We start from the raw sequence: 72089 nt of genomic DNA, 5'->3' as shown, positions 1-72089 counted from the left end.
GGTTGAAACTGAAATATCTACACCCCGCTCAGGGAGGAAGACTGCTCAGGTATAGTCATAGTGAGTCACGAGGGCTGTCATGAGCTGGAGCGTATATACCTGCTTGTTGATGTGCCCAAGGGATCAACCGTGTATAAACATGTCAGGTTTTTTGTCAACAGGCACTAGAAATCTAGATTTTAATGTGAAGTGTCCAGTTTCAAAGAACACCATGACGTTAAAGACCTTTCTCTGTCCATTAATAGTTAAATAGAATTCCAATATAATACAGGCTAGGTTTTCCTTCAGTAATAAGCAACCCCCCCAAAACTCTGAGCTTAAAACAACTAAAGATAACTTTTAGCTCATGCTACTTGGTCAGTGTGGGTCAGCAGGGGTCTCTGCCCTTGAATGTCTCAGAGACCCCATCTGAGGGAGGCTTTATTTGCACACACATTTTGCATAATAAGTACAGTATCGAGGAGGGAAATGTGTGACTTACACGCTGACCCTTGAAGCTTCTAACAGAAGTGACAGAGATACTTAGACTCATATTTCGTTGGCCAAAGATAGTCAATGATCACATTTAATTTCCAAGTGAGTGGGAAAGTGCAGTCCTCCAGGGGCTGAAGGGAGAAACTATTTATGAATATTCCTAATGACTACCATAGCTCCATATACTCTGATTTTTCAGGCAGAAATGTTAGAATGTTTTGTAATGTAGAATTCAATTTTCAGAGATCTCAAACAGAAGTTGACTCAAAAAATTATTTGTTTCTTGAAGGATTAAATTTGACTGCTTTGGAAAATTCACACTTTGCTTCATCTGGAGTAAAGACCCTTATTTAAACACTGACTTCTATGAACAGATTAAGAAATCATAGGCCAGAACTATGAAATAATCCTTCACTGAAGTGATGATTTATATATCAGTATTTATTCCCCAAAGCACTGACCATATAGCTTAAATTTTTATTTATATTATCCCCTATCTTGTGTAACTTGTGTCATCAACTGCACTGCAAAATAGGAATCCCATCTTATTAATTTAGACTCTGTTATGCCTGGCTCTATACAAATTGGCTATGTGGATATTAATAAATTTTATTGATGTGTTTATCCATTAGTGATTTTTAAATCATTACAGCTAGCAATCTTCAGGAGAAGTCACTGAACTTGAAAATACTTCTGGAAATTCTTAAAAAGTTGCTCATCATTGATTATGATGAGATCTGAGAGCCAATATTCAGTAGTCCCTCAATTTCAAGGGTGGTTTAGGCTTATCCCCTATGAATCACAAGGCAATCAGATATTTTCAGATATTATTTTTCTGTTTTCACATGCTTTTTTTGGCTGCAAGATTTGGATGAACTGTAACTTAAAAAATTATGAAATAAATGTCAGTGCTTAGGAAGCTATTTGATTTCCCAAGATCCTGCAAGGCTCTAAACACCCTTCAAAACAAGCCTATCCTAGCTCCTAAACCCACACCCTTCCTGGATGACCAGATAAAGAGCGATTGTCATTCTCATGAAATGCAAAGTGCCCAGGGACTCGCATGTATGAGAACAGAGCTTGGCCCAGGAACAGTATTTCTATAATTTAATGGTAGAATTACTCCCCTTGGAGAAAGTTGCTTGAACACAAGTTACTCATTGATTGAATCTCAACCATGCAAGTATGGTTCCAGGCTTTGTTGTCAGTTCCTTAGACTAGAAGTTTGCCATCATTCTTTGCCTCTTGCTCATATTTCCCCTGTCTGTAATTAACTACTGAGTTGTGAAGTCATATCTACTAAAATCTTTCTCTGTTGCAGCTCCTTCTCTCCATCCCCACTGCCATCCTTGTTCAGGTCCTGAGATCACATACCAGGACACCTACAACAGCCTTCTGATTTGCTCCCCACTCGATCTCCTCAAATCCACCCTCTAACCCAGAGTAGTCTGGTTAAGGCACAAGTCTGATCTTTCCTTACAATGTTCAGTATTTCCCGAAGACTTACGCTCATTCACTAGCCAACAAGTCATAACGGGGTATCACCCTTCCTGGCTCCCAGCCTCATCTCTGACTACACACCCCCCGCCTCCTGCTTAGACTGGAATGGGGTGCTCCAGCACTCGCTGCTGTTGGCTGTTTCTTGCCTGCAATGAGCTGCCACTCACCTCCTTTGCTTTAACCATGTTTTCCTCTCTGTTGGGAATGGCCTCCACCTGGATTTTAAAAATCTTTTTTTTCTTTTGATTGTTATAGAAAATATCAAGCCTGTATGAAAGAGAACAGTGTGACAACCCCCCATGTATCTGTCACTCAACAGCAACAGTTACCTCAGGGCCTCTCTTGTTTCTTTTTCACCGCTGCCTCCACCCCAGTGGGACATTTTTGAAGCACACTCAGAGAGCATATCATTTCATTCATAAATATTTCAGTGTGTAGCTCTAAAAGAGAAAGGTTTGTTTTTGACAACCAGAATACCACTATAAAAAAAATTTTTTTTGGCCATGCCACACGACATGTGGAATCTTAGTTCTCAGACCAGGGATGGAGCCTGTGCTGCCGGTATTGAAAGCTCAGAGTCTTAACCACTGGAGCAACAGGGAAGTCCCCACAATACCACTTTTTAAAGTGTGGTCCTCAGATTGCTTTCTTTAGAAGCACCTACCAAATTCAGACTTAAATTGAAGAAAGTAGGGAAAACAACTAGACCATTCAGGTATGACCTAAATCAAATCCCTTATGATTATACAGTGGAAGTGAGAAGTAGATTTAAGGGCCTAGATCTGATAGATAGAGTGCCTGATGAACTATGGAATGAGGTCCGTGACATTGTACAGAAGACAGGTATCAAGACCATCCCCATAGAAAAGAAATGCAAAAAAGCAAAATGGCTGTCTGGGGAGGCCTTACAAATAGCTGTGAAAAGAAGAGAAGCGAAAAGCAAAGGAGAAAAGGAAAGATATACGCATCTGAATGCAGAGTTCCAAAGAATAGCAAGAAGAGATAAGAAAGCCCTCCTCAGCGATCAGTGCAAAGAAATAGAGGAAAACAACAGAATGGGAAAGACTAGAGATCTCTTCAAGAAAATTAGAGATACCAAGGGAACACTTCATGCAAAGATGGGCTCGATAAAGGACAGAAATGGTATGGACCTAACAGAAGCAGAAGATATTAAGAAGAGGTGGCAAGAATACACAGAAGAATTGTACAAAAAAGATCTTCACGACCCAGATAATCACGATGGTGTGATCACTCACCTAGAGCCAGACATCCTGGAATGTGAAGTCAAGTGGGCCTTAGAAAGCATCACTACGAACAAAGCTAGTGGAGGTGATGGAATTTCAGTTGAGCTATTGCAAATCCTGAAAGATGATGCTGTGAAAGTGCTGCACTCAATATGCCAGCACATTTGGAAAACTCAGCAGTGGCCACAGGACTGGAAAAGGTCAGTTTTCATTCCAATCCCAAAGAAAGGCAATGCCAAAGAATGCTCAAACTACCGCACAATTGCACTCATCTCACATGCTAGTAAAGTAATGCTCAAAATTCTCCAAGCCAGGCTTCAGCAATATGTGAACCGTGAACTTCCTGATGTTCAAGCTGGTTTTAGAAAAGGCAGAGGAACCAGAGATCAAATTGCCAACATCTGCTGGATCATGGGAAAAGCAGGAGAGTTCCAGAAAAACATCTATTTCTGCTTTATTGACTATGCCAAAGCCTTTGACTATGTGGATCACAGTCAACTGTGGAAAATTCTCAAAGAGATGGGAATACCAGACCAGCTGACCTGCCTCTTGAGAAACCTGTATGCAGGTCAGGAAGCAATAGTTAGAACTGGACATGGAACAACAGACTGGTTTCAAATAGGAAAAGGAGTACGTCAAGGCTGTATATTATCACCCTGCTTATTTAACTTATATGCAGAGTACATCATGAGAAATGCTGGACTGGAAGAAGCACCAGCTGGAATCAAGATTGCCAGGAGAAATATCAATAACCTCAGATATGCAGATGACACCACCCTTATGGCAGAAAGTGAAGAGGAACTAAAAAGCCTCTTGATGAAAGTGAAAGAGGAGTTAAAAAGTTGGCTTAAAGCTCAACATTCAGAAAACAAAGATCATGGCATCTGGTCCCATCACTTCATGGGAAATAGATGGGGAAACAGTGGAAACAATGTCAGACTTTATTTTTCTGGGCTCCAAAATCACTGCAGATGGTGACTGCAGCCATGAAATTAAAAGACGCTTACTCCTTGGAAGGAAAGTTATGACCAACCTAGATAACATATTCAAAAGCAGAGACATTACTGTGCCAACAAAGGTCTGTCTAGTCAAGGCTATGGTTTTTCCTGTGGTCATGTATGGATGTGAGAGTTGGACTGTGAAGAAGGCTGAGCGCCGAAGAATTGATGTGTTTGAACTGTGGTGTTGGAGAAGACTCTTGAGAGTCCCTTGGACTGCAAGGAGATCCAACCAGTCCATTCTGAAGGAGATCAGCCCTGGGATTTCTTTGGAAGGACTGATGCTAAAGCTGAAACTCCAGTACTTTGGCCACCTCATGCGAAGAGTTGACTCATTGGAAAAGATTCTGATGCTGGGAGGGATTGGGGGCAGGAGGAGAAGGGGACGACAGAGGATGAGATGGCTGGATGGCATCACTGACTCGATGGACGTGAGTCTGAGTGAACTCCGGGAGTTGATGATGGACAGGGAGGCCTGGCATGCTGCGATTCATGGGGTCGCCAAGAGTCGGACACGACTGAGCAACTTCACTTTCACGCATTGGAGAAGGAAATGGCAACCCATTCCAGTGTTCTTGCCTGGAGAATCCCAGGGACGGGGGAGCCTGGTGGGCTGCTGTCTGAAGCGACTTAGCAGCAGCAGCATGGTGCTATTTAAAATACAGATTTCTGGACCTCACCTAAGTCAGGCATTCTGGGAGTGGGTCCAATTGTGGTAAAATATACATAACCTAAAATGGAGCATCTTAACCCTTTTTAAATGTACAGTTCACTGGTATTAAGTACATTGACACTGTTGTGCAACCCTCGCCACAATCCATCTCCAGGAGTTTTCATCATCCCCACCACAAATTCTGTACCCAGGAAGCACTGACTCCCGATCCCCTGTCCCTTTCCCTACAGCCCGTGGTCATCTCTGTTCTACTTCCATCTCTATGGATTTGTCAGCAGCATGTTTTAGCAAACACCCTGGGTGACCAGAGAAGGCAGGGATGCATCCAGATTTGGTAACTATTGTACCAGATAATCTCTAGGGTCCCTCTTGGTGGTGGTGGTTTTAGTCGCTCAGTCATATGCAACTATTTGGGCCAGGCTCCCCTGTCCTTGGGATTTCTCAGGCAAGAATACTGGAGTGGGTAGCCATTCTCTTCTCCAGGGGATCTTCCCTACCCAGGAATTGAATTCATGTCTCCTGCATTGGCAGGTAGGTTATCAACTGAGCCACCAGGGAAACCAGGCTCTTTCTTAAGTTTTACCTAACTGGAAAAGGGCCGTATCGTGTACGCTACAGCAGGGTCTGGCCCCATGTTCATCCTCAAGCCTGCATGTGCTGTCAGCCGCACTTGACTTTGGTGGTGGCTCTTCCTGTTCACATTCACTGAGCAAAGCTGATCTGCCCTCTCCTTCTGTGGGACTGCTTCTTCCTCTCCAGCACCTGTTCCTGGGCCTGAATGGCTGCCTCTCCCTCTCTCTGTGGTCTCTCTGCAGTTTTCCTTTATAATTCACGCTGCCTGGTAGTTTCTGCCCTGTTCCCGCTGTCTAGTGTGGAGTTTATGGTTTCCTCCCACCACTCTGACTCTAGTCATTCCCTTGATTTCCAAACAAAACCACAACATATCTCAGCTTCCAGTTCATCCTTTTATTCCCCCTGTCTGTTGTGGTTTGGGGATCCTTGCCTGTTGATAGTGAGTGAGAAGATGAACATAGCTGTATTTCGGATTCTTTGAGGAATGTCTGCCAAAGCCGCCTGGAGAAGATAAATATTTCTGCCTCTGTGGTTTATCATGACTCGAGCTCTGACTTTACATAGACAGCGGGTGTTCAAAAGGCTTTTCTTTTTAATTAGGAAAATAAAAATTACAGCTTATAAAGTGAAGCCAGGGGAACTGCAGTTTTAACCTTCTTAGCTTTCAGCTGTAGAATGTGTCAACAGTTGATATGGTTTATCATTGTCTTAAAAACTCTTCCCTATATCCTTCCTAGTTTCTATGGGATTCAGAGTTTCCTTAGTCATGCTGCCTTCCCTCCTGTTTTGCATGTATAAGAACCAAGGAAATGAGACAGATTCAGAATACTTTATATATTTTCTCCACTGCCATTTTAGCCTCTCCATTTGTACTTGCTCAAATTGAATCAGGTTATATTTTAGCTATGCTGTTTTTCTCACAACAACAGCAGTAGCAACTAATATTGTGGACTTTGTGCCAGACTGTGTCCTCAGTGTTGTATGTGGATTAATTCTGATTTAATTCTCACAATGACCCCATGAGGAGGTGTTATTATTAGCTTAATTTTGGGAACAAGGAAACAAAGGTGTAGATTAAGGAATTATCTCCTAGCATTTCAGATCTACTAAGTGGCGGATGGTGGTGCTCTGGCCTATGATTTGAGGAAGAGCTCCAATTTTATGTTAGGAGACCTGAATTCAAGGCTCTCCCATCCTTGGGTCGGTCTCATAGGGCAGACAGAGAATTTAGCAATTGGATTGCTGTGTTGTGAGGCTTAAAGCTCAGGGATGGCTTCCTGGGAGAGCTGGTACATGAAGTGATGCCCTAAAATGTACATGGGTGTTAGAACAGCACGTCAGGCATTGAGGTTGTACGTAGGCCAACTAATCCATGGGAGCCACCACACTGGACACTGAGGTACTGAGTGAGGAGAGGGGGCTGGAGGCTGAGGAGGTGGTAATGGCAGCCGGGAAAGTGGGCAAGTCTTGGAGGCCTTTCATGGCTCATAAAGGAATTTGGACTTCATCTGGAGGCAGTGAGAGTCATTTAGGGATTTTTAACAAGTGATGTAATCATGATTACATTTTTAGAAAGATCTTTCTGGCTGTCTGCCATTTGCATCTAATTATTCACTATGATAAATAAAACTGTAGCAAATCTCAAATTGCACCTCTCTACATCTCTAATTGTCTCCTTAGGACACATTTGATGGGCTGGAAGTTGGGGGCCAGAAGATGGGTTCATTGAAGGCATTTAATTTCCATCGTCAAATTTCCTTTTTAAATTTTAAACAAAAGATAATACAGTGTTCATGCAGTACTGAATCTTGTTTTGTTTTTGTTTTCTTCCCATAGTAATTTTAAAAATTAAATTCTCATTAAATGGGAGTGTATCTTTCTGCATTTTTTTTTCTGGGAGCTTATATAGATGGCATAATCTCTAAGACTCTCTGTATTTAAGAATGCCTTTCTTATACCCTCAAATGAGCAGAAGTATGAACTCTTGTTTAATAAACTTCTTTTTATCTTAAAAAAGAACACATGAACACATGTATCTGAACACATGGCTCTGAATAATGAAGAGGAGATATTTGTGCCTAAGCTGTCCTTTATCCTTTTGTTGTGAGCCTTATTTTTTTTTCCCCACTTAGAGATTAGGTTTTTCTTCATATACTTAAAATTAGAGGATTTTTCTAGAATAAGTCCAGGTATTATTTTCTTTTCAAAAATTTTGGTAAGCAGAATTTTTAGGACATAGATTCAAATCTTTCTTGGGTGCATGAAAGTTTTCTTGTATTGTACTAGTGCCTCTTTTCTATTGTTTTTCTATTATTTTAAAGGTTCACCAACTCTCTGTTGACTCTCTTCTCTGTTTTTAACACATGATACTTCCCTTGCCTGTTTGTGTTTTTTTCCTCTGTGTTGGACACACATCTCCCCTTCAAACAAAACCACTTGCTGTCCTTATCATGAATGTATTTTCAACTCTTCATTTGGATTTTCTTCTGTCATAGAGCAAACTTTGCATTATTTTGTATTTTTTTTAGCCTTTTATCAATGAAGCCAGAGAGTTTTTTCCGGCCGTGTTTTGCCTGTTTTTTTCCTGCCGTGGTGTTTATTGCTGTGCGCTCTTTCTCCAGGTGCTGTGAGCAGACTACTGTCTGGCTGTGGTGTGCGGGTTTCTCACTGTGGCGGCTTCTCCGGTTGTGGGCACAGGCTCTAGGTGCACGGGCTTCAGTAGTTGTGGCACGTGGGCTTAGTTGCTCTGCAGCATGTGGGATCTTCAGGAGTTGAACCCTTGTCCCCTAAAATGGCAGGCAAATTCTTAACTCCTGGACCACCAGGGAAGTTCATATTCTGACTTTTTTAGTCTCATCATTTATCTTTTGTTTTATAGAACGTTTCCTTGAATTTTATTGTCATTAAATTTTAAGGAGATGCTGTAACATTTCCTTCTGTTTCCGATAATATTTTTCCTAAAATATGCCTTCCTTTCACTTATATATGTTACATTCTTTGTCTTTAATAGCAAAGAATTATTTTAACAAGTGGATATTGGTGTTTATTTATTCATTTTTGAAATCAGAAAAATACATGCCCCAAAATATTATTTTCAAATTTTCCTAGGATTCTTTCATTGTTACCTTGGATGATCTTAAATTCCATCTCTCATCTGTGATACTGCTGAGGCAGGGTAAAATAATGCCGGTAGTTACTATGTTATCCTTGATAAATTACCCTCAATTTCCTCATTTCTGGGCTTCCCTTGTGGCTCAGCTGGTAAAGAATCCACCTGCAATGCGGGAGACCTGGGTTTGATCCCTGAATTGGGAAGATCTCCTGGAGAAGGGAAAGGCTATACCCACTCCTGTATTCTGGCCTGGAGAATTCCATGGACTGTATAGTCCATTGGGTCGCAAAGATTCAGACATGACTGAGCAACTTTAACTCACTCCTCATCTGTACAATGGGAGTAATAATAATACTTCCTAATGGGGTTGTTGCTATGAGTAAATGAGAAAATACATGTGAAGTACATAGAACAGTATCTCACACAAATAACAATGCAATGAATGTTAGTTGTTGTCATTTTTGTTGTAATTATTGAACTTTTCACTCTGATAGCTCATTTAATCCTTACCAAACCCCATGAGGTTGGTACTATTACTGTTCCTATATGACAGGAAATTATTGCCTTTATATTTGAATAACAATTTGACTGGACATAATATTCTTGGGACCCCAATTCTCTCTCTCAAAACTTTTGTTCCATCTTTTTCTGGTTTTGAATATTGCTGAGTCTGAAGTCCACCTGAGTTTTTATTCTTATAAGGGACTTGATTTTTGTACTTAGATGCTTATACAATTCTTTTTTCCATCCTCAAAGTCTTAATTTTTTAGTACATTCATTTACATAGACTTAGTGCTTTAAGACAGCACAAATGTATTATCTCACAGTTCAGTGGGTCAGAAACCCAGTAGATTCAGTGATTTCTATAGGTCCCACCAGGCTAAAATCACGGCATCTGTCAGCCTAATCTCTTCTCTGGAGACCCAGAGTGGAATCCACTTCCAGGCATTCAGACAGTTGACAGAGTGCAGATCCATGCAGTTGCAGAGCTGAAGTCTCCATTTCCTTGCTGGCTCTTGGCTGGGAGCTGTTCCCACTTCTGGAGGCCTCCTGCATTCCTTGGCTCCTGGCCCCTTCCATCCTGGAGCCAGCCACAGCGGGTTGAGTACCTCTCATGCTCTCACTCTTGCCTCTTGTTCTGCTGCATCTAACTCCAGCCAGAGAATTCTTTCTGTTTTTAAGGACTTGTGTGATTAGGCCCACTGGGATAATCGCCCTATCTTGAGGTCCATAACCTTAATCACATCTGCAGAATCCCTTTTGCCATGTAACAGCATATTCCTATATTCTAGGGATTAGGGTGTGGGTATCTTTAGGGAGGGCATTCTGCTGAAAGCTCTAGGTTTTTACGTTAATCATTTTGTATCACTTTTTCTTGAAAGACAGTGTAACCTTTCCAGGCTGTATTTTAGGCACATTTTTCACATATTTTATTTATGAACTTTTTTTTTTCTGTTTCATGTGTTGAAACCTCTACTTGAATAATCCAGCTATCCTCAATATTGGATTCTCTCTCATTTTATCTCTAAATACTACATTAAAAATTGATTTTAGAGAGGTATTGTTTACAAACAAAAGCTGTGTCAATCTAAAGTGATGAGTTTTAACAGGTGGACCTGACCACAGAACCCCAGTCCCATTCGTGATACAGAACATCTCCATCACCCAGAAGTGTCCTTTGTAGCCCAGCCCTCTGTTCACCCTTCTGATTGCTTTAAAACTTTTCTTTCTCTCTCTCAAACACTGCATTCACTTACAAATCTTGTTTCTGTGTCATTAATTGGACCTTCAGCCACGTTTCTTCTATTTTTTCTCTTGGTTCTGAGTTAGTTTTTAACGATGTTATGTTTCACAGTTTGTTTCCTCAGCTCTGTAGTTTCCCATTTTATTCTGTGGTTTTATCATCTCATTCTTAAGCTCTTATATAAGTGAATTGTTGATCTTTTTTTGTGTTTTGGGGCTTCCGTTGTGACTCAGCTGGTAAAGAATCCAACTGCAATGTGGGAGACCTGGATTCGATCCCTGGGTTGGGAAAATCCCTTGGAGAAGGGCAAGGCTACCCACTCCAGTATTCTGGCCTGGAGAATTCCATGGACTGTATATGTATAGTCTGTGGGGTTGCAAAGGGTCAGACACGACTGAGCAACTTTCACTTTCACTAGGGTGGGGGGGCAGCTAAAAATACATTCTGTTCTACTTTGCAAATGATATCATATGATTCTTAGGACAAATATTCCAAAATCAAAAGGAAGCACCGGAAAACAATTAAGTTAAAGGCATAGGTGTACTCAGTGGAGTACAGCTGTGGACACAGCTGGTTAGCTATTACTTACTTGTGATTATTACAAGAAAATCTGGCACTTTTTGTGATCATACACAAATCGGTCTTCATCATGTCCTATCTCATCTTTTTACCCAGTGTCAAAAGGAAGGGAAAGGCTGCTTGGAACAAGGACTAAAAGGAAAACAAGCTGGGATTATTGGAGGTGGTCAGCTTCAACTTTTCTAAAGGAAACTCCCATTTTCACCTTTCCAGAGGGCTCCATAACAAATTATTTATTCAGCTTTAGGACTCATCTGAAGTTGAGAAAAAGAATTAGTGGAGAAGTAAGAATGGAATTGAAATATATAATGAACCTGTCTGCTTAATCCCTAATCCCTGCTAAATCATCTTTCATCTCTCTTGGTCTGATCCACTTTTGAGAAAGAGAACCCACTAGGGCATCCCCTGGGAAGACCCTTCTCTTCTGTCCTCTTGTCTCTGCTTAGAGAGTCCTCAGGAGCTGGCCCACTGCACAGAATATCTCCTCCTTCCTCCAGTACTCTTGCCTGGAAAATCCCATGGATGGAGGAGCCTGGTAGGCTGCAGTCCATGGGGTCGCTAAGAATCGGACACGACTGAGCAACTTCACTTTCACTTTTTCACTTTCATGCATTGGAGAAGGAAATGGCAACCCACTCCAGTGTTCTTGCCTGGAGAATCCCAGGGACAGGGGAGCCTGGTGGGCTGATGTCTATGGGGCCACACAGAGTCGAACACGACTGAAGTGACTTAGCAGCAGCAGCAGTTGCACCATCTGATGGCAGATTCTCTGTGTGCTACTCAAAGAAGTTGACGGGGGACTAATCAGAAAGCAGCTCATGGTGGTCTTTAGCCGGGTCGTCTCCAGCCCATCATCCCTTCTCCTCCAGTGGCCATCTGTGACATTCCTTTTCTTTCTGAAGACACTTTCTGGGAGCTTGGTAACTGGACTCATTGTTCTGACACGTGCGGCCACTTGGAAGCCCAAATTCAGAGATCCCAGTGCCTGATGGCCGGCCAATGGGCAGGAAGTCAGCAAGGCCTTCTGTGACAAGCTCCGGAAGCCACGGAAAAGCTGCATTCCACCCTTGTAACATCTGGTACTGCCCCCCCTCCCCGAGGTGTCTGCAGTCACTCTTCTCTGCTTGCTACCAGCATTTCACTTGTTTTAAAATGCACAGTAATTTGGACTGAATAACTCAACCACTAACATTTGTTTTACAGGGACTGTATGAGGCGCTTAGCTAAGTAGTTTATGTGAATCACCTCACAGTCACCTATCAAGTTGAGATTATTCTTTTTTTTTTTTTTTAATTAAAAAAATTTTTTTTGGTTGTACTAAGCTGCATGCGCAATTTTAATTCCCTAACCCGAGCCCCCTTACTGGATCTCAGAGTCTTAACCTCTGGACCTCCAGGGATGTCTCCAGTGTTGTTCATTCTCTATTATACAGTTGGCAAAGGTCTTCTAGGCTACACAGAATTCAAGTTGGGTTATTCTGATTTTAGAGTTCCTGCTCTTAATTACCTGGAGAAGGCAATGACACCCCACTCCAGTACTCTTGCCTGGAAAATCCCAGGGATGCCGGAGCCTGGTGGGCTGCCATCTATGGGGTTGCACAGAGTTGGACACGACTGAAGTGACTTAGCAGCAGCAGCAGCAGTAGCTCTTAATTAGCACCCTCACCTGCTCCCTGCACTCACAATGGACCTTAAGAGCACAGGGAAACTGACTTCAAGGGTTCACCTAGGAGATACGGCATCGGGCCAGCATCACAAGAGGTGCTTGTGAAAATCACCATTCCTTAGACTCTACCCCTAGGGTGTTGATGTTGTTTAGTTGCCCAATTGTGTCCGACTCTTTGTGACCCCATGGACTGCAGCACGCCAGGCCTTCCTGTCTCTCACCATCTCCCCAAGTTGGCCCAAGTTCATGTTCATTGCATTGGTGATGCCATCCAGATATCTCACCCTCTGACACCCTCTTTTCCTTCTTCCCTCAATCTTTCCCAGCATCAGGGACTTTTCCAATGAGCTGTCTGTTACATCAGATGACCAAAACTGGAGATTCAGCCTCAGCATTAGTCCCTCCAATGAATTTTCAGGGTTGATCTCCCTCAAGATTGACTGGTTTGATCTCCTTGCTGTCCAAGGGACTTTTAGGAGTCTTCTCCAGCACCACAGTTTGAAGGCATAAATTATTAGGTGTTCTGCCTTCTGTAGGTCCATTTCTCTCAACCGTAGGTGACCACTGGGAGGACCATGGCCTTGACAATACAGATCTTTGCTGGCAGAGTAATGTCTGTGCTTTTCAACACTGTCTAGGTTTGTCATCACTTTCCTGCCACGAAGCAATCATCTTCTGATTTTATGGCTACAGTCACCATCTGCAGTGATTTTGGAGCCTAAGGAGAGGAAATCTGTCACTACTTCCACCTGTTCTTCTTCTATATGCCATGAAGTAATGGGGCTGGATGACATGATCTTGTTTTGTTTTTTTTTAACTATTTATTTTAAGCCAGCTCTTTCACTCTCCATCACCCTCATCAAGAGACTCCAGTTCCTCTTCACTTTCTGCCGTTAGAGTAGTATCATCCTCACCCCCAAGAGTAAAACCATTAATAACCTTTCAGTGTCATAAATGACACAAATCAATAGTTTTAAAGGTATTCAAAATCAAGCTCATAATCTCCACCAAATCTGATCTGCCCTAGTGTTCCAGATCACAATGACTCTATCCTAAGCTACCCACCCACCTTTCCTCTCACTTCCTTCCATTCCTGTCAGTTTACCACTGTCATTGTCATTCCTCATGAATGCCTCGGCAGGAGCCTCCTGAGTTTTGTCTCCTTCATAGAGTGCCTTCAGAATTCCCTGATAGCTCAGTTGGTAAAGAATCTGCCTGCAATGCCAGAGAATCCAGTTTGATTCCTCAGTGAGGAAGATCCGCTGGAGAAGGGATAGGTTACCCATTCCAATATTCTTGGGCTTTCCTTGTGGCTCAGCTGGTAAAGAATCCGCCTGCAATGCAGGAGACCTGGGTTTGATTCCTGGGTTGGGAAGATCCCCTGGAGAAGAGAAAGGCTATCCACTCCAGTATTCTGGCCTGGAGAATTATATGGAGAGCATCCATGGGGCCACAAAATGTCAGACAGGACTGAGAGACTTTCACTAGAGTGCCTTGTTCACTCTATAAGCAGAAACATCTTTTATTTTACTTTTTCTTTTTTTTGAGTATAGTTGCTTTACGATGTTTGTTTGTTTCTGCTGCACAGCAAAGTGAATCAGCCCCATATATACATACATCCCCTCCTTTTTGGATTTCCTTCCCATTTAGGTCACCACAGAGCACTGAGTAGAGTTCCCTGTGCTGTACTTTGGGGTCTCATTAGTTATCTATTTTATATATATCAGTGTAGGAGCTGAAGGAGATACAGCTTCAGTTGCTGGGTTGAGAAGATCCTTTGGAGGAGCAAATACCAACCCACTCCAGTATTCTTGCCTGGGAAATCCCATGGACAGAGGAGCCTGGAGGGCCGCAGCCCATGGGGTCGCAAAGAGTCAGACACAACTGTGCGACTGAACAACAAGAAGGAGCACATATGTGCTTTCTTTTCCTTCCCTTTGGTTTCAATGAGTTGAAGTCCACCTTTTTGAAATTTCCACCTAATTTTGCCCTAGCTCTGCTCTCTGAGGCCACACAGATGATGGCTTTTGTATCCCTGAGGATGACTTTATCCCACCTCCATGCTGTTGTCTCTACATGGCAATTCTGTTGCTTCTGAGTGAAAGGAAATCTGAGAATATGGATGGGAATTATATGTGCTGCTGCCCATTCCCAGATATGTGTGTGTAGGCCCTGAAACAATCATAATGCTAGGATGGGCTTTCCCTCTGGAAGACAGTCCCCATAGGGTCTGACCTACTAAGCTCCTGTAGTTTTTGTTCTTAGGTGGCTCATGGGCATGTGGTCAGAGTGCTCTGTGTCTTGTGGTGAAGGATTCCGCAGTTGGCAAGTGACATGTAAGCGCACAAGAGCCAACAGAACGGTGCAGGGGTTGCCACTGAGAGTGTGCATCCTCAGAGTCAGGACTCTGAACGAAGGAACTAGGTAGTTCTGACAAATGTAGTGTTTTCAAATCTTCCAGTCCCTGCAGTCAAACCCACACATCAAAAAAGGGACTTCCCCTGGCAGTCCAGTGTTAGGAATTTGCCTTCCAATGCAAGGGATGTGGGTTCCATCCCTGGTCAGGGGGCTAAGATACCACATGCTATGAGGTCAAAACATCAAAACATAAAACAGAAGCAATGTTCTAACAAAACCCCACCCATCAGGGCCCCACCCCACAGGGGAGAGGAGAGCGCCCAACTCCTACAGGACATTCAGGAAACTCATCTGCACAGGGAGCTGACCACACTGCACACTGGCTGGTTCAGGGGACTTACTATTCTATCCTAGACCTCCCGGTCCTGATTAACTCAGGCTGCAGAGATCAAAAGTTCCCCTTGGCCCTTCTGAAAATGTTCAGTATTGTCAGTGCAGGAGGATAATACACTCTTTCTGCATTTCTGCTCTGTGGTGCAGCAATTGTCTCTCTTGAGAATGATTGTGCTAATTCTTAGGTCATTAACTCCAAGTCCTACATGACTACACACTTCTCTAACTGGAGAGAATATAGAACTGAGGGTGATACATCTTTCTGGAGAAATGAAGTTTATTAAAACTATGAAGAACCAGGGAGTTGGCAAAAACTAGCCCCTCCACCACCAACATCGAAGGGGGATTGTGGAGGAAGGGGGACATGCCCTGGGGGATAGTTCAGTCTGTGAAGTTTTATTCAGTAGGGGAGGAGGGGTGGTCAGGCCAGGGTGATGCCTCATGGTCGCCCAGGCCACTCCAGAGCATCCTTCTAGCTGGCCAGGGTTTCTGAAGTCCATGGAGGTGCTGGATTTGAAAATCATAGTCCACTTGACAGGGTCCCAGGGAGCTTGGCAGATCTGACCTTTTGTCTCCATTAGTCATCCAGGGGTCGTTTCTGGGACTGTTGTATTTTTATGCCTCTTAACTGGGAGCCTGCAACAGAAATGTTTCACAATAAAATTTCATATTCTCCCAGACAGCCCCTTCTATTTCTAGGGAGTGGCTGGGGAGTGGGGCTACCCAGCTTGGGCGGAGCTTCTGATGGTGTTGGCCACACTCACGGGTCAGTTGGTTCCCTCTGAGGCTTTTCTGCAGGTGCCCCGGGTGCTGCAGGTGCCCCGGGTGCTGCTGCTGTCGCAGGTGTTGTGGGCGCCGCAGGTGTCGCAGCTGTCGCTGATGCCACTTGTGGAGGGGGAGGCCCCAAGGTGACGGCCCTTGCCTCTGGGCAGGGTGGGGCGGTGATAGGCTCAGTGGTCTTCTCCTGTGAATCATGGGTTGTCTCCTTCCTGGAATGGTCTCCCACAGGAATAGCCAGGCCAGTAGGAGGGTGGACGCTTCAGGGCTTGGAGACTGGAGTTCTCAGTTGCTAAGGTTCTTGGAAGAGGAGGGAGGGCCTCACAACAGTGGTCTGGAATCCCACCTTGGGTCCCTTCAAGTGCAGGCTCTGGTCCCACCTTGAGCCCAGAATCATCCCCGCTGTCACCCCCGAGTCCTCTTCACAGAGTGGCAGGGGTGGCTCCCGGCCCATCTTAACCCATGGATGCTTCCAAGTATCAGTTAAAGTACCTCTGTTGACAAACCCTACAAGGTTGAGGGTGAGCATATTTGCCAGTGAGCTTATTTCAGACGATAGGTAGTGTGGGGCACATGATATTGCCCTATGAGCACTCTATGCCAGAGCTGCCAGAAATCATGTCCCTGGAAGGGGCAGGACCTGGTTACCATGACTGTAGGAAAACACCGAGGCTCCACATGTCCGCAGGTGGGCCCATGCAGCTCCGCCCCAGGACAAGCTCAGGGGCGTGTAGGCGGCAGTGCTGCAGAAGGTATCGAGCTTCTCTATTGGGTTTTACTCGTTGCTCAGACCTAAGTCCGAAATCTTCACCTGGTTCTCATTGCGGAGCAAGTTGCTCAGGGTCAGGTCCCAGTGAATGATTCCCCGACTCTTTTGCAACCTCATGGACAGGACTTTAACCCACCAGGCTCCTCTGTCTCCGTCCTCACATAACCTCTTCTCTTTGTACACACAGAAAGAGTTCTGTGTGTCTCTTCCACTTCTTGTAAGGACATGTCCTATGGGATGAAGGCTCACCCTTTAGCTTCATTTAACTTGTAACCTTCTTATAGGCCCTGTTTCCAAATATAGTCACGTTGGTGGTTAGGACTTCAGTATATAAATTTTGAGGGGATACAATTTGGTCCCCAAAATTGGTCCAAAAAATTTTGGTTCCCAAAATTTGCCTTTTGGCCCCCAAAATTAATGTCCTACTCATGTGCAGAATACACTCACCACATCTCAACATCCCCAGAATTATTAAGCCATTTCAACATCAATTCCAAGTCTAAAATCTCATTAAAATGTCACCTGATCAGGTATGGGTGAGAAGTGACACACAAAACTAATCCTCACAGAACCCATAAAGAAAAATGAACATATTGTTGAAACATATAACAGAAAATCTGTACAAGTAAAGGCACTCTGAGTGCTATAAAGGAGCCCATTCCCTTAAATGAACTGGAACCCATACTTTGAATTCAAATTGCTGTAGAATTCTTTTTTCAGAAATTCATATAATTTTGACATTCATATGGGAGAGTAAGGACAAGAGATTTTTAGAAAAACATATCATTAGGAGTATAGAAAGACTTTCCTTATCTGATGTCAAAGCATCCTGCTAAGCTGTTGTAAGTAAAACGGTACAGCATCAGTGCAGAATAGACATGAGTTGTGGAGTATAATAAGAGTACAGAAACAGACCCATGTTATATGAATTTAAAGTCCCAAATCTGTTAATCATAGAGGGAAGAAGAGTTTTAAAAAATGAACAGTATAAAACTACAGAGAGTCTATTTTGAGGACATTAAAGAAAATGTGTTAGTCATGTCCAACCCTTTGTGACCCCATAGACTGTAGCCCATTAGGCTCCTCTATCCATGGCATCCTCCAGGCAAGAATACTGGAGTGGGTAACCATTCCCTTCTCCAGGGGATCTTCCTGACCTGGGGATCAAAGGCAGGTCTCCTGCATTGCAGATTCTTTACCATCTGAGCCACCAGGGAAGCACAAGGACTATTACAGAAGACCTAAATAAATGAAAAGGCATTGTATATTTATGGATCAAAAGACAATATTCACGTGACAGTAAATTGATCTACAGATTCAACACAAGCCCTATCAAAACCCCAGCTTCCTTGCAGAAGTTAGCAAGCTGATCCTAAAATTCATATGGAAATATAGAGGACCCAGGACAGCCAAAGCAATCCAGAGAAAGAACAAAATTAGAGGGCTCAGACATGTTAGTTTCAAAACTTACTACAAAACTGTAATAATCAAGACAGTTAGGTACTAACATGGACTTCCCCAGTGGGTCAGCGGTAAAGAACTGGTAGATGTGAGTTTGATCCCTGGGTCTACAAGATCCTCGGAGAAGGGAACGGCAACTCACTCCAGCATTCTTGCCTGGGAAATCTCATTGACAGGATTCTGGCAGGCTGCAGTTCACTCTGTCCATGGGATTGCAGAGTTGGACATGACTTAGTCACAACAACAGCAATGTGGTGCTAACATAGCATAGACATACAGATTGATGAAACTGAATTGAAAGTCTAGAGATAAATCCATATATCTATGTCAATTGACTTTCTACAAGGGTGACAATACTAATTCAATGGGGAAAGAACAGTTTTTTCATCAATGGTGAAGGACAGCTAAATATGCACATACAAAAGAATGAACTTGGACTCCTAGCATATAATGTTTACAAAGCATTAACTCAAAATTTATCAGGAACCTAAATTTAAGTGCTAAAATAAAGCTCTTGGAAGAAACTGTAGCCATAAATCTTCATGATTTGGATTAGGAGATGGCACAAAAAAACATAAGCTACAACAACAAAAATAGATAAACGGGACTACATCAAAATTTAAAGCTTTGTTGCTACAAGGGATATAATCAAGAAAGTGGACAGCCATAGAATGGGAGAAAATATTTAAAAATCATATACATGAAAGGGAAATTGTTTCTAGGCCTGTTTGTAAGTCTAACAAAGTTAGCCTAGGTACCCAACAAGCACAATAGACTATATAGTGTTGCACTGTAATAGGTTTATAATACTTTCCACACAAATAACACATAAAAACAAACATACAAAACATTTTTGATCTCACAGTACAGGACCTTGAAAAAGTACATTAGTACAGTTATAATAGCTGACATACAGGGGCACATTCACGTCTTTGAAAGTTCTCAACTTGAAGGTTCATATGTAGGGGAGGGATTTACTGTAAAATGTATACAGTGACTTTTAGGATATGTGACTTTTAGGGTATGTGAATTGTATCTCAATAATGTGGGCATTATTAAAAAAAAAACTATTGTATGAGGGAAATTGTTCAACTAATTTAAGAAAAATAAAGTGAGAACCCAAACTCATAGCATGCAACAGAATAAATTCAGCCTTGATTAAAGTGCTTCAGTGTAAAAGTCATTAAACTGGAATAGAACTACCAGGATGCAAAGGATCTTTTCAAGTATAAAACAAATGAACAGAAAAAATTGATATGTGTTGTATAGAAAAATTTAAGAGCTGAATGTCAATTTTTTTTTTTTTTTCTGTAATTGAACTCACCCCCTACACACAAGCCTCCATTTTTGTTCTAAGCAGGAAAACCCAAACTTGGCTATATGGTTTTAAGCACAGTGATTTCTGAACCTTAACCTGGTCAGTTAGAGATTGGCCCTGTCCTTTCTGCCCCTTTTCCTCAAGGATTGTCTCAGTTTATGAGGAGGAAAAGAGGATGAAAGGAAACTTAGGTATCTATCTGGCTCTGAAGGAGGGTAGTCTGATCCTCAGATATGGGCTTACATCCTCCCTAACTTATCTGAATATTCACTGGAAGGACTGATGCTGAAGCTGAAGCTCAAATACTTTGGCCACCTAATGCAAAGAGCCAGTTCATTGGAAAAGACCCTGATACTGGGAAAGATTGAGGGCAGGAGGAGAAGTGGGTGATAGAGGATGAGATGGTTGGATGGCATCACTGACTCAATGGACAGGAGTTTGAGCAAACTTCGGGAGACAGTGAAGTACAGGGAAGCCTGCTGTGCTGCAGTTCATGGGGTCATGAAGAGTCGGACACAACTGAGCGACTGAACAACAACTTCCCTTGGGGACGGCTGACCCCCTGTAGCTCGTCTCTTGCAATGCTGCCATAGCACATGGTTTTGGTACCCCAGCATGCATGAGCTCACAGGTGTTTTTATAAGATCTGTCTTTATTTTGGCCACACTGCACAGCATATGGAATCTTAATTCCCTGTTAGGGATCAAACCCATGCCCCCTGCATTGGAAGCACAGAGTCTCAACCAGTAGACCGACAGGGAGGTTGTTCACAAGGTTGTTTATACTGCACTGTGCTTTCGTTTCAGTGTCCTGGACATTGCCTGGGTCATATTGTGAGGATGCAGCAGCATCATGTAATTTGTCAACACCTCAAGAGTTCTGAGTCTGGCTGTGATGACACAAAGAGGTACTGGCCCCACCCTAGGGCAGCACACAACCTCTTCCACCTCAGATAAGGACTATGATGTCCGGAAATGGCATCATCCCTCCCATACACTACCTCTCATAAAGCACAGTTCCTACTCAATTATGATATTTTATGGCATCATCCTCAATGGTGTATGTTATACTGTTGCTGTTCGATCACTAATGTGTATCCAACTCTTTGCAATCCAATGGACTGAAGCATGCAGTCTGTAGGGAAGCCCTGTCCTTCAGCATCTCCTGAAGTTTGCTCAAATTCATGTCCATTGAGTTGGTGATTCTTTCTAACCATCTCATCACTTTGATTTCCTTTAGGATTGATTGGTTTGATCTCCATGCTATTCAAGGGACTTGTAAGAGTCTTCTTTTGAAAAGCATCACAATTTGAAAGGGTCAGTTCTTTCTTCAGTGTTCAGCCTTCTTTATGGTCCAATTCTCACATTCGTACATGACTACTAGTAAAAACCATATCTTTGACTGTACAGACTTTTGTTGGCAAGGTGATGTTTCTCCTTTTTAATATGCTGTCTAGGTTTACCATAGCTTTCCTCCAAAGGAGCAAGCGTCTTTTAATTTCATGGCTGCAGTCATCATCCTCAGTAATTTGGGAGCCTGAGAAAAGAAAATCTGTCACTGCTTCCACTTTTCTGCCTTCTATTTGCCATGAAGTGATGGGACTGGACACCATGATCTTATTCGTTTTTTAAATGTTGAGTTTCAAGCTAGCTTTTTCACTCTCTCTTATCAGGAGACTCTTTAGTTCCTCTTCACTTTCTGCCATTAGAGTGGAGTGGTATCATCTGCATATCTGAGGTTGTTGATATGTCTCCCAGCAATGTTGATTCCAGCTTGTGCTTCATTTTGGATGATGTACTCTATGTATAAAGTTAAAGAAGCAGGGTGACAGTATACAGTCTTGACATACTCCTTTCCCAATCTGGAGCCAGTCTGTTGTTCCATGTCCGTTTCTAACTGTTGCTTCTTGATTTGCATACAGGTTTCTCAGGAGACAGGTAAGAAGATGGCCTGATATTCCCATCTCTTTTGAAATTTTCCACACTTTGTTGTGATCCACGTGATCCACACAGTCAAAGGCTTTAGCATAGTCAATGAAGCAAAAGTAGGTGTTTTTCTGGAATTCTCTTGGTTTCTCTATGATCCAGCAAATGCTGGCAATATGATCTCTGGTTCCTCTGCCTCTTCGAAACCCAGCCTGTACATCTGGAAGTTCTCAGTTCACAGACTGCTGAAGACTAGCTTGAAGGATTTTGACCATAACCTTGCCAGTATGTGAAATGAGCACAATTGTACAATAGTTTAATCATTCTTTGGCATTGCCCTTCTTTGGGATTGGAATGAAAATTGACCTTTTCCAGTCCCATGGCCACTGCTGAGTTTTCCAAATTCATCAGTTCTCTTTAATTTACAGATTAAATCTGGATCCTAGTGTTTTCAACTATTCTAAACTTATTCCTCTGTTTAGAAACTGTTTGATTAGGATGTATGGATAGTGGGTTGGCAGAGAATAAAATAAACGTTTATCTTAAGGGGCTTACACTAGAAGAATACTTCTGTTTTGAATAAAAGTCTAAAGTGGTAGATGGTTTAGAGGGTAGAAGAGCTCTGCTCCCTGAGGTCACTCAGAGACCCAAATGTCTTCCATCTGGCGGCTCCACCACACTAGAGGAACGTGCTGCAGCCAGAGGAAATGGGGAGAGAGCCGAGAGGGCCACCAATGGAATCTGGAGTTCTGCCACTCTCTTCTTGGTGTAATTTTGAACTTGCTAACTTCCTAATCATCACATTGGGATATTATTGTCCGTGTCAAATTATGATCGGGAAGTTGTTTTTTAATTGAAGTGTAGTTGATTTATGATGTGTGTTAATTTCTGCTCTACAGTCAAGTGATTTAGTTATACATATATGTACATTCTTTTTTAATATGCTTCTCCATTATAGTTTATCATAGGATATTGAATATAATTCTCTGTGCTATACAGTAGGAACTTGTTGTTTATCCATCTTATATATAAAAGCTTACATCTGCTAACCCCAGCCTCCCAATCCATCCCTCCCCCAGCTCCCCTCCCTTGGCAACCACCAGTCTGTTCTGTCAGTGATTCTGTTTCTGTTCATATGTAGGTTCATTTGTGTCATTGTTTAGATTCCACTCATAAGTGATACCACATGGTATTTTTCTTTCTTTTCTGACTTATTTCACTGAGTATGATAATGTCTAGTTGCATCCATGTCACTGCATATGGCATTATTCCATCCTTTTTGTGGCTGAGTGGTATTCCATTGTATATATGTACTACATCTTCATCCATTCCTCTGTCGATGGACACTTAGGTGGTTTCCATGTCTTGGCTATTGTGAATAGTGATGCTATGAACACAGGGGTGCATGTATCTTTTAAAATTAGTTTGTCCAATATATACCCTGGAGTGGGATTGCTGGATCATGTGGTGATTCTTGTTAGTTTTCTGAGGAACCTCCATACTGTCTTCCACAGTGGCTGCACCAATGTACATTCCCACCAGCAGTATAGGAGGGTTCCCTTTTCCCCACACCCTCTCTAGCATTTATTTGTAGACTCTTTAATGATGACCATTCTGACTGGTATGAGGTGATTCCTCATTATAGTTTTGATTTGCATTTCTCTTAGTAATTAGCGATGTTGAGCACCTTTTCCTCGAACTGTGAACTTCCAGATTATCAAGCTGGTTTTAGAAAAGGCAGAGGAACCAGAGATCAAATTGTCAACATCTGCTGGATCATCGAAAAAGCAAGAGACTTCCAGAAAAACATCTATTTCTGCTTTATTGACTATGCCAAAGCCTTTGACTGTGTAGATCACAATAAATGGTGGAAAAAAAATTCTGAAAGAGATGGGAATACCAGACCACTTGACCTGCCTCTTGAGAAACCTATATGCAGGTCAGGAAGCAACAGTTAGAACTGGACATGGAACAACAGACTGGTTCCAAATAGGAAAAGGAGTACGTCAAGGCTGTATATTGTCACCCTGCTTATTTAACTTATATGCAGAGTACATCATGAGAAACGCTGGGCTGGAAGAAGCACAAGCTGGAATCAAGATTACCAGGAGAAATATCAATAACCTCAGATATGCAGATGACACCACCCTTATGGCAGAAAGTGAAGAGGAACTAAAAAGCCTCTTGATGAAAGTGAAAGAGGAGAGTGAAAAAGTTGGCTTAAAGCTCAACATTCAGAAAATGAAGATCATGGCATCTGGTCCCATCACTTCATGGGAAATAGATGGGGAAACAGTGGAAACAGTGTCAGACTTTATTTTGGGGGGCTCCAAAATCACTGCAAATGGTGACTGCAGCCATGAAATTAAAAGACGCTTCCTCCTTGGAAGGAAAGTTCTGACCAACCTAGATAACATATTCAAAAGCAGAGACATTACTTTGCCAACAAAGGTCCGTCTAGCCAAGCCTATGGTTTCTCCAGTGGTCATGTATGGATGCAAGAGGTGGACTGTGAAGAAAGCTGAGCGCCGAAGAATTGATGCTTTTGAACTGTTGGAGAAGACTCTTGAGAGTCCCTTGGACTGCAAGGAGATCCAACCAGTCCATCCTAAAGGAGATCAGTCCTGGGTGTTCTTTGGAAGGACTGATGCTAAAGCTGAAACTCCAGTCCTTTGGCCACCTCATGTGAAGAGTTGACTCATTGGAAAAGACTCTGATGCTGGGAGGGATTGGGGGCAGGAGGAGAAGGGGATGACAGAGGATGAGATGGCTGGATGGCATCATTGACTCGATGGACGTGAGTTTGAGTGAACTCCAGGAGTTGGTGATGGACAGGGAGGCCTGATGTGCTGCGATTCATGGGGTCACAAAGAGTTGGACACAACTGAGCGACTGAACTGAACTGAACTGATTGCTTTTTTGGAGAAATGTCTGTTTAGGTCTTCTGCCTATTTTTGAATAGGCTTTGATTGTTGTTGAGTTGTATGAGTTATTTGTACATCTTGGAAATTAAGCCCTTCTTGGTTGCATCATTTGCAAATATTTTCTCCCATTCTGTAGATTGTCTTATGTCTGGGAGGTTTTGATTAACTGGTTTAGTGTGAAGCACTTAGCAGCCTGAGTCATAGCAGATGCTCACTGTATGGCTCTTCCTTCCTCCTCCACATGGTGAGTTGCTGGGGAAAATGAGATGACCTTGACCATTGGCTCAGTTTCCATTTTGAGCCTTCACTAAGATTTGTCAATGTAGTGTCAGCTGCATCTCCTATTACCAGCACAATTCCAGCCAGAACCATTCTCCTTGAGTGGAAAATGTTCAGAACAGCTGCCCTGATTCTCAACAGAAAACCTAGTTTCCAATTTTGTTTTAGTAGCTTATGGTGGATATCTGGACCTGAGTGAGTGAGAAGTCTATCTTTTAAGATCACTGTTCCCTTTTCACTTTTGGGATCAATCTCAGTGAATCTGTGAAGGGCTTCCTGTGGTCTATCTAGGAATTTACCAGGCTCTTCCTTCTCTCCCTGTTTTATTGTTGCCAGTTTGCTATGCTATGCTATGCTAAATCACTTCAGTCATGTCCGACTCTATGTGACCCCTAGACGGCAGCCCACCAGGCTTCCCTGTCCCTGGGATTCTCCAGGCAAGAACACTGGAGTCGGTTGCCATTTCCTTCTCCAATGCATGAAAGTGAAAAGTGAAAGTGAAGTCGCTCAGTTGTGTCTGACTCTTAGCGACCCCATGGACTGCAGCCTACCAGGCTCCTCCGTCCATGGGATTTTCCAGGCAAGAGTACTGGAGTGGGGTGCCATAGCCTTCTCCGTGTTGCCAGTTTGGCATAGTTTAAAGTTTTAGCGTGAGGTTGCCTGAGTCCTTCAAGAACACATCTGACAAAGTGACTCTGATCCCATCTTTCTTTAGCCGTGTAATAGTCCCAGTCTGGTTCTGTTGTCGGGACTGCCTGATTCCCAGTAGGGAGGGTGGCTATCTTGTCCTCTATCTTTCCTGCTGATTCATCACCAAGCCATTCATCTCCATAGGCAACAGCTTTCTCCAAAACTCGAGTTTTTGAGTCAGGAGTTAGCGTCTGTCCCAAGATATACATCACATCTTTCCGAGTAAGGTCATAAACAGAATAACACCCTTAAAGGCTCTAATATATTTCTCTGCATCCTCCAAATAGTTTCCCAGATCCTCCTTGATTCTTTGTATTTCTTGATAAGAAAAGGGGTGATTAACTCTCATAGACTGGTCATTCCTCCCAGTGGGTCCTTCCTGAAGAGGCAACAGCTTGTGTGGCCGTTCCTCAGCCTCTCTAGCTGCCCTTTGCATATGATCCCAGGGATAGATTGGAGAAGTCTGTTTTTCCTTATCTCTGTCTCCTATCCTCCATCTCTTCCTCCATCTCAATTCCTTTCTCATCCTGTATTTTACCCTTAGTTTTAGTTTCCTGAGTTTCCTTTATTTCAACTGAGTTTCTATTGAAACCACAGTAATCTGAGGTCATCTTGAGACAAGGATTGCCTGAACCTCTGCTGAGACTGGAGTAGTTTGAATTTCGGTATGAATTTCTACCAAGACCAAGGCAACCCTTCCTAGAGGGGTGCCCTGTCTTTGAGTTTGTTCAGTTGGGAGCCCCAGATATGGGGGCAAAGTAGGAGAACAGGAGGGAACTGAAAGTGTCACACCCAAATCTATACCCTTAGGACATGTCTGGCGTGTCTCGCAGAGAGAAAAAGAGCAGCGTATATGTCACTTCTACCCATTTCTCTTGTTTTCTACAGAACTGGTCTAATTGTAAAATGGTATAATTAAGAGACACTCCAACTGGCCATTGTTTGCCGTCCTCCAGTGGATACCGTGGCCATGCAGTTTCACATAGGAAGGTCAGGTGTGTCTTCTTTAAGCCCTGGGAATTGAATCTATCCCAGTTTTTCAGGATACAGTCCAAAGTAGTATGGCTGGAACTGTTAGCTCCTGTTTGTAAAAGAGAAAAAAGCAGTGTCCCGTACTTTGGCTCTTTTCTACCCGAGGTGTCCCTCCTTGCTGTAGATGGGAATGGAGATAGGTCTTCCACCCAAGCTTCCTTCCCTAGCTGGAGTTAACCTGTCTCTTACCAACACAGGTGTCTCATCACTGGCCTTCTCCATTCTATCAGTGAGGCGGGATAGAGATGAACCAGGGGTAGACCTGATGGCATCCCAGATTGATGTCCAGTTGCTCACCATTAAGACCTTTTCCTGATTTCTGCTCTTCCTCTGATGTCACCCAGGGTGCAACAGAGTAGCCTTCCAGAATGCCTCCCAAACTAAGATGACTAGAGGAAAGATTCATCTCCTGGGTGCCTGTGCACAGTCCTGAATATATTCCTGACCACAATAAAACTGGAAAACCATAAAGGGACAAACATAAAACCCAAAATTTCCCTTCAGAGTGTCACGACACCAGTATATGTCATAGTGAAAGAGGTGGTGAAGGGCCGGCCAGAGAGGAAAAAGTGATTTTTGTCCTCGAGCTATTAGGGCCAATCCTTTCAGTTCATTTCCACAGATTCCACAGGAAGAATATCTAGGGAGTTGAGACAAAAGTCACTGGAGAGCCTCCTCTGGTCTCCTAAGAGCTAGTGTTACCAAAGGAAGAAGCCCATTGTACTTCCAATCTGACCAGATCCTAGAATTTCTGTGCTGTGTCCTCAGAAACCTCATGATCGCCAGCAGTGCCTCTCTCCATGCAGACTGGAGGCACAGCTGTGGCTATGACTCACTTTCAGGTTGCTGGCCCCTGAGGCAGGCAGCTAAGAGAGCAACCTCCAGCCTGAGAGACGTTCCTGGAGCTAGAGCTCCACCTAGCACCTAACTGTGCTGCTGTCTGCAGTACATGAGAATACAACCAAGGTAACTTTTGATTCCTAGAAAGGCTAGATGCTTCATGACTATCAATCCAAACTTGGGGTCTAAGTAAAAGTACACAGTAACAGCATGGACCGCAAGTCCCTTGAAAGTCTATTATTTTACAGATTAGGTTAGTAGTTTCAATTCCCCAGGTAGTTACAAAATGGTCAAAGAGGCCAGGAAAAGTTGACTGAGAAAGAAAAGTCAGGTTCTGCATTTCATCCATTTCTGGCCACTCCCCTCACAGGGACATCAGATGGCTCTTGGCATTGGCAGGTCAGTATAAACCCCTGACTGGCTCCCTTTCAGGATACCTTCAGTCGTTATTAGGCGCCATGGAACCACAAAGCCAGTCTCAATTCTTGCTTCACACTACCGGGGTCCAGCCCCAGCAGGATCCAGGGAATCCCTCAGGATGACAGCGTTGGTGAGAGAGAAAGAGTTAAAAGTAAAGGGGAGAGAAAGAGGCTTGATCTTCCTTGGTTTACACAGAAAGCCAATAAAGCTCCTGACATGGAACTTGCTCTGTTCACGGAGGCCACAGGCGCCCTCTCTGTGGGGTGAGGACACAGGACGCCCTCTCCCCGGTGAAGACGCAGGGTGCCTTCCTGATCAGGTCTTAGAAGCCCAGGCAAAAAAGTGAACTCAGAGGGCCTCTGTGCTCCATGGAGTCAGCCTGAAAGAAAGGGAGAGAGAGAGAAAGAGAAAGAAAGAAAGAATGACATGGGGAGACCAAGCATCAGTGAGCAAGGCCCATAACTTTATTTTTAAAAGGAGCTTTTATACCCTCAGTTGTACATAGAGGATAATAAGGGGGTGCAGAGTCATGCAAGGTCAGCAGCCCTTGACCCTTATCAAGACCAGGCTTTCTTTCTGCAAACCTATCATATACAAAAGGCTTTAGGTGATTTGCATCATCTTCTGGCCAGGAGGCATGTTAACATTTTTTCCTCTGATAAAGGTTAATCAACCAGAAAACCTTTTTTCTCCAAAGGTGATTTTTCTAAACTTTGGCACCACTCCCCAAAAGCACTAGATAAAGTTGCATTTATACAGGGCAAAGGTGCAGTGGGGTATAACAAAGAAAGAATTTAAAGAATTTATTAACTCGAGGGTCTAGAGTTTAACACCAAGACTACTACTTATTTTTCCATATACCAACTATATCAATTAATATACTCCCAAGGACACAATGGGTAAGGGATATGGAAACTTGGCAGCAAGCATTGGCTCAACAATGAAATCCTCCACCATTTCTATTCTAATAATTTTTAACTGCCTGAAAGGCTCTATATTGTTAGAATGTTTTAAGCTTCCCGTGCCTCTTGTGGTTGGGAGGCTGTAAACAATCACATGTGTAGCTGTAAGAGTCCAGATAAACCTATCAGGCAGGTTAGAAAGCCATCTGAGGGGTTTGGATCGAAACACTCCTATTGTGCCCAGGAGACTTATTAACTAGAGCTCTAAGTTGATTTCTTCAGAGAAAGGTGGTCGGGGATAGCCCCCCGTTAATGTCAGAGGAGTTGGTGAAAGTCATAAAATAGTAAGACAGACAGATTCTGGTTTTGGGGTAGATGCTTGAGCAGGTCCAGGGGGTCCCTCGAGTCCTGATCCGCCTTTGCCTGTCAGGTCCTCTCCGCATGACCTTTGTCATGAGTGGGATCTCCCGTTGTGGCTCCCGGCAACACTTATTTGTACATCTCTTCCATATAGCATTCACACAGACCAGGCACACTGTGTTAGTAAAGTAGAAAATGTGTTTACTAGGAGAACCAAAGAACTAGAGCTCTAAGTGTCTTTACCATGTCCTGAAGATCCTGAAAGAGCCCCTAAGATGAAAGATTGTGGCTGTGAGCCAAGAACGACACTGGAATTTTTGGCCTGCAGATGAGAGTATTTCAATCTTGGGCCAGAGACAAGGCTTGATCACTCAAAGCTTTTGTGTAGCAAAGTTTTATTAAAGCACAAAAAGGATAGACAAAGCTTCTGACAATAGACAGCAGAAGTGGGCAGAAAAGATACCCCCTTGCCGATTTTTAGCAAGGCATCTAATGCCTGTTAGCAAGTTGTTGATCATAGATAGAAGAAACACTTCAAGGTTGAGAGAGTTGCACCAGCTTTCTCTCCCATAGCATACATATCTGCACAAGGGAGTCCTCTCCAGACTAGATGTCTCTGGGTGAGATATATTGTATCCACAAAACAATTAAGTCTTGAAGGAAAACAGACCTCCAAACAAACACATAGTTTCATTAACATAGCTTAAGAAAAACTTTTTCATGAGTAAGATGTATTGTTTCTTTGGGCAGTTGGCAGCTCAAGGTTTGGGGAAAGGGTACTTTCAGGTAGAACCCATTGTCATCATAGCAATTAAAAGGAGCCTCCTACTCACGTGACTAAAGCGGGAGAAAAAGAATGTCGGAAAAAAGGTCCACTGCTTGCCATTCATTTCCTCCTGCCGCTTGGGGACGTCTGGCCTCCCTAGCATGACTTGCCAAATGGTGGGGCCTTAATACAATAGGAAGTGTCCTTATATGAAGAGGAAGAGACACCCAGAACTCTCTCTCCTTCTGTGTGAACAGAGAGAAGAGGTCATGTGAGGATGGAGAGAGAGGATCCTGGCGGGCTACAGTCCTGTCCATGGGGTTGCAAAAGAGTTGGATATGACTTGTGACTAAACAACAACAACAATGTTGGAAGAGGGCTGTCTACAAGGCAGTAAAAGAAATCTGACTGAAACCAACCCTAATACCTTGATTTTGGGCTTCTAGCCTCTAGAGTTGTGAAAAAATTAATTTCTGCTGTTTAAGGGATCCAGTGTGTGCTTTTCTTTTATGGTGCCCTGAAGACTACTGGGGCTTCCCAGGTGGCACTAGTGGTAAAGAATGTGCCTGCCAATGCAGGAGATGTAAAAGATGTAGGAGACATAGGTTCAATCCCCTGGGTTGGGAAGATCTTCTGGCAGAGGGCATGGCAACCAACTTCAGTATTTTTACCTGGAGAATCCTATGGACAGAGGAGCCTGGCAGGGGATCGCAAAGAGTTGGACATGGCTAAGTGACTAACACTACACAGACTACTACTAATACAGGGTCCTACACATTACTTTAAACATTTTTGTAGATTTTCTTTATTATCATGTTACTCGAGGTGGCATTTCGAATAGGGGGTTCTGAGACTTTTGTGCATCTATTAATAGTGGTCCTCGGTTCCTTTTCCTAAAGCCTGCTCTTATTGTTATTGCCTCACATCTGTCTATCTTGTAGCTTCTGTTATTGAGCTGCCATATTGAAAGGGACCTGACTCTGGCTTACCTTTATATTGGAGGACAAAGACACTACAATTTCCAAATGCTATCCTTGAGGTCAGACACATACATTCATTTTTAGAGACCAATCAGATTTTTTCTTCTCCAAAAAAGTATTAGAACAGATGATGATTTTTGTGTGTGCATGTTTATTACATAATCAGTTCAGTTCAGTCCAGTCGCTCAGTCGTGTCCGACTCTTTGTGACCCCATGAATCTCAGCACACAAGGTCTCCCTGTCCATCACCAACTCCTGGAGTTCACTGAGACTCACGTCCATCGAGTCAGTGATGCCATCCAGCTATCTCATCCTCTGTCATCCCCTGTTTAGCTTTTCTAAACAGCCATCTATCTATGGACCTCATGGCCATCTTTGCTAACAAGGATGCTTGCACTGAGATTTACAAAATCCTCCACACAATCAGAGGAAGGCCACTTTGCCAAAGTAAAGTTGGCACGGCATGTTGTGACAGGGGGAGAGGTGCCCATTAAGGTCATAAATGAACGTCAACAGAGCTTTTCCAGTTTCCAGGAGTTCCTTCCTGAGATCAACAGTATGCAAGTTCTGAACCATCCCAATATTGTGAAACTCCTGAAAGTCACTGACACATGAGAGAGACTCTCCTCATGGAATGCCTCCGTGGGGGAGACATGCACACCTGCCTGGATGAGCAGGGCCGCGTGACAGAGGCTGGGCCCCAGGCCGCTTCCGGCAGCCGCTCTTGGCCCTTCAGCTCTGAGCAGCGAGCGTGGTGCACCGGGCCCTGGCCCTAAGCAGCTCGCTCCGCTATGGGAACCGAAAGGCGAAGATTGCAGACTCGCACAACGAGCACAGGCCCAGAGAGAAGCTAGATACCTTCTGCAACACTGCAGCCTACACGCCCCTGAGCTCGCCCCGGGGCGGAGCTGCATGGGCCCACCTGCGGACGTGTGTGGAGCCTCGGTGTCATCCTGCAGCCATGGTAACAGGGTCCTGCCCCTTCCAGGGACATGATTTCTGGCAGCTCTGCACAGAGCGCTCATAGGGCAACACATTGTGCCCCACACTACCTATCGTTTGAAATAAGCTCACTGGCAAATATGCTCACCCTCAACCCTGTAGGGTTTGTCAACAGAGGTACTTTAACTGATACTTGGAAGCATCCATGGGTTAAGATGGGCCGGGAGCCACTCCTGCCACTCTGTGAAGAGGACTTGGGGGTGACAGTGGAGATGATTCTGGGCTCAAGGTGGGACCAGAGCCTGCACTTGAAGGGACCCAAGGTGGGATTCCAGACCACTGTTGTGAGGCCCTCCCTCCTCTTCCAAGAAACTTAGCAACTGAGAACTCCAGTCTCCAAGCCCTGAGGCATCCACCCTCCTACTGGCCTGGGTATTCCTGTGGGAGACCATTCCAGGCAGGAGACAACCCACAATTCACAGAAGACCACCAAGGCTCCCCCCTCCCTCCCCGCACCCGGCCTGGAAGTGAGGACAGGTACCCCAAACCCAGCCCCCTCGTGTGACCTTAGCCTCCCCCTGCATAAGTGGCATCTGCGACAGCTGCAACACCTGGGGCACCACAACACCTGCGACAGCAGCAGTACCTGAGCTCCTGTGACACAGGTGGCTCCCACAACACCCGGGACAGCAGTAGCACCCGTGACACCCGCGGCACGTGCAATACCCCAACATTCGTGGCACCCAAGACACTCAAGACACCAGCGGGACCCATGACGTCCAAGACACCAGTGGCACTCAAGACAGCAGCAGCACCTGAGACACCAGAGATGCCAGCTGCACCAGGATACCAGCGGCACCCACTGTGCCACTGACACCCCAGACACCAGTGGCACCCAAGATGCCAGTGGGACCCGAGTCAGTAGTGACACCCATGACACCACTGACACCATGAAACCAGCAGCACCCGTGACACCCGAGACAGCAGCAGCACCTGAGACACCTGGAACACCCAACGCACGCCCGCCACCTGCCGCACCCAAGGCACCCCAGGCACCCAGGGTACTAGTGACACCCACGGCACACGGAACACCAGTGACACTCCCAAAACACTGACACCCAAGACACTAGTGGCACCCATGACACCCGTGACTCCAGGGCGCCTGAAAAACCTGCAGCAGAGCCCCAGAGGGAACCCACTGACCCAAGTGCGGCCAACATGGTCGGAAGCTCCTACCAAGCCAGGCAGCCAGAGTTCCCAGCCACTCCCTCTGGCCTCAGTCAGAAAAAGAAGGGGCTGGCTGGGAGAATACAAAATTTTATTGTGAAACATTTCTGTTGCAGGCTTCCTGGCAAGAGGTGCAAAAATACAATAGTCCCAGAAACAACAACTGTATGACTAACTGAGATAGAAGTCAGGCCTGCAGAGCTGCCTGGGACCTGATAGGGTGGATGATGACTTTCAAACCCAGCACCTCCATGGCCTCATAGGGCATCACCATGTGCTTGACCCTCAACCCTACCAACAGAGCTAATTTACCATGTCTTAATCAGCATCTATGGGTCAAGATGGGCCAGGAGGTGCCACTCCCACCACTCTGTGAAGAGGACAAGGAGATGACAGTGCAGATGCCTCTGAGCTTGATGTGGGACCAGAGCCAGAAGTCAGAAAGCCTGTGTGTGAATAGACCCAGGGTGGGGCCCCATACCCTGACTGTGAAGCCCCTCCTCCCATGATGAACTCCAGTACCCAAAAACTCCAGCCTCCAAGCCCTGAGGTGTCCATCTTCATTTCATCCTGGCTATTCCTGTGGGAGACCATTTGGATGCAGGAGACAACCCATGATTCAAAGATCACCAACCCTACAAATCCCCCACCAACCCCATCAGTCTCATGTGACCCTGGGGCCATTCCCTTCACCAGCAACATCTTCAACACCCGAGGCACCTGCCACACACCCAAAACCTGCCGCACCCAAAGCACCCCCGACACCCAGGGAACTAGCAATGCATGCGGCACGCGTGACAACAGCGACTAGCGACAACTGACACACCAGCAACACTCAGGACACCAGCGGCACCCGAGACATCCGCGGCACCCACGAACCCATGACACCAGGGGCACCCGAGACACCTGCAGCAAAGCCCAGGAGTGTACCCACCATCCCCTGAATGTGGCTGACACCGTCAGAAGCTCCTACCAAGCCAGGCAGCCAGATAAAGGGGCTGGCTGGGAGAGTACGAAATTTTATTGTGAAACATTTCTGTTGCAGGCTTCCCGGCAAGACGCACCCGCCACACCCCTGACACCCACTGTACCCAATGCATGCCTGACACTGGCCGCACCCTAGACACCCCCCAATACCCGGGGCATTGGTGACACCCATGGCATGTGCGACATCAGTCATATTCACTAACACCAGAGACACCAGCGCCACCCGAGAGACCTGAGACACCAGCAGCACCCAAAACACCCTTGGCACCAGTGGCACCACAGACACCTGTGGTACCCATGACACCAGGGGCACCCAAGACACCTGCAGCAAAGTCCAGGAATCTGCCCACTGCCCCCTGAGTGAGACCCACACTGTTGGAAGCTCCTTCCAAGCCAGGTAGCCAGAGTCCTGAGACACTCCCTCTGCCCTCAGCCAGAAAAAGAAGGGGCTGGCTGGGAGAATACGAAAATTTATTGTGAAACGTTTCTGCTGCAGTCTTCCTGGCACGAGGTGCAAAAATACAATAGTCCTAGGAACAACCCCTGCATGACTAACTGAGACAAAAGGTCAGACCTGCTGAGCTCCCTGCGTCCCGGTCAAGTGGATATGGGATTCAAATCCAGCACCTCCATGGCCTCATAAGGCATGACCATGTGTGCAACTACTTATCATATGAAATAAGTAACTTAATGGCAAGCATGCTGACTTTCAACCCTACGAAGAGCTACCTTACCCCGTCTGTGGCAGCATCCATTGGTCAGGATGGACCAGGAGGAGCCACTCCCACCACACTGAAGAGGAGTCAGAAGTGACAGTTGGGGATGCCACTGGGCTTGAGGTGGCTCAAGAGCCAGAGCTCAGAGAGCCTGTGCTTGAATAGACCCAAGGTGGAGCCCTGTGCCATCACTGTGAAGCCATTGCCTGCCAAGAATGCCAGCACTCAAAAACTCCAGCCTCTATGCCCAGAAGTGTACACTCTTATAGCAGCCTGGCTATTCCTGTGGGAAACCATTCAGATGCAGGAGACAACCCACAATTCAAAGATCACACACATTACCACTCCCTCATGTACCGCCTTGAGTGACCCTGGGGCCACTCCCTCCACCAGTGGCATCTTCCCCAGCCGAGGCACCTGCCACATCCCCAACACCTGCTGCACCCACTGCACGCCCAACACCCTGGGCACTGGTGAAACCTGTGGCACGTGTGATGCCTGTGACATTCGCAACACCAGACACACCAGCCACACCCCAGATACCCACGGCACCCATGACACCTGTGATAGCAGGAGCACCCGAGATGCCTGCAGCGAAGCCCAGCAGTGTACCCACTGCCCCCTCTGTGGGGCTGACAGTGTTGGAAGCTCCTCCCAAATCAGGCAGCCAGAGTTCCCAGCCACTCCCTCTGCCCTCAGCCAGATAAAGAAGGGGCTGGCTGGGAAAATAAATTTTATTGTGAAACATTTCTGTTACAGGCTTCCCGGCAAGAGGCACAAAAATACAATAGTTCCAGAATCAACCCCTGCATGACTAACTGAGACAAAGTTTAGACTGGCCGAGTTCCCTCAAATCCAATTCAAATCCAACACCTCCACAATCTCATAGGACATTATCATGTGCCCGACTACTTATACGAAATAAGAACATGATCGCAAGCATGCTGACCCTCACTCCTAAAAGCAGGGCTACTTTACCCTGTCTTTGGCAGCATCCATGGGTCAACATGGGCCAGGAAAAGCCACTCCCACCACTGTGCGAAGAGGATCTGAAGGTGACAGTGTGGATGCCTCTGAGGTCGATGTGGGACCAGAGCCAGAAGTCAGAAAGCCTGAGCTTGAATAGTCCCAGGGTGGAACTCTGTACCATCACTATGAAGTCGTCACCTGCCACGAAGAATTCCAGCACTCAAAAACTCCAGCCTCTAAGCTCTGAGGTGTCCACACTCTTGCTATTCTTGTGGGAGAAAATTCAGATGGAGGAGACAGCTCATGATTCAAAGATCCCCTGACCCTACCACTCTCCCACCCATCTGCCTCGTGTGACCCTGGGGCCAGTCCCTTCACCAGCTGCATCTTCTGCACCCGAGGAATCTGCTGCACCCATTCACGCCAGACAGCCGCCAAACCCACGGCACCCCTGACACCTGGGGCACACATAACACCAGCAATTTTCGTGACACCCAAGACACTGGCAGCACCCGAGACACCCGTGACACCAGGGGAACTAGGACACCTGCAGCAAAGCCTCAGAGGGTACCTGCTATACCTGCTGCCCCCTAACTGGTCCAACACCATTGGAACATTTTCCCAAGCTGGGCAGAGTCCCCAACCACTTCCTCTGTCCAGGCCAGAAAAAGAAGGAGCTGGCTGGTAGAATAATGAAATTTTATTATGAATCATTACTGTCTGCTACTTTCTGGAAACAGGCACAGAATTACAATAGTCCCAGTAACAACCCCTGCATGACTAACTGCAACAAAAGGTCAGACCTGCCAAGCTACCTGGGACCCAGTAAAGTGGACTATGGGATTCAAATCCAGAACTCCATGGCCTCACAGGGAATTAGCATGTGCCCTCATAGGGAATTATCATGATAAATTTCATATTATCATGTGAAATAAGTACCAAATGGCAAGCATGCTGATCCTCAACCCTAAAAACAGCTAATTTACCACGTCTTCGGCAGCATCCATGGGTCAAGATGGGTCAGGTGGAGCCACTCCTGCCCCTCTGTGAAGAGGACTCGTAAGTGGCAGTGCAGATGCCCTTGGACTCAAGATGGGACCAGAGCCAGAGCTCAGAAAGCCTGTGCTGGAATAGACCCAGGATGGCGCCCTGTACCATTGAAGAGGAAAAGTTAAAATCTTTCCTCCTTCTGCCTCTGTAACTCACCTTACCCCTTGCAAAGTCTGGATCATGTAGGTCACGTGGTCTCAGAAAGTGGGGACTTGCAATACTAGGAACTGGAATTTATCTTAATCACCCTTGTCTTGCTCTTTTCAATCGCCCAGCTGCTTCAAACCTGCTTAATCATGCCTGTCCAGATCAGGCATCCCCCTCCCCATCTTGACCACTATTCCTGTGTGTGCGAAACCCCTTAGTTTAAATTAAACCAGCCTATAACAGCTAGTGTTGCCCACTACAGTCTGTCTATAAAAACTCTGTAATCCCTTTGTTTGGGGCTCAGAGCTTGAAGTGTTAACTCCTCTGGGCCCGCCTGTGTAATAAACCTGAGTTCTCCAACTCTCCAAGTGTGGTGCTTGGTTTCTCGAGTACTGCTTTCTGCAAGAGCGTCAATAGTGAAGCCCCTCCTGCCATGAGAAACTCCAGCGCCAAAAAACTCCTGCCTCCAAGCTGTGACGTGTCCACTTTCATTCCAGTCTGGTTTTTCCTGTGGGAGACCATTCGGATGCAGGAGAGAACGCATGATGCAAAGATCCCTGACACACCCGAGGCACACCTGACACCCGATGCATTCAGCGCATGCCCGATGACCAACACACACAAGGCACTATTGACACCTGAGACACATCTGCCTCTTTTGACCCTGTGGCCCCTCCCTTCACCTGCGGCATCTTCAGCTTCCACGGCACCCGCCACACCCAAGGCACGCCTGGCAACCTGGGGAGGGGGTCACTAGCAACACCCGCTGCATGTGGGCCACCAGCGACACCCGCGACACCCGAGACACCAGCGGCACCTGAGACACCCTTGGCACCATTGACAGCTGTGACACCAGGGATACCCGAGACACCTGCAGTGAAGCCCCAGAAGTTACCCACTGCCCCCCGAGTGCAGCCGACACAGTTGGAAGCTCCTACTAGGCTGGGCCTCCAGTGTCCCCAGCCAGTCCCTCTGCCGTCAGCCAAAAAACGACGGGGCTGGCTGGGAGAATGTGAAATTTTATTGTGAAACATTTCTATTGCAGGCTTCCCGGTAAGAGGCACAAAAATACAATAGTTTGAAAAACAACCCTTGCATGACTAACTGAGACAAAAGGTCAGATCTGCCGAGCTCCCTGGGTCCCAGTCAAGTGGAGTATGGGATTCAAATCCGGCACCTCCACAGTGTCGTAGGGCATTACCATGTGCCTGACTACTTATCATACAAAACAAGAAGTTTAATGGCAAGCATGCTGACCCTCAACCATACAAACAGCTACTTTACTCCGTCTTTGGGAGCATCCATGGGTCAAGATGGGTCAGGAGGAGCCACTGCTGCCACGTAGTGAAGAGAATTGACAGGTGACAATGCGATGCCTCTGGGCACGGGGTGGGACCAGAGCCAGAGCTCAGAAAGCCTGAGCTTGAATAGACCCAGGGTGGGGCCCCAACCACCACTGTGAAGCCCTTCCCTCCGTGAAGAACTTCAGCCCCCACACACTCCAGCCTCCAAGCCCTGACGTGTCCACCCTCATACTGGCCTGGCTATTCCTGTGGGAGACCAGTCGGATACAGGAGACAACCCCTGATTCAAAGATCCTGACTCTACCACTCCCCCCACCCATCCAATCTGCCTTGTGTGACCCTGGGGCCACTCCCTCCACTACAGGCATTTTCGGCACCCAAGGCACCCGCCACTCCCCCAACACCCACCACACCCGAGGCATCCCAGCCCCGGGGCACCAGGGACACCTGTGGCACCGGCGACACCAGCTCAAAGCCCAGAGGGAACCCACTGCTCCTTGAGTGTGGCCGACACCACCAGAAGCTCCTCCCAAGCTAGGCAGCCCCGCTCCCCAGCCACTCACTCTGGCCTCAGCCAGAAAAGGATAGGGGTGGCTGGGAGATATGGAGGTTTATAATACAACATTTCTGTTGTGGATTGCCCAGCAAAACCCGCAAAAGTAAAGTAGGCTCAGAAACAACCCATGTATTACTGACCTAGACAAAAGGTCAGACCTGCCGAACTCCCTGGGACCTGGTCAAGTGGACTATGGAATTCAAATCCAGCACCTCCCTGGCCTGCTCAGAGGATGGTCTGGAGCGGCCTGGGGACCAGAAGAGGCACCACTCTGACCCAGCTGCCCCTCCTACCCCACTGGGTGAAACTTCACAGACTGGACTGTCCCCCGGGGCATGTCCCCCTCCCCCGACACTCCCCCTTCCATGTTGGTGGTGCAGGGGATAGTTCTTACCAATTCCTTGGTTCTTCATAATTTTAATAAACTTCATTTCTCTGGAAAGATCACCTCTGGAGATCTGTTTTACCCTCTGTATAACCCTCTGTTTTACATCATCTCCAGTTGGAGAAGTGTGTAGTCATGTAGGACTTGGAGTTAATGACCTAAGAATTAGCACAATCATTCTCAAGAGAGACAATTGCTGCACCGCAGAGCAGAAATGCAGAAAGAGTGTATTATCCTCCTGCACTGACAATACTGAACATTTTCAGAAGGGCCAAGGGGAACTTTTGATACCTGCAGCCTGAGTTAATCAGGACCAGGAGGTCTAGGATAGAATAATAAGTCCCCTGAACCAGCCGCTGTGTGGTGTGGTCAGCTCCCTGTGCAGATGAGTTTCCTGAATGTCCTGCAGGAGGAGTTGGGCACTCTCCTCTCCCCTGTGGGGAGGGGCCCTGAAGAGTGGGGTTTTGTTACAACATTGCTTCTGTTTTATGTTTTGATGTTTTAGCTGCAAGGCATGTGGTATCTTAGCCTCCGGACCAGGGATGGAACCCACAACCCCTGCATTGGAAGGAAGGCCCTAACCACTAGACTGCCATGCTGCTGCTGCTGCTAAGTCACTTCAGTAGTGTCCGACTCTGTGCGACCCTATAGATGGCAGCCCACCAGGCTCCCCCATCCCTGGGATTCTCCAGGCAAGAACACTGGAGTGGGTTGCCATTTATGCGTGAAAGTGAAGTTGCTCAGTCGAGTCCGTCTCTTGGCAACCCCATGGACTGCAGCCTACCAGGCTCCTCCATCCATGGGATTTTTCTGGGCAAGAGTACTGGAGTGGGGTGCCATCGCCTTCTCTGCTAGACTGCCATAGAAGCCCTTTTTTGGATGTGTGGGTTTGACCACAGGGACTGGATGATTTCAAAACACTAGATTTGTCAACATTACTTGGTACCCTCATTCAGTGAGCCCTTGAACACGGGGGTGACTGGAACAGAGTCTTCTCCCCAGAGTCCTGTCTCTGGGACACAGGCTCTCGGAGGCAGCGCCTGCATCATTCTGTTGGCTCTTATGTGCTTATATGTCACTTGCCCACTGTGGAATCCTTCACCACAAGACACAGAGCACTCTGACCATGTGCCCGTGACACACCTAAGAACAAAAACTACAGGAGCTTAGTAGGATAGACCTTATGGGGACTGTCTTCCAAAGGGAAAGCTCATCCTAGCATTGTGACTGTTTCAGGGCCGACACACATTATCTGGGAATGGGCAGCAGCACATATAACTCCCAGCCATATTCTCAGATTTCCTTTCACTCAGAAGCAACAGAATTGCCATGTAGAGACAATAGCATGGGGGTGGGATTAAGTCATCCTCAGGGATACAAAAGCCATCATCTGTGTGGCCTCAGAGAGCAGAGCTAGGGCAAAATTAGGTGGAAATTTCAAAAAGGTGGATTTCCACTCATTGAAACCAAAAGGAAGGAAAAGGAAGCAACTATATGCTCCTTGTTGTTTAGTTGCTCAGCCATGTTGACTCTTTGTGACCCCATGGGCTGTGGCCCTCCAGGCTCCTCTGTCCATGGGATTTCCCAGGCAAGAATACTGGAGTGGGTTGCTATTTCCTCCTCCAGAGGATCTTTTCCTCCCAGGGATTGAATCTTGAGTCTCCTGCAGCTCCTGCAGGAGAGGCAGGCATATTCTTTACCACGAGTGCCACTTGGGGAAATGAATTGGGAGGTTGGGATTGACGTATATTAACTATATGTATAGATAACTAATGACACCCTACTGTATAGCAAAGGGAACTCAGTTCTCTGTGGTGATCTAAATGGGGGGGAAATCCAAAAAAGAGGGGGTGTATGTATACATGGGCTGATTCACTTAGTTGTACAGCAGAAAACTAACACAACATCGTAAAGCAACTATACTCCAATAAAAACAAGTAAAATAAAAGATGGTTCTTATAGAGTGGACAAGGAACTCTAGAGAGGAGACAAATCTCAAGAGGCTCCTGACGTGACCCTCATGAAGAATGACAATGGCTTGGACTTAGGTAGGAACAGTGGGAAACTGACAGGAATGGATGAAAGAGAGAGGAGAGAGGGGTGAGTAGCTTAGATGTAGTCATTGTGATCTGGAACACTAGGGGCAGATCAGATTTGGTAGAGATTGAGTTTGATTTTGGATACTTTTAAAACTATTGTTTTGGGTCATCTATGACATTGAAAGTTTATTAATGGTTTTACCCCTGGGGGTGAGGATGATACCATTCTAATGGCAGAAAGCAAAGAGGAACTAAAGAGTCTCTTGATGTGGGTGAAGGAGGAGAGTGAGAGAGCTGGGTTAAGACTAAATAGTAAAAAACCTAAGATCATGACTTCTGGCTTCATTACTGCATGGCAAATAGAAGGGCAAAAGGTGGAAGTAGTGACAGATTTTCTACTCTTAGGCTCCAAAATCATTGCAAATGGTGACTGTAGCCATGAAATCAGAAGACCATTGCTTCATGGCAGGAAAGCAATGACAAACCTAGGCAGTGTTGAAAAGCACAGACATTACTCTGCCAGCAAAGATCTGTATTGTCAAGGCTATGGTCTTCGCAGTGGTCACGTACGGTTGTGAGAGATGGGCCTACAGAAGGCAGAACACCTAATAATTGATGCCTTCAAACTGTGGTGCTGGAGAAGACCTGAAAGTCCCTTGGACAGCAAGGAGATCAAACCAGTCAATCTTGAGGGAGATCAACCCTGAATATTCACTAGAGGGTCTGATGCTGAGCCTGAAGCTCCAGTATTTTGGTCATCTGATGTGAACAGACAATTCATTGGAAAAGTCCCTGATGCTGGGAAAGATTGAGGGCAGAAGGAGAGGAGGGCGTCAGAGGATGAGATGGCTGGACTGCATCACCAATGCAATGAACATGAACTTGGGCCAACTCTAGGACATGGTGAGGGACAGGGAGGCCTGGCGTGCTGCAGTCCATGGGGTCACAAAGAGTCGAACACAGTTGGGCAACTAAACAACAAGACCCTGGGGTAGAGTCTGAGGAATGTGCTTTTCACAAGCACATTGTGATGCTGGCCCGCTGCCGTATCTCCCAGGTGAACCCTTGAAGTCAGTTTCCCTGTGCTCTTAAGGTCCATTGTGAGTGCAGGGAGCAGTTGAGGGTGGCAGTTAAGAGCAGAAGTCTGAAATCAGACTAACCCAACTTGAATTCTGGCCCTCATACCTGTGTAGCCTAGGGGACCTTTTCCAAATGTATAATAGAGAATGAACAACACCGGAGACATCCCTGGAGGTCCAGAGGTTAAGACTCTGTCTGAGCTTCCAGTGCAAGGGGCTCAGGTTCCCCGGTCAGGGAATTAAGATTGCGCGTGCAGCTTGTTACAACCAAAAAAATTTTTTTTAATTTTTGAAAAAGAAAATGAATAATCTCAACTTGATAGGTGACTGTGAGGTGATCCACATAAACCACTTAGCTGAACACCTCATTCAGTCCTCATAAAACAAATGTTAGTGGTTGAGTTATTCAGTCAAAATTACCATGCATTTTAAAACAAGTGAAACGCTGGTAGCAAGGAGAGAAGAGTGACTGCAGACACCTTGGTGGGGGCAGTCCTGGTTGTTACAGGGCTGGAATGCAGCTCGTGGCTTCCGGATCTCGTCACAGAGGGCCTCACTGACTTCCTGCCCATTGGCCATCAGGCACTGGGGTCTCTGAATTCAGGCTTCCAAGTGGCTGCACGTGTCAGAACAATGAGTCCAGTTACCAAGCTCCCAGAAAGTCTCTGCAGAAAGAAAAGGAATGTCACAGATGGCCACTGGAGGAGAAAGGATGATGTGCTGGAGATGACCTGGCCAAAGACCACCACGAGCTGCTTTCTGGTTAGTCCCCCGTCAAGTTCTGTAGTAGCACAAAGCGAATCTGCCATCAGACGGTGCAAAGGGGTCCTTTATTTCATTTTCCTTGACTAGCTCGTTGTAATACCTGGCGGGGGGCAGGGGGGAGGCGCTGTGTTGGGGTGGGCAACGAGGATGGAGCCTTTGGACCATAGCCTGGGAGAGGGGCTGTCGCAGACCAGCTGGATCTGCCAGCAAAGTCCCAGGGAAGGAGGAGATATTCTGTGCAGTGGGCCAGCTCCTGAGGACTCTCTAAGCAGAGACAAGAGGACAGAAGAGGAGGGTCTTCCCAGGGGAGGCCCTAGTGGGTTCTCTTTCTCAAAAGTGGATCAGACCAAGAGAGATGAAAGATGATTTAGCAGGGATTAGGGATTAAGCAGACAGGTTCATGATATATTTCAATTCCATTCTTACTTCTCCACTAATTCTTCTTCTCAACTTCAGATGAGTCCTGAAGATGAATAAATAATTTGTCATGGAGCCCTCTGGAAAGATGAAAATGGGAGTTTCCTTTAGAAAAGTTGAAGCTGACTCCCTCCAATAATCCTGGCTTGTTTACCTTTTAGTCCTTGTTCCAAGCAGCCTTTCCCTTGCCTTTTTGACACTGGGTAAAAAGATGAGGTAGGACATGACGAAGACCGATTTGTGTGTGATCACAGAAAGTGCCAGATTTTCTTGTAATGACCACAAATAAGTAATAGCTACCAGCTGTGTCTACAGGCTGCTCCACCGAGTACACCTATGCCTTTAACTTTTTTCCGGTGCTTCTTTTTGATTCTGGAATATTTGTCCTAAGTTGCATATAACATTATTTGCAAAGCAGAACAGAATATATTTTTGCCCCCCCCAGAATTACAGTTTATTTAAAACATTTTTTAGAAATAGCTAAGTTTATTGAAAATTTTCCAGGTGATAGGTACTGATTTAAAGAGTAACATCAATTTTTCATTTAATCTTTATAGCCATCTTGTGATTTAGATTATTTTTACTTGCAGAGGTGGAAATGGAAAAAAGCTAAGTGACTTTTCCAAGGTCCTGCAGCTGCACTGGAACCCAGTGTATCTGATGCTGAATCTTAACTGTTTTAAAATACTACATCACATTTCACAAAGGCCCCTTGACAGTTCAAGGCAAGACATACATGCCTTTCTTTTAAAAAATAGATCTCATTTTTATTGAGGTATAATTCAGATACGATAAAACGCTCAGATGTCAAGCACGTAATTCTGTGAACTTTCACAATTGTATGTACTTAGGTAACTATGATCCAGAGCAAGGTATATGACATTTCATCACTTGCAAAGCTTCCTCTTGTCTCTTTTTAATCAATTCCCCCCTCCTCCCAGGCAACTACTTCTTTATTTCCAGCCACATACATCAGTAGTATCTGTTCTTAGACTTCATACAATATGTACTCCTTTGTGTCTGGCTTCTTTTACTTAACATAATGTTTTTGAGATTCACCCATATTGTTGTGTATATCAGTAAGTCCTTCTTTTTTATTGCTGAATATTATTCCATTGAATGAATATACCATAGTTTGTTTATCCATTCTCCTATTGATGGCCATTATGAAGTAAAGACTGCGATGAACATTCTTGTATGATTTTGTGTGTGTGTGTGAACATGTTTTCATTTTTCTTGGGTAAATACCCGTGAATGGAATTGCCGGGTCAAGGGTAGGTGTGTGCTTAACTTTATTAGAAACTGCCACATAATTTTCCAACATTGTTGTCCTCTTTTACCCATGTATCCACAGTGCATGGAGAGTTTCTCTTGATGCCAAAAACTTTATATCATCAGTCTGTTTTCACTATTATGGTAGGTGTGATACTGCATCTCACTGTGCCTTCAATTTTCATTTTCCTAATTCCATCTGTCAGTGTTTTTTGTGAACTACTAGTCTTTTGCCATTGTCTTTCTTGGGGAGGGAGAGTTCATGGCTTACCTGTAATAGTTCCTCATATATTCTGGATATAAGTTCTTCATCAGACACAGGTACTGCCAATCTTTTTCCCAGTCTAAGGCTTATCTGTTCATAGTCTTAATAGTGTCTTTGATGAGCAGATTTTAAAATTTTTGATGAGGTCCAATTTGATTTTTTTTTTGGTTTTATGATGAATGATTTTTGACAGAAATGAATTGGAAAAGTAGATCATATTTCTTCCCATGTTGAACTCCTCAGTGGCTTCTCATGTTTTGGGAGTAAAACTCCAGTCTTCACCTTGACCCTCAAAGCTGTGAATGATTTGGTCCTCAGAAGCTCTCCAGCTTCATCTCACATCCCTTCTTCCTCTGCCCCACTGCACCCTCACCACATGAATCTTCTTTCTGTTCCTTGACCACGCAAAGCCTGTGCTCACTTTAGAGTCCTCGTGCTCACTGCTCCCTATGCCAGAAATGCTCTTTCCTCATCTCCTGGCATGGGTGGCTCTACCCCATCCTTTAAGTCTGGACTCATGTATCACCTCCTCAGAAGGCCTGTCCTGACTCTCTCCACTAAACCAGTGTTGCCCAATCACTGGGCATCTCACCACCCTATTTCCTTTTCTTCATAGCACTTTCCACAGAGAAACATCCTGCATATTTGTTTACCAGTTTATTATCCATATCTCCTACTGGAATGCCAAATCCTTGAGATTAGACATATTATATCTTAGGTGCTCAGGCAGTATTTGTTAAGTTGACAAATGAATTTTTTTGAAATGCTAACTACTGAAGGATTGGCATATTCCACAATGTACACACACACGTGTGTGTGTGTGTGTGTGTTGCATGTGTGTGTGTGCAGGAGGTGGTAGAACAATGTAGGTAGTTTCAATAAATCAAAGTTTTAACTATTCCAAAGATGTCACCTTTACCATCAATTTCAGCCTCATGAATATCCAATCTTTTAATTAACTGATTTGAAGGCATTCATTTGATTTTCATGTTCCATTCCACATGGAACTTCTCTCTGCCTTTGAACATCCTGATTTCTCTGCCTGGAACGTTCTTCTTCCTCATCCCAGAGCAACATCCCGACCTATGTGGAAGCCTGATTGGCTTCTCCAGAGAACTTTAGGGACCGCTCCTCAGAGCTACCGTGTCCCTTGGAGCCGACTCACTGGAAAAGACTCTGATGCTGGGAAAGATTGAAGGCAAATGACAAAGGGGGCAGCAGAGGATGAGATGGTTAACTAGCATCACCAACTCAATGGACATGAATTTGACCTGACTCCAGGAGATAGTGAAGGACAGGGAAGCCTGGTGTGATGCAATCTATGGGGTCACAAAGAGTCAGACACGACTTAGTGGCTGAACAACAAACAACCATTACAGTGCTTGTCACTCTGCTTCAAAATATCTGTTCACATGAGCACCTCCTTCTTTAGACTATGAGTTTCTCAAGGGCTAGGTCATCTAGGTATTCCCAGCTCTGGCAAGAATAAACTGGGCAAATATTTGTTGAACATGGCTGTTTGTGTCTGTCTATAATTCATGTGTCAAATCCTAACATCCAGTGTGATGGTCTTAGGAGGTGGGCCTTTGGGAAGTAATTAGGTCACGTAGGGGAGCCCTCACAAATGAGATTAGTGCCCTTATGAAACATCTTGTATCATGTGGCAAGCATAGCGAGCTGGAACTCCTGCATGGCTACACCCGAAGGACCCCTGACCCTGCTCCTGACCTCTACCCTCGGCTGATTTTAATCTGCATCCTAAGCAACTCTTTGCCTGCTGCAAAGAGAGGTAGCTTGTTCACATATCCCTCCCAGGGCACGGGGCTCACATGGGCAGACCCCTCCCAAGGCAGGGGACCCATCTGGGCAGGGCTTAGCACACAGGAACCGTGCACAGAGCCCTTGTTGCAGAGCACCCCCAGCCCTCTTCCTGGGCAGAGCTGGCTCTGAGTACCTCAGAGCAGGATATGGACTAACAGCTGCTCCTGGACAGGTTGTTGACCCTGCGCTTCACTCTGTGTGGCCTCCAGAAGCTTCCACTGCACCCAGGGCCCTGGGCCTCTGTCTCCACTCACCACTCTTCCTCTTCCTGACTCCAGGGTTCCTCTCCTTAGGAGAAGGTCTCCTTGAAATTCTGTCCCACTCATGGCCCAGAAAAAATGATTAGATATCAAGCCAGGGCTGCAGCCACATGTCCATCCTGACCCTCAGGACTGCACTTCTGTTTCTTGCACCTGGCCAGCACAACAAGCCCCATTTTCTGCAACTATGAGCCCCTGATGGGTGAGGATTGGCTGACCTGGGGGAGCCGGCCAGCCTTTCCCAGCAATGCCTGGCTTGAGGTCTTTATAAACACCTGCCTCCAGGCAGTAGGGCTTCCCTTGTGATTCATTTAGTAAATGAATCTACCTGCAAGGCAGGAGATTTGGGGTCAGGAGGATCCTCTGGAGAAGGCAATGGCAACCCACTCCAGGGTTCTTGCCTGAGATATGCCATGGACAGAGGAGCCTGGTGGGCTACAGTCCATGGGATCGCAAGAGACCAACCTTACATTTAGATCTTTATCTTGAAAATCTGTCGCTAAGTCGTGTTCGGCTTTTTTGCGATCCCGTGGACTGTAGCCCACCTACAGTCTGCGATCCTCTGTCCATGGGATTTCCCAGGCACGAATACTGGAGTTGGTTGCCATTCCCTTCTCCAGGGAATCTTCCCAATGCAGGGATCCAAAGCTGAGACTGTTGCATTGACAGGTGGGTTCTTTACCACTGAGCCATACTAAGGTGGAAACTTTATCTTATTTGAAGTTTATTTTTGTATATGGTGTTCAGGAATATTCTAATTTCATTCTTGTTTTCACTGTTCAAGGAACCAGTGAAGTAGGAGATAGATGGGTTCCAGGTTGGAAATTCACAATCAGCCAGCCTCCTCTCTGCATTTCCTGAGGCAACAGATAGGTGGGTTCCAGTTGAAGAATTTACAACCAGCCCCCTGTTTGCTCTCAGAAATTGAAGTAACAACAGAAACAGAGTAAGTAGCCAGTTTTTGTGGAGAAGGCAATGGCACCCCACTCCAGTACTCTTGCCTGGAAAATCCCATGGATGGAGGAGCCTGGTAGGCTGCAGTCCATGGGGTCGCGAAGAGTCAGACACGACTGAGTGACTTCACTTTCACTTTTCACTTCCATGCATTGGAGAAGGAAATGGTAACCCACTCCAGTGTTCTTGCCTGGAGAATCCCAGGGAGGGGGGAGCCTGGTGGGCTGCCGTCTATGGGGTCGCACAGAGTCGGACACGACTGAAGCGACTTAGCAGCAGCAGCAGCCAGTCTTTGTCTCTTGTAAACACCTCCAGGAAATAATCTTGGCAAGGACAAAGGGAGGCAAAACCTTTGTGGAAACTTGCTGCTTTTTTATGGTGCCTGCACCCGTTTACATTCACATCAAAAGTGCAGGAGTATTCCCTTTTGCCTCCATGCTCTGCGGCACGGATTCCCTGTAGGTGGTGTTTTAGATGGTGGCCATTCTGACCTGTGTGAGAGGGTTTCTCATGGTAGTTTTGTTTTGCCTGGGCTTAGTAGTTAGTGAGCAGGAGTACCTTTCCTGGTGCTTTTGGAACTTATACAGTGTGATTATCATTTGCCTTTTAAAGTTATCTTCTTGAAAGGTGGCTCTGTTTGAATTCCTTTCCAATGTTTTACCCCAAGACATGACTGGAGGGCAGGTGTCACTTACAGCACCCTCCCCAACCATCCTGGCTTGTGAATATTCAGAGCCCGATAGCACCTGTTTTAAAGTTGTTCTGGAAAGCGGTCCTAAGGAAACAGCTTTACTTCCTGTACAACTCTGGTCCTCAGGCAATGAGTCTCATGGAAAACTCTGCTTCTGGATCATCAACTAAGGGGAATGTGCCAGAAGAAACACCCAAGGCTTGTGTCTCTTTTCTCTTCCCCCTTACAAAACCTTTATCCCCAGGACACACCAGTTTTTGGAACACCACTCTGCCGAGGGTGCTATCACCTGTCAGTGGGGCAGCCCTAAGGACAGAGGCTGGAGTTGGGAAATAGGGGACACATGGTGCCCAGGGGACCGTGCAAAGCTTTTCCAGGCCAGAGGCTCCACCATTTTGGGGGTGAAGTAGGTATGGTTTCTCTGCACTTGGGCCCACCTGGATCTGGAGATTGGGTGCTCATGCAGATAGCAAGAGGCCCTCTAGGTCCATCGAGGGAGCACATTTCCTGCTCCCAGCTCCACCTGCCCCGAGAGCCTTCAGTCTTGAGACTGAAGCCTGCTCAGGCTCTAGGGATGTGACACCAGGCCAGGTCACTGTGGCATGAGGGCGAGAGTCACTGTTCTTTATTTCTTTTCCTTTTTTGTGTTTTTATTCCCTAATTTGAATTGGAGTATATAGTTGAATGACAAGGTTGTGGTTTTTTTTTCCTTCCGTTTTGGATCTACAGCAACTACATTCACTTATACATAGATGTACATATGTTCTTTTCCATGTTCTTCTCCAGTGCAGGATATTACAGAGTGTTGAATAGGATTCCTGTGTTACACAGTGGTTCCTGGTGGCTTCTTTTTATAATATTACCCTCCCTATGTTAGACTGAAACAACTGTTTTCTCCCTGACCCACACCTTTCTTTTCTGGGGACCATAGTTTCTTTTCTCAATCTGTGAGACTGTTTCTCTTTAGTAAAGAAGTTCATTTGTATCCATTTTAAGATTTCAGCTAGAAGTAATATCATATGCTAATATCTCTCCCTGTGTCCCTCACTTCCTTGGTATGATCATCTCTACTTTCTTCTCTAAGGCTGGATATAGCATTATGTTCTGCTTCTTTATGGCTGAGTGATGTTGCTTTACGTCTGTGTACTCCCATCTTCCTTATCCATTCATCTGTCCTTCTACACTTAGGTTGCTCCGTGTCTTTGCTATGGTACCTAGTGCCGCCACGATCACAGGGGAACCGCTGTCTTTCAAAATTTTGACTTTCTCTGGATGGATGCCCAGGCATGGGGTTGCTGTGTCCTCATATAATTTTATGTTTATATTTTTTAAGAACCTCCATGGTGTTCTCCCTAGTTCATGTACCGTTTCACTCTCCCAACAAGAGTGTAGGAAGGGTCCCTTCCCCTCACACCCTCTCTAAACTCTTTTTTGGAGATGTTTAGAGATGGCCAGTCTCATCAGTGTAAGGTGATACTCATTGGACTTCTGATTGGCCTGTCTTTAATAATTAGCAATGCTGAACATCTTTTCCTGTGCCTAATGGCAATCTGTATGCCTTCCTGGAAGAAATATCCATTTTGATCTTTGGCCCATTGACTTGTTGGGCTGTTTGTCTTTTTGATATTAAGCTACAAGGGCTGTTTCTACGTTTTGGACACAAATTCCTTGTGAGTATCTTCATTTGCAAATATATTTTCCCATTGTGAGGGTTGTCTTTCTCTTTTGTTTAAGGTTTCCTTTGCTGTGCAAATACTTTTAAGATTAATTTGGCCCTGTTTTCTAACTTTTCATTTATTTTTCATTATTCTGAGAGGTAGATCCCAAAAGCACTTGATGGAATTGATGTCACAGCATGTCCCGCCTATAGTTTCCTCAGTAATTTCGTAGTATCCGTCCTTACATTCAGATCTTTGTCTTATTAGAAGTTTATTTTTGTGTATGGTTTGAGGAATGTTCTAACTTCATTCTCATTTTCATTACTCAAGGAACCACCACACTGTCCTCCATATTGGCTTTCACCTATTTTCATGTCCAGCAATGGAGGAGGAAGGTTCCCTTTTCTCCACAGCATCTAGTGGATTTAACCTTTGTAGTTGTTGTTGCTGTTCAGTCACTCAGTCATGTCCAACTCTTTGTGACCCCATGGACTGCAGCACTCCAGGCTTTCCGGTCTTTCACTGTTTCCCTGAGTTTGCTCAAACTCATGTCCATTGAGTCAGTGATGCCATCCAACCATCTCACCCTCTGTCACCCCCTTCTCCTCTTGCCCTCAATCTTTTCCAGCATCAGGGTCTTATCCAATGAGTCAGTTCTTCTCATCAGGTGGCCAAAGTATTGGAATTTCAGCTTGAGTCCTTCCAGTGAATATTCAGTGCTGATTTGCTTTAGGATTGACTGGTTTGATCTCCTTACAGTTCAAGGGACTCTAAAGAATCTTCTCCAACATCACAATTTGAAAGCATCAATTTTCAGCATTCAGCCTTCCTTATGGTCCAACTCTCACATCTGTACATGACTACTGGAAAAACCATAGCTTTGACTATACGGACCTTTGTCAGCAAAGTCATGTCTCTGCTTTTTAATACCCTGTCTAGTTTTGTCATAGCTTTTCTTCCAAGGAGCAAATGTCTTAATTTCGTGGCTGCAGGAATAGTGCACATTGATTTTTGGAGCCTGAGGAAATGAAATCTGACACTGTTTCCACCTTTTCCCTATCTATTTGCCATGAAGTGATGGGACCAGATGCCAGGATCTTCTTTTTTTGAATGTTGAGTTTTAAGACAACTTTTTCACTTTCCTCTTTCACCTTCATCAAGAGGCTCTTTCAGTTCAGTTCAGTTCAGTTCAGCCGCTCAGTCATGTCCGACTCTTTGCGACCCCATGAATCGCAGCACACCAGGCCTCCCTATCCATCACCAACTCCCAGAGTTCACTTAGACTCATGTCCATCAAGTCAGTGATGCCATCCAGCCATCTCATCCTCTGTCGTCCCCTTCTCCTCCTGCCCCCAATCCCTCCCAGCATCAGAGTCTTTTCCAATGAGTCTACTCTTCACATGAGGTAGCCAAAGTACTGGAGTTTCAGCTTTAGCATCATTCCTTCCAAAGAAATCCCAGGGCTGATCTCCTTCAGAATGGACTGGTTGGATCTCCTTGCAGTCCAAGGGACTCTCAAGAGTCTTCTCCAACACCACACTTCAAAAGCATCAATTCTTCTGCGCTCAGCCTTCTTCACAGTCCAACTCTCACATCCATACATGACCACTGGAAAAACCATAGCCTTGACTAGACGGACCTTTGTTGGCAAAGTAATGTCTCTGCTTTTGAATATGCTATCTAGGTTGGTCAGAACTTTCCTTCCAAGGAGTAAGCACCTTTTAATTTCATGGCTGTAGTCACCATCTGCAGTGATTTTGGAGCCCAAAAAAATAAAGTCTGACACTGTTTCCCCATCTATTTCCCATGAAGTGATGGGACCAGATGCCATGATCTTAGTTTTCTGAATGTTGAGCTTTAAGCCAACTTTTTCACTCTCCTCTTTCACTTTCACCAAGAGGCTTTTTAGTTCCTCTTTACTTTCTGCCATTAAAGTAGCATCATCTGCATTTCTGAGGTCGTTGATATTTCTCCTGCCAATCTTGATTCCAGTTTGTGAGTCATCCAGCCCGGCATTTCACATGATGTACTCTGCATATAAGTTAAATAAGTAAGGTGACAATATACAACCTTGTCATACTCCTTTTCCAATTTGGAACCAGTCTGTTCTAACCATTGCTTTTTGTTGTGCATAGAGGTTTCTCCGGAGGCAGGTAACATGTTCTGGTATCCCCATATCTTCAAGAATATTCCACATTTTGTTGTGATCTACATAGTAAAAGGCTTTAGCATAATCAATGAAGCAGAAGTAGACTTTTTTTTAATTCCCTTGCTTTTTCAGTGATCCAACAGATGTTGGCAATTTGATCTCTGGTTCCTCTGCCTTTTCTAAATTCAGGTTGTACATCTGGAAATTCTTGGTTCATGTACTGCTGAAGAGTAGCTTGAAGGATTTTGAGCATAATCTTGCTAGCATGTGAGATGCATGCAATTGTGTGGTAGTTTGAGCATTATTTGGCATTGCCTTTCTTTGGGATTGGAATGAAAACTGACCTTTTCCACTCCTGTGGCCACTGCTGAATTTTTCAAATTTGCTGACAAATTGAGTGCTGCACTTTAACAGCATCATCTTTTAGGATTTGAAATAGCACAGTTGGAATTCTATCACCTCCACTACCTTTATTCATAGTAATGCTTCCTAAGGTCCACTTGACTTCATACTCCAGGATATCTAGCTCTATGTGAGTGAACACACCATCGTGGTTATCTGGGTCATTAAGAACTCTTTTGTATAGTTCTTCTGTGTATTCTTGCCACCTCTTCTTAATCTCTTCTGCTTCTGTTAGGTCCTTGACATTTTTGTCCTGTATTATGCCCATCTTTGATGAAATGTTCCCTTGGTATCTCCAGTTTTCTTAAAGAGATCTTTAGTCTTTCCCATTCTATTGTTTCCTCTTATTCTTCGCATTGTTCACATAACAAGGCTTTCTTATGTCTTCTTGCTATTCTCTGGAACTCTGCATTCAGTTAAGTGTATCTTTCTCTTTTGCCTTTCTCTTCTTTTCTTATCTCAGCTATTTGTAAGGCCTCCTCACACAACCATTTTGCCTTCTTGCATTCCTTTTTCCATATGCCTTCCTAGAAGAAATATCCATTTTGATCTTTGGCCCAGTGATGTCTTGGGTGTTCAATTTTTTGATATTAAGTTGCAAGAGCTGTTTCGGACATGAATTCCTTGTGGATATCTTCAGTTACAAATATATTTTCCTGTTCTGAGGGTTGTCTGTCTACCCAGTTATGAATCCTTTTCAGTGACCTAGGAGACTCCTGGAGGGCAGTTGTTGTTTACTTATACCCCCACCCCCCTACACCAGGACCTTGTGAATATTAAGTGCTAGTCAACGCAGCTTTTATAGTTGTAGTTACCAATATGGCCACAAGGCAGCAGCATTTCTTTTTGCCCCACTTTCTTTTTTCTTAACCTTTTTCTGTACTTTCATTGCTTTTTTATATTGGAATAGGGCTGCCCAGGTGGTACTAGTGGTAAAGAAGACCCTGCCTGCCAATGCTGCTGCTGCTGCTAAGTCGCTTCAGTCGTGTCCGACTCTGTGCGACTCCATAGACGGCAGCCCACTAGGCTCCTCTGTCCCTGGGATTCTCCAGGCAAGAACACTGGAGTGGGTTGCCATTTCCTTCTCCAATGCGTGAAAGTGAAAAGTGAAAGTGAAGTCACTCAGTCGTGTCTGACTCCTACTGACTCCATGGACTGCAGCCCACCAGGCTCCTCCATCCATGGGATTTTCCAGGCAAGAGTGCTGGAGTGGGGTGCCATTGCCTTCTCCATGCCAATGCAGGAGACGTATCTTTTTGTAGGTGTTTTGAGATGGCTGTCTGGACCACTGTGAGGTGATCTCTCACTGAACTTTTGATTTGCCTTTGTGTCAGAATGAGTTATCTGAGCGTGTTATCACGTGCCTAATCACAATCTGTATGTCTTCCTCCAAGAAATGTGCATCTCTGTGTTTTGCCCATTTGTGTCTTGGGTTGTTGTGTTTTTGATATTGAGCTGTATGGGGCTCTTTGTTTTGGAGATGAATTCCTGTGGGTATCTTCATTTGCAAATATTTCTTCCCATTCCAGGTTGCGTTGTCTTTCATTTGGGGTTTCCTTTGTTGTGCAAATGCTTTTATGGCTAACTGCGTACTGTTTTCTTATTTTCGGTTTATTTTTCATTCATCTAAGAGGTATATCCAAAGAGACCTTGCTGTGATTTATGTTATCATGTGTCCTGGCTATCCTCGTCAACACTTTCATAGACTCCATCCTGACATGTAGATATTTTATTTGGAGTTTGTTTTGTGTATGGTGTTAAGGAGTATTCTAACCTTATTTTCTTTGCCTCAATAACCATCACACCATCCTTCACAGTGTCTGTTACCAGTTCATATTCCCAGCATTAGGAGAGGAACATTCCCTTTACTCCACACCTTCACCAGTGGCTATTGTAGAGATCCTGAGAATGGCCACTCTGAAAGGTGTGAGGTGATAAGTTGCTGTGGTTTCGATTTGCATTTCTAATATTTAACAATGTTGACATCTTTTCATGTGATTCTTTTTAAAGGGTCAAAAACTACATTTGATATTCTGTGAAAAATGACAGGATGATCTCGCTTCATCTTCAAGGCAAACCATTCAACATCACAGTAATCAAGTCTATGCCCCAACCACTGATGACAAGGAAGCTGAAGTTGAACAGCTGTGTAAAGACCTACAAGACTTTCTAGAGCTAATACCACAAAAAAGATGTCTTTTTCATCACAGGGGATTGGAATGAAAAAGTAGGAAGTCAAGAAATACCTGGAGTAACAGGCAAGTTTGGCCTTGGAGTACAAAATGAAGCAGAGCAAAGGCTAACAGAGTTTTTTAAGAGAACACACTGGTCATAGCAAACATCTTCTTCCAATAACACAAGAGACGACTCTACACACGGACATCACCAGATGGTCAATACCAAAATCAAATTGATTATATTCTTTGGAGCCAAAGATGGAGATGCTCTATACAGCCAGCAAAAACAAGACCATGAGCTCCTTATTGCAAAATTCAGAGTTAAATTGAAGAAAGTAAGGAAAACCACTATGTCATTCAGATATGACCTAAATCAAAGCCCTTATGATTATACAGTAGAAGTGACAAATAGATTCAAGGGATTAAACAGAGTGCCTGAAGAACTATGCATGGAAGTTCTTAACATTGTACAGGAGGCAGTGATCAAAACCACCCCCAAGAAAAAGAAATGCAACAGATCAACATGGTTGTCTGAGAAGGCCTTACAAATAGCAGAGAAAAGAAGAGAAGCGAAAGGAAAAGGAGGAAGGGAAAGATACAATTAACTGAATGCAGAGTTCCAGAGAATAGCAAGGAGAGATAAGAGAGTCTTCATTAGTGAACAATGCAAAGAAATAGAGGAAAACAATAGAATGACAAAGACTAGAGATTTCTTTAAGAAAGTTGAAGATACCAAGGGAACATTTCATGCAAAGATGGGCACAATAAAGGAGAGAAATGTCAAGGACCTAACAGAAGCAGAAGATATTAAGAAGAGGTGGCAAGAATACACAGAACTGTATAAAAAAGGTCTTAATGACTTCAATAACCACAAAGAAGTGGCTATTCATCTAGGGGGAGACATCCTGGAATGTGAAGTCAAGTGGGCCTTAGGAAGCATTACTACAAACAAAGCTAGTGGAGGTGTTGGAATTCCAGCGGAGATATTTCAAATCCTAAAAGATGATGCTGTTAAAGTGCTGCATTCAATATACCTGCAAATTGGAAACTCAGCAGTGGCCCCTGGAGTGGAAAAGGTCAGTTTTCATTCCAATCCCAAAGAAGGGCAGTGCCAAAGAATGTTCTAATTATTGTACAATTGCACTCACTTCACATGCTAGCAAGGTAATGCTCAAAATCCGTCAAGCTAGGCTTCAACAGTACGTGAACTGAGAACTTCCAGATGTACAAGCTGGGTTTTGAAATGACAGGGGAACTAGAGATTGCCAACATTTGTTGGATCATAGAGGAAGCAAGGGAATTCCAGAAGGACATCTCCTTCTGTTTCATTGACACACTAAAGCCTTTGACTGTGTGGATCAAAACAAACTGAAAAATTCTTAAAGAGATGGGAATACCAGACCACCTTATCTGCCTCCTGAGAAACCTGTATGCAGGTCAAAAGAAATGGTTAGAAATGGACATGAAACAACGGGCTGGTTTCAAATTGGGAAAGGAGTGCATCAAGGCTGTATATTGTCACCCTGTTTATTTAACTTCTATGCAGAGTACATCATGTGAAATGCCAGGCTGGATGAAGCACAAGCTGGAATCAAGATTGCCAGGAGAAATATCAACAACCTCAGATATGCAGATGATATCACTCTAATGGCAGAAAGTGAAGAGAAACTAAAAAGCCTCCTGATGAGGGTAAAAGAGGAGAGTGAAAAAACTGGCATAAAACTCAACATTCAAAAAACTAAAATCATGGCATCTGATCCCATTACTTCATGACAAATAAATGGGGAAAAAATGAAAACAGTGACGGACTTTATTTTCTTGGGGTCCAAAATCACTGCAGATGATGACTGCAGCCATAAAATTAAAAGATACTTGCTCCTTGGAAGACAAGCTATGACAAACGTTTCTTCAGTTGCTCAGTTGTATCTGACTCTTTGGGAACTCGTGGACTGCAGTGTGTTAGGCTTCCCTGTCCTTCACCATCTCCCAGAGTTTGCTCAAACTCATGTCCATTGAGTTGGTGATGCCATCCAACCATTTAATCCTCTGTCATCCCCGTCTCCTCTTGTCCTCAATCTTTCCAGCATCAGGGTCTTTTCCATTGAGTTGGCTCTTCGCATTAGGTGGCTAAAATATTGGAGCTTTATTTTCAACATCAGCCCTTCAAATGAATATACAGGGTTGATTTCCTTTAATATTGACTGGTTTGATCTGCTTGCATCCAAAGGACTCTCAAGAGCCTTCTCCAGTACCACAATTTGAAAGCTTCAATTCTTCAGGCTCAACCTTCTTTTTGGTCCAACAACTCACATCTGTATATGACTGCTGGAAAAACAAGTAGCTTTACCTCTCACATATGGGATATCAAATTTGTCTTCACACATTGCCTGCTATATTTAGACTCTTGGTTCATACTTCATGTAACCACATACTGTGGTGATTAAATACACTTAGAAACTTAAGCTTTATTTTAAGGATGTGGTTTGCCAACCAGCAGCGTAGGAATGCTCCATTTTCTTCAGCTCCTGTTACCCTGGTATGACATCTCAAAACTCATAAACTCTTGCTTGATTATCAATTTCATTTTAGCTCAGTTTGAACAGAGAAGCAAAAAAAAAAAAAAAGAGGGGGCCAGTTTTTTCAGGTTTCTTTAGGGAGAGAAAGGAATCTGTTAGAAGACAAAATACATGCAGCCTGTGGGCTCTTTGAGTCACTTGTTGTTTGCAGGAATTTTCTTCTAATTTTTTGTCAAGTGTGATCTTTCATTCATAAAATAACAAATAACAGAATTCGAAGAAACTAATTTGAAATGATTGCTTGCTTCTACTCAGAAAATCTGAACACAAAGGAACCAATGTGAACCACAAAGATCAGGGTGCCAAGCTTTTAAGAATATATTAGGTTTGCAAATAATAACTAGTATGCTTGTTTTTTCAAGAGTATTTTTTTACTCTGATAAATAATAAACTTTTCCACAAGGCTTCTAGTGTCTACCTCCTACTGGAAGCCTGGGATGCTGGAATCAGGCCGCTTCCTATCTGTCTTTACAAGACACTGGGCTGCACTCTAAGAATATCTTGGCTCTCCCCAGGATCTGGACCATTAAGGGGCCACAGAAATTGGTCCCAGTTTTGTTTTGCCTGTTGAAATGTTTAATGGCAAAGGTTATTTCAATTCCTGATGTGGCTGAAGTCTGGAGCCCAGTGATGATTTCTTTGAGAGATGTACATTCTAGTTCCCACACGAGGGTGAGCCCCATGTCCAATGGTGACAGACTCTGCATGTGTGTGGCCGGTGTCTCCTAGAGAGCAGCTTTACGCTAGTCTAAACCCGACCAAGTTCTGTCTACATGGTAGATTCAGGCCTCCCTAAATCTTGTCTAGGGGTTCCCTTGTAGCTGAGATGGAAAAGAATCTGCCTGCAATGCAGGAGACCCAGGTTCGATCCCTGGGTTGGGAGGATCACATGGAGAAGTGAATGGCTACCCACTACCAATATTGTTGCCTGGGGAATTCCATGCACAGAGGAGCTTGGCAGGCTACCGTCCACGGGGTCACAAGTGTCAGACATGATAACACTTTCATTTTCACTTTTCCAGTCCTGTCTACACTGATGATGAGACCGTGCGCTTTCTGCAGTGAGGACATTTAGGCCTGACTGGAGAAGGAACTGGCAACCCACTCCATTGTTCTTGCCTGGAGAATCCCAGGGACGGGGAAGCCTGGTGGGCTGCTGTCTGTGGGGTCGCACAGAGGCAGACACAACTGAAGCAACTTAGCAGCAGCAGTTCTGTGTGCACTGGGGCATGGGGACCCGGGTGCAGGCCTGGCCTGGCCTCTGTCTGGGAAACTCCGTGCCTGCGTCTGAGCATCAGTGCTCAGATGTCTGGGGTCTGGGGCTGGGATGGGCTTCTCTGGGAACCGTGCTGTCCTCTGAGTGGGCTTCCCTGCCCCTCCCGGGGGTCAGTGCTGCGGTCGGGCTCCTAGTCTCTCCCCTGGCAGATTCACCTTCCGTGGGTCTCCTGGAGACCCCTCAGGTGGGCTACCTGGTAATCATTCCAATTTTCCAGCACATTCAGGTTGAGTAGGGAGGCAGGTTCACCTGGTGAATTGATTCCAGGGCACAGGGATCGGGCAAAATGTCAATGGGCAGCAGGTGAGGTTGCTGCTGTGATCTCTTCCAGTCGACTCTCTCCTCGGAAGGGAACAGAGCTGCCCCTCATCCGTCTTTCTGCCCAGCTCTCCTGTTTTCTCAACACCTCAGCGGGACAAGAAAGACAGAGACCGCCAGAACCAAGGTAGTGTGTTCACCTCTAGCATGAGCTTTCAAATCAGCCAAAAATCACACAGAACCAAAGGGAAAACAGAAGGGGCCTGACTTCTCATGGACAATTGAGGGGAGAGAAGATTGACCCTAGACTTTTTTCTAGGGTCCCCAGAGGTCCCAGGGACCTGGCTTGTTTACACACTGGGGGCCCTCCGACCACAACCATGGTGTTCTGACCAAGGGGACGTAGACTCCAGGTTGGGTTGTCCAGGGACTGTGTCTCATCCATCTGCATGGGTCAGGATCATGTGTATTGGGAGACCACACACACAAAGCTAAGAAAAAGGGAAGAATACATGACAGCTTCACTTGTGTTTAGGAATTAATACTTTGTGGTGTTCACTTTACACAGGCATGTACCTGTTTGCCTCTTTACCCCCGGCTCAGGTGTCTACCTCGTAATCATTCCAATTCTCTAGGATGAGTATGGCGGGAAGGGAGGCAGGTCCACCTGGTGAGTTGATTGCAGGGCACGTGGATCAGGCAAAAGGCCAATGGGCAGCAGGTGAGGTCGCTGCTGTGGTCTCCTTCTGGTCAACTGTCCCTACTCAGCAGAGAGCAGACCTGCCCCTCGTCTCCCAGTCCTGCATCTGGCTTGTTTTCTCAACACCTCAGTGAAACAAAAAAGAACCAAGCTTGCCAGAATCAAGGTAGTGTGTTCAACATTATCATGAAAGCTGTAAAAACTGTTAATATAACACAGAACCAAAGGGAAAAGAGGAGGACTTCTCGGGACAAGTGTTGGGAGAGGAGACCGACCCTACCTCTTTCTGCCATCCCAGGAGGTTACAGGAACCCACTTGTTTTCAGTTTAGGGGCCCAAGCAGCAGAGACCTGGTGTCCTAACCAATGGTCAGGGGGCCCCAAGTGGAGGGTCTGGGGAGGTGGTGTCAGCTTGGAGACTGTGGAAGTGGTTCCCCAGGTACAGGGTCTGGAGATTGTGTGGGTCTCACTGCCATTCACATGGGTCAGGATCCTGTACCCAGAGACCACATACCTGCTCTTTACCTGCAGTTTGTCTTGTTTACCTGAATTTCCTTGGAAATTCCCAGCATCTGAATTGAGGGTGTGGCCCTGATTAACCCATGGCCTTTTCCTTCTCTTCATCTTGTCGCATTCATATGAGGTCAGGCACCTTTGAGTGGGTTTCTGCTCTGTGATCTGCTGAGTGAAAATCTTTGGTGGTGTCAGTTACTCTCATAGCATATCACATGTCTAATCATAGGGGCCATGACTGTCTGGTTTCCCCTAGGCTGAGCTCAGGTAATTTAATTTGTAATTTCATTGTTATTTTAAATTTGAGTAGAGTTGATTTCCAATGTTTTGTTTTAGGTATATATGAACTTCCTTCAGTTATACATAGACATATATCTATCCTTTTACTGTTTTTTTTTTTCTTTGCCTCATATGGGATATTAACTTTTTTTCAGTAGAGTTGCCTGTTCTATTTATTCCATAGGTCCTTTTTCATTATCAACTTGATGTATATTAGTGTGTTTATTTTCATTCCAAACTCTTAATTTATCCCTCCCTTCTAACTTTGTTTTGATGATCATGATTTGGTTTTCTCAGTCTGTGAGTCTATTTCTGTTTTGTACATGAGTTCACTGGTATGAATTTATAGATCCCGCCTATACGTGGCATCTTAGGATAGTTGTCTCTTTCTCCCTGAGTTACCTTACTTAGTATAATAATTTCTTAGTACATCTGTGCTGCTGCCAATATTATTTTTTCTGTTTTATGACCACGTAGCCTTCGTTTTTCTGTCACTGGATATTTTGGTGGATTCTAAGTCTTGGCTGTTGTAAATAGTGCTACCCTGAAAATTGGGGTGCACATGTCATTTCAAATGATGAATTTCTCCAGATCTAAGCCTGGGAAGGGATTGCAGGATCATATGATGCGTCTATGTTTAGTTTTTCAGAGAACCTCCATGCTGTTTTCCCTAATGGCTTCACCAGTTACATTCCCACCACGATTGTGGGAGGATTCCCTTATCTGTACATCCTCTGTGGTATTATTCTTTGTAGATCTTTTTGACAATGGCCATTGTGATCAGTGAGAAGTAATACCTCATTGTAGTTTGATTGGCATTTATTTAATAATTACTGGTGTGGAGTATCCTTTCATGTGCTTTTATTATTTTATACCTTATGAGTACAATTTACCTCTTGAAACTTGGCCCTGTTTGGAATTCTTTTCTCATAACTTACCCCAGGACATTTTTGAGGGCAGGTGTCATTTACAGCTCTGCCATACTTGTGACTATTAAGAGCTCTTCAGCACCTGCTTTATGGTTTCCCTGCTGGCTCATTGGTACAGAATCCACCTGCAATGCAGGAGACTTGCAGGAGACATGGGTTCAGTCCCTGGGTTGGGAAGATGCCCTGGAGAAGGAAATGGCAACCCACTCCTGTATTCTTGCCTGGAGACTCCCATGAACAAAGGAGCCTGGTGGACTACGGTCCATATGGTCACAAAGAGTCAGACACAGCTGAGCGACTAAACAACAGCAGCACCTGTTTTAATGTGTGTGTATTGATCTGAACCGGCTAACTACTCCCTGCTCCCCCTTTCCATTTTGGCACCCATAACTTTCTTTCCCAAGTCTGTGATGCTTCTCTTTTGTAATGAAGTTCATTTGTATCCATTTTTAGAGTCCAACAGAAGGGGTATTCTATGATACCTCTCTTTCCCTGTCTCACTTCACTTAGTATGATCATCTCTGGTTTCTTCCCTGTAACTGGAAATGGCACTGTATCATCCTTATATATGTCTGAGTAATACTGCGCTGGGTATGTGTACCCCATTTCCTGTATCCATCCATCTGCCCTAGTATACTGGAGTCCTGTGTCCATCCATCTGCCCTAGTATACTGGAGTCCTGTGTCCATCCATCTGCCCTAGTATACTGGAGTCCTGTGTCCATCCATCTGCCCTAGTCTACTTGAATCCTGTGTCTATCCATCTGCCCTAGTATACTGGAGTTGCTTCCTTGTCGTGGCTGTTGTACCTAGTGCTGCCATGATCAGTAGTGGGGTATAGGTGTGTTTTTAAATTTGGTTTTTCTCTGGATCTAAGCCTTGGTATGAAATTGCTGCATCACTTGGTACTTCTATGCTTAGTTTTTTAAGACCCCGTATAATGTATTCCCTGCTGAGTGTACCATTTAATATTCTACCAACAGTGTAGGAGGGCTGCCTTCTCTTCACACCCTCTGCAGAATTTATTGCTGTAGGTTTTTTGATATGGCCATTCTGATCAGTGTGAGGTGACACCTCATTGTACATTTGATTTGTTTTTCTCTGAGAACTAGTGATGCTGAGCAACTTTTTATGTTCTTTATGGTCATCTCTATGACCTATCTGGAGAAATGTGCATTTAGATCTTTAGGCGATTTTTTATTGATATTTTTTTTGTTGTTGCTGTTTATATTGAGCTGTACGAGTGATTTGTGTTTGTTTTGGGTGTTCAGGAACTTGGTTCATTAATACATAATATTTATCTATTCTCATTTGGGTTCTTTTTTCATATAGGTGATTAGACTGTGTTCAGTAAACTTCCCTGTGCTATTAAGTAGGTACTTGTTGATCATCTATTTGATGTATATTAATGTGTGTATGTTAATTCCAATCCCTTAAATTATCCTGCCTGCATCTGGAGGACAACAGGCACTCCAAGTCCATTGTGGAGGCGCACAGCCTGCCACATGCTCCCAGCTCTCTCAGCCCCAGGACACTCCAGCCTGGGACCCAAGCCAATCAGGCTCCAGGGATGTGACACCAGCCTTTTTTTTTTTTTTTTTGCTTTTTAAAAAATTTTTATTTATTAAAATTAATTTATTTATTTTAGTTGGAGAATAAATACTTTACAATATTGTGATGGTTTTTGCCATACATCAATGTGGACCAGCCTCAGGTATACATGTGTCCCCACATCCTGAACCCCCCACCACCTCCCTCCCCACCCTGTCCCTCTGAATTGTCCCAGAGCACTGGCTTTGTGTGCCCTGCTTCATGCATTGAAGTTGCGCTGGTCATCTGTTTTCCATATGGTAATGTACATGTTTCAATGCTGTTCTCTCTCTCTCTCAAATCATCCCACACTCGCCTTCTCCCACTGAGTCCAAAAGTCTGTTCTTTACATTGGTTTCTCTCATCAGAGTCAGCATTTCTTTTTCGTTTTTTCCACCATTTGAACTGGAGTATATAGGTGAATTACTGCCTTGTTGGTGTTTTTTTTCTTCCTTTTCCTTCTACCACAACTTGTTTCATTTCTATTAATACATAAATGTGTATATATTTTGTTTTTTTTCCATATAGGTTATTACAGAGTGTGGAGTAAGTTTCATTGTGTTATACAGTGGGTCTTGGTCATTTATTTTATAACAGTATTGGGCATATATCAGTCTGAAGTTACTCATTTCTCCATGCTCCACATCTTTATATCTTTGTAACTGGAAAGTTCTAAGTCTATGAGGCAGTGTCTCCAGGCAAGCAGTTCATTTTTATCCATCTTTAGATTCCACCTAGGAGTGATATCATATGATACTTGTCTCTCCATGTCTGCCTTAATTCACTTGGAATGATCATCTCTACTTTCTTTTCTGTGGCTAAACTTGACATTATTTCCTGGTTCTTTATTGTTGAGAAATATTGTATTGTGTACATGTACCCCCATTGTCTGTATCTATCCATTCATCTGTTCTACTGTTAACTTGATTCTCTGTCTTGGCTGTTGTACATAGTGGGGCCAGAATCCCAGGGTGACTCATCTCTCTTAAAATTTTGGTTGTCTCCAGCTGGCTTTCTCAATGCCATCCAGTCCAGACATGAGACACAGTGCTCAGACTCCAGGGATGGGATAGCATCCCAAGAGAGGGAGTTTGCAGGAATGAACTAGGCATTGCTTTCTTTCTTTTTCTTTTCCTCATGCCGATCCTGTGTTGGAGTATAGTTGATTTGTAGTTTTGTGCTTACTGGCAGTGTACAGCACTTGGTTCAGTATTGACATATACATACAGTGTGTCTGTTCTTCTTTGGATTCTTTTTCCATAGAATTTCCTGCAGAAGGCAGAGCAAAGTTCCATGTGCTTATAGGTACTGCATCTTCTTTAAGCTTTAATCTGTCAGTGCACATTTTGATGGTTGTGTGTCTCGGCTGTTGTAAGTAATGCTGCTGTGAACATTAGGGTGCGTGTGTCATTTTGAATGATGGCTTTATCAGGATTCCAGGCCTAGGTGTGGGCTGTCAGTTCCTAGGCATATTTCCCTTGAAAGTTCTTTTGGCATGTCAAAGCTGTCTTTTCTAGTAGCTATGGCCAGTGTCCCTTCCTACCAACTGTGTGTGTGTGTGGAGGGGGGGCGGGTTTCCCTCTCCGCTTGACCCTCTCCCCCCATTACTGTTTGTAGACTAGTGAGGATGGTCATTCTGACTGGTATAATTTGATTTCTTGTAGTTGTTTTGATTGGCATTCCTCCTGTAATAATTTGGGATGCTGAACATCTTGTCCTGTGAAGGTATGGTTTTTTCTTTTTCTTTTCTCCTTTGTGGTTGTGAGGAAAATACATATGTTGCAGTTAACTTTTTGATAGTGGTTTGTGTTTGTAATTTATTTCTGCAATATTTTCCCTAGGACTTTTCCTGAGGGCAACGGTCATTAACAGCCCCCCAAATCTTGTGAATTGGAGGTGCCAGTAAGCACAGGTCAGGCTTCCCTGGTGACTCAGATGGTAAAGAATCCACCTGCAACTCAGGAAACCCGGGTTTGATCCCTGGGTCAGGAAGATCCCCTGGACAAGGGAATGGCAACCCACTCCAGTATTCTTGCCTGGGAAATCCCATGTTCAGAGGTGCCTGGCTGGGAAGCACAGGTGGCCAAGTTGTAGTTACAGAAAATGTCCACGTGGTGGCAGCAGTTTTCATTCCCAACTCTGGTTCTTGGGGGCAACCAGAACCTAAGGAAGAGTTGGCTTCCTAGGCTGTGAACTGGAGTGGAATGTGCCTGAGCAAACACCCAAGGCCTTGTGTCTCACTAGTGTTCCCCCTAAAGCTTCTCCCCTTTCCTCCAGACTCATCTCAACCGGGGCCACAGCACCCTGCTGAGGTGCTAGGAGGCTACACTCTTGAGAAGGAGGCTTAAGCTGTGAACCCCAGCACCAGGAGAACTGAAAGCTAGGTGGCATTTCCAAGGTCCTTGAGGCCAGACGGTTGTCACAACATCCTTTGGTGCACTAGAAACTATGGTCCCTGTCAGAGCAAACCAGAAGTTACAAGTTTAAGAGGGGGAACTCGGATTCCTCAGGCAACCAGAGCCCAAGGATGAGCTGGCTTCCTAGGCTGTGAATTAGAGTGCAGTGTGCCTGAGCACACTTAGTCTCAATACTTCTTCCCCTTAAAGCTTCACCCCTTTCCTACAGACTAATCCCATTCTGGACCACCCCACCCCAGTCCAGCCTTGGACCAAAGTCTGCTCGGGCTGCAGCTATGGGATAGCAGCCAGGGTCAGGATGTCGGCAGAAATAAGCTAGGCAAGGCTTTTCTTCTTTATTATTTTAATTTCATGCCTGTGGTATGCTGTAGCATTGTCGGTGTGCAATGTTGTGCCTGTTGTTAGTATCCAGCCACCTGGTTAAGTTATGACATGTATGTAAAGCATATGTATTCTTTTTTGGATTCATCTGCTGTGGAAGTTATTGCAGAAGGTGGTGCAAAGTTCCCTGTGCTGAATATCGTGTCCTTGTGGACTGTTACATATACAGATTTCTGTGGATATGGTAGAGATACAGGTTTCTGTGGAAGGAACGAAGAAAGGAAGGGAATAATCCTTGTAGATTATCTATTACACATACACATTTCTGTGTATGTGTTAGTCCTGACTTTCTAATTCATCTCTGGCTTTTCTTTGGTTTTATTAATTTTTTTGAATTCTTTGTTTGTATTTGAATTCTCAGAGTCTCTTTTTATGTTTAAATTCTGTTTTATGTTATGTTTATGTTTTATGTATTATGTTTTATGTTTATGTTTAAATTTTATGTTTACATTCCCTTGTATCTCTTTTGTCTAGAAGGGACATCACATGTTATAGTCTTCCTCTGTCTGGCTGACGTCACTTGGTGTACGATCCTCCAAGATCTATCCCTGTGACTACCAGTGGTATAATTTCATGGTTTCAGTGGTAGTCTTTCATGGCTGAGTATTAGATCATTTTCTGTATGTGCCACATTGCTTTTAGGCTTCAATCTGAAGGTGGACACTTTGCTGGGTCTGTGTTCAGCTGCTCTAACTAGTGCTGAAGTGAACATTGGGGTGCACGTGCCTTCTTGAAAGACGGTTTTCCTGGGATACAGGCCCAGGTGTGGGAATGTCAGATGGTAGGCTTAGTTTGCATTTATTGTTTGTAGACTTGTAAGGATGGCCAGTCTGGTGAGATTTGATTTCTTGTTGTCATTTTGGTTGGCATTCCTCCTGTAGTAATTAGGAATGCTCAGCATCTGGTCCTGTGGCAGGTTTTTTTGTTTTTTTTTTTTTTTTTTCTCCTTCATGATTGTGAGGAAAATTTATCAGTTTTAGTTGATTTTTTGAAAGTCGGTTGTGTTTGTATTTTTTTCTGCAATATTCTCCCCAGGACCTTTCCTGAAGGCAGCTGTCATTAACAGTCCCCGAGATGTGTTGAATTGGAGGTACCCATAAGCGCAGGTTGGAGAAGGCAATGGCACCCCACTCCAGTACTCTTGCCTGGAAAATCCCATGGATGGAGGAGCCTGGTAGGCTGCAGTCCATGGGGTCGCCAAGAGTCGGACACGACTGAGCGACTTCACTTTCACTTTTCACTTCCATGCATTGGAGAAGGAAATGGTAACCCACTCCAGTGTTCTTGCCTGGAGAATCCCAGGGACGGGGGAGCCTTGTGGGCTGCCGTCTATGGGGTCGCACAGTGTCGGACACGACTGAAGCGACTTAGCAGCAGCAGCAGTAAGCGCAGGTGGTTAAGTTGTAGTTATAGAAAATGTCCACAAGGGGGCAGCACTTTCCCACACCCAACTCGGATTCCTCAGGCAACCAGAGCCTAAGGATGAGCTGGCTTCCTAGGCTGTGAATTAGAGTGCAGTGTGCCTGAGCACACTTAGTCTCAATACTTCTTCCCCTTAAAGCTTCACCCCTTTCCTACAGACTAATCCCATCCTGGACCACAGCACCCTGATGAAGTGCCCAGGAGGCTGCACTCTCAGGAAGGAGGCTTGAGCTGGGGACCCAGCACCAGCAGACATGGAAGCTAGTAGACTTTTCCAAGGTCATCGAAGCCAAAGTGTCAGGACACCATCGATTGTGTACCCTAGGGACTGTGGTCCCTGCCAGATCAAACCAGAAAGTACAGATTTAAGAGGGTAACCAGCCTGGTCGATTCAACCCCGTCACAGTCCTGCCATGAAAACAGCCTGCTGAGGCTCCAGGAATGGGATGGAAGCCCAAGTCAGGTGATTATTTCATATATGAAAATAGAATTTTCTGTATATCCTGTATGAACACATAGGTGCAAATTTAATGAATGGATATACATTTTTCTATATTTCATATATAAAAGCATATGTGCATATTTTCTATTTTGTGAATGAAAAGATAAATACAAATTTCATGAACATAGAATTTTCTATATTTCTTATGCAAAAGTATGCATGAATTTTAATGTATAAAAAGGTGCATATTTCATTGATGAAAAATAGAATTTTCAGTGTTTCATATATGAAGAGATAGGTGCGTATTTTATGAATAAAATATAGTTTTCTATATTTAATATATGAAAACATGGGTGCATATTTCATGGATGAAAATGGATTTTGCATATTTCATATATGAAAACATGGTTGCTTATTTCAAAGATGAAAATAGAATTTTCTATATCTCATATATAAGCATGGGTGCCTATTCCAAGATGAAAATAGAACTTTCTACATGTATATATGAAAACATGAGTGTATATTTCATGAATGAAAAGGGAACTTTTAATATTTCATATGAAAACATGATTGTATATTTCATATATGAAAAAATTTTGAATTTCATATATGAAGCTATGGGTGCACATTTCATGTGAAAATATAATATTTTATATTTCATATATGACACTATGGGTGCCTCAGCTCAGTTCAGTTCAGTCGCTCAGTCGTGTCCGACACTTTGCGACTCCACGAATCGCAGCACGCCAGGCCTCTCTGTCCATCACCATCTCCAGGAGTTCACTCAAACTCACGTCCATCGAGTCAGTGATGCCATCCAGCCATCTCATCCTCTGTCGTCCCCTTCTCCTCCTGCCCCCAATCCCTCCCAGCATCAGAGTCTTTTCCAATGAGTCAACTCTTCTCATGAGGTGGCCAAAGTACTGGAGTTTCAACTTTAGCATCATTCCTTTCAAAGAACACCCAGGGCTGATCTCCTTTAGAATGGACTGGTTGGATCTCCTTGCAGTCCAAGGGACTCTCAAGAGTCTTCTCCAACACCACAGTTCAAAAGCATCAATTCTTTGGCACTCAGCTTTCTTCACAGTCCAACTCTCGCATCCATACATGACCAATGAAAAAACTATAGCCTTGACTAGACGGACCTTTGTTGGCAAAGTAATGTCTCTGCTTTTCAATATGCTATCTAGGTTGGCCTATTTCATATATAAACATAGAATTTTCCATATTTCTCATATGAAAATATGGATGCATATGTCAATTCCAGTTGAGCTATTTCAAATCCTGAAAGATGATGCTGTGAAAGTGCTGCATTCAATATGCCAGCACATTCGGAAAACTCAGCAGTGGCCACAGGACTGGAAAAGGTCTGTTTTCATTCCAATACCAAAGAATGCTCAAACTACCACACAATTTCACTCATCTCACATGCTAGTAAAGTAATTCTCAAAATTCTCCAAGCCAGGCTTCAGCAATACGTGAACTGTGAACTTCCAGACATTCAAGCTAGTTTTAGAAAAGGAAGAGGAGCCAAAGATCAAATTGCCAACATCCGATGGATCATGGAAAAAGCAAGAGAGTTCCAGAAAAACATCTATTTCTGCTTTATTGACTATGCTAAAGCCTTTGACTGTGTGGATCACAATAAACTGTGGAAAATTCTGAAAGAGGTGGGAATACCGGACCACCTGACCTGCCTCTTGAGAAACCTTTATGCAGGTCAGGAAGCAACAGTTAGAACTGGACATGAAACAGCAGACTGGTTCCAAATAGGAAAAGGAGTATGTCAAGGCTGTATATTGTCACCCTGCTTATTTAACTTCTATGCAGAGTACATCATGAGAAATGATGGGCTGGAGGAAGCACGAGCTGGAATCAAGATTGCCGGGAGAAATATCAATAACCTCAGATATGCAGATGACACCACCCTTATGGCAGAAAGTGAAGAAGAACTAAAGAGCCTCTTGATGAAAGTGAAAATGGAGAGAGAAAAAGTTGGCTTAAAGCTCAACATTCAGTAAACTAAGATCATGGCATCTGATCCCATCACTTCATGGCAAATAGATGGGGAAACAGTGGCTGACTTTATTTTTTGGGGCTCCAAAATCACTGCAGATGGTGATTACAGCCATGAAATTAAAAGATGCTTACTCCTTGGAAGGAAAGTTATGACCAACCTAGATAGTATATTCAAAAGCAGAGACATTACTTTGCCAACAAAGGACTGTCTAGTCAAGGCTATGGTTTTTCCAGTGGTCATGCATGGATGTGAGAGTTGGGCTATAAAGAAAGCCGAATGCAGAAGAATTGATGATTTTGAACTTGTGGTGTTGGAGAAGACTCTTGAGAGTCCCTTGGACTGCAAGGAGATCCAAATAGTCCATCCTAAAGGAGATCAGTCCTGGGTGTTCAGTGGAAGGACCGATGTTGAAGCTGAAACTCCAATACTTTGGCCACCTGATGCGAAGAGCTGACTCATTGGAAAAGACCCTGATGCTGGGAAAAATTGGGAGCAGGAGGAGAAGGGGATGACAGAGGATGAGATGGTTGGATGGCATCACTGACTCGATGGACATGGGTTTGGGTGGACTCTGGGAGTTGGTGATGGACAGGGAGGCCTGGTGTGCTGTGATTTGTGGGGTCGCAGAGTCAGACATGACTGAGCAACTGAACTGACTGGCTGACTGATGTCATACATAGAAATAAAATTTTCTATATTTCATAGATGAAAATATAGATGCATATTTCATAGATAAAAATACATTTCACAGAGGAAAACATATGTATATTTCATATATGAAAATAGAATTTTCTGTATTTCACAGATGAAAATATAGGTGCATATTTCATATATGAATGGAGAATTTTCTATATCTCATAGGTGAATATATAGGTGCATATTTCACATGTGACAGTTTTCTATATTTCATAAATGAGAAGACAGTTGCGAATTTCATATATGAAATAGAATTTTATATATATAATATTGAAAATGTTGAATATTTCATATATGAAAATAGGATTTTCTGTATTCCATATAGAATAACATAAGCCCAGTTGTGGTAATGTCAGATCCCAGGCTTACTGTCCTGATAGCTTTTTTTCGGGCATGCAGACATTGTCCTTTATTGTGGCTGTGGCCAATGTACGTTACTCCAAATTCACTCCTGCATTTATTGTAGACTTGAGTATGGCCATTCTGACAGTTGGGATTTGATTTCTCATTGTCATTTTGATTGGCATTCCTCCTCTAATGATTAGGCCTGCTGAGCATCTTGTCCTGTGGCGGAGGTATAGGGTTTGTTGGGGTTTTTTCCCTTTAAAGGTGTGAGGAAAATAGACCTGTGGCAGTTGGGGTCGTGTGTGTTTGGAATTTATCTTGCAATACCCGCCACAGAACATTTCCTGAAGGCAGCTATCATGAGCAGCCGCCCAGCCCTTGTGAATCAGAGGTGCCAACAAGTACTAGCGGTCAGATGTAGTTACAGGAAGTGTCCACAAGGCGGCAGCACTTTTTGATGCCCTCCTCTGGTTCTTGGGGCAAGCAGAGGTTTCGGGAAAGTCGGCTTCTGGGCTGTGAAATAGAGTAGAATGTGCCTGAGCAAAAACCCAAGGGCTTGTGTCTCACTACTTTTTCCTCTTAAAGCATCACACACACATACACTTCTTGATAGCATCACTCTTTTCACCCTAGCCCTTCTTGATAGCTGTTTTTTGTATTCGGAGTCTGTCCATATACTGGCTGTAGCCAATGTATATTTACCACCTACAGCTTAGGGGTATTCTTTTTGTTCCACGCTGTCTGTATTTGTTGTTTGTCGATTTTGAGGATGGCCATTGTGAGGAGTGAGATTTGGTGTCCGTTGTCGTTTTGATTGGCATTCCTGCAGCCATTAGGGATGCTGAGCATCTTGTCCTGTGGTGGAGGTTTGATTTAGTTTTATTTTTTGTTTTTTCTCTTTAAAGGATGTGAGGACAATTTACCTTCGGAAGTTGGCTCCCTGGAGTTGGCTGGTTTTGGAATATATTTCTCCCATATCCTCCCCAGGGCATTTCCTGAGAGCAGCCGTCATTAGCAGAACCACAGCCCTTGTGAATTGAGGTGCCTGTGTGCACTGGTGATCAAGTTGTAGTTACAGAAAATGTCCACAGGATGGCAGCACTTTTTTTCGCCCACCTTTGGTTCCTGGGGCAACTAGATCCTTAAGGAAAATTGGCTTTCTGGTCTGTGAATTAGAGTGGAATGTGCCTGAGCAAACGCCCAAGGGCTTGAGTCTCACTTCTTTTTCCCTTAAAGCAGCTCACAAACACCCCGTTCAA

The sequence above is a fragment of the Bubalus bubalis genome, chromosome 20 (assembly GCF_019923935.1).
Source record: "Bubalus bubalis isolate 160015118507 breed Murrah chromosome 20, NDDB_SH_1, whole genome shotgun sequence".
Lineage (NCBI taxonomy): Eukaryota > Metazoa > Chordata > Mammalia > Artiodactyla > Bovidae > Bubalus > Bubalus bubalis.
Note: the sequence above shows the minus strand (reverse complement) of the source record.